The following is a 72,089-nucleotide window of genomic DNA, read 5'->3' as shown; positions in this document are numbered from 1 at the left end:
AACACCAGGCCAAAAAGTGGGAGTGGGTGAGTAGGGGAGGGTAAGGGGGACTTTTGGGATAGCATTGGAAATGTAAATGAAGAAAATACCTAATTAAAAAAAAGAAAACAATAAGTTATAAATTAATAAAGATTATTATCAGGAAAAAAATGTACTCTCTGTTTTCTCTTTCTGTTCAGCGTCACTTCCCCAAACTCCTCACCAGAAAACAAGTATGCAAGCATCCATCCTCAATTTGAACTCATTCAACATAGAGATTTAATGTCTCTAATTGCAGTGGTTAATACTCATCAACATGACTAGCTTCAGAAACACTTGAGTGTTGGTGAGGTACACTTTGCTGAGTGTGCATAAATGTGTTTCCTATGGTTATATGAGGATAAAGGCCTCTCTTAAAGGTGGGCTTCACCATCCTATGAGCTGAAAACCCTGACAGAATTGAAAATGAGAAAAATTAGAAAGCCGGTCCAGTACTAGCAATGCTGATTCTCTGCTTTCTTGCCAGCGATAATGTGAATTGCTCTGCTTTGACATGATGGTCAAAACACTCTGACAATGTGACTCAAAATAAATCTTTATTCCCTTAGGTTGTCAAAGTGCTAACTCAATGAAAAATCATTTATTGATTTTGGTGTTTTCTACTTATTCGGTCCAGGATTCATGTGTATCTACTAGGAGTACTTATGCATCTGTTCTAATCTAACTTCAAAAGAAGGATTAGCATTTGTAGAAAGGACACTACCCCCTGGACCCATCCTATTCTTCCATCATGCTAAACCAGGCTTTTGCTATGATGGTAGCAGAAATCAGAGAGGAAACAAAACTGCATAAACACTTTACAAGTATGTGTTTGCATTAAATTTGTTTCTATGTCCCTGGCCAAATCAAATCACATGCTCTAGACTAGAGACAGTTTGGAAAGGTACCATAAAAATCTAGATTCAGAAATACATGAGCAGAGTAAATTAAGCGGTGAAGTCAGTAGCTTCAAAAGGAAAGAAAAATGAAATGAATGCCAAGCATTACATTAGGATAGATCCTACTTACCCTCTGCCCCGTTTCCTCCTTGCTTTATTACTGAAGTAAATGTCTCATGGCTGAACTACCTTTATGCTATGCCAGAAAGTGCTGTTAGTTTCCTAATAAAATCATGTGGCATACATGTTATTCATGGGTTTTATATAATCCCAAGTGTCATTGTATAGAGGAATATGCTACTTGAAAATATTCCACAAAACTAAATACTGTGAGAAATTCACAAACATCCCACAGATGGAAGTGTTTCCTATGAGGTGTGTGGAAGAATCTCAGTCCTTCAATATATAAAGCCTACATTTATGAATTGAATTTCAGTATTACTGGGAGAAGAAATGACTATTCTAATTCAAGGCTTTTATTCAGTCACAATACTATAGTTTGATAAGTATTATGTGAAAACATTCACTCTGGAATTTTTTTCCACACTTCTGCTTGGTTCAGACCTGTTTATAGCCTGATTTTACCTCCACTGAGTTTGAAAATCTTAGGTTTTTATTTTCAAGTGAAACTAGTTTTTGCTTCCACATATTTAATTATGTTGTTTCTCAGGCATTTACAATTCATCCTTAGTTCCTAAAGACTCCATAAGAATGGTTATTCTCAAGAGAGGACCATGTGTTTAGTTTAAAATTAAAGATAAACATTAGTAATAAGTCAAATAATTTTATGAGCATGTGGAGGGGTGCTAGGACAAGAAGCCATACTGGGAACAAGATAATTACAGTGTCTTCCTTCACTAGAGTTTATAATTTAGATGAGGAAACACAAATATTTAAATGGAAAAGAACAAAGAAATAAAAATCCCCAAAGAACCTTTTGGCTACTACTTTTCTTTCCATTTTCTTACTCACCAAAACGAGAATGACAGTAAGGAAATAAATGAACGTGAAAATTAATGCAATCTGAAAGTATAACAGAAGTTTTGTTATTTTGTTTGCATAAACTTCCTGGTATCTGGTATCTGGAAGCTTATTCTATGCACATTAAATTTGCCATACTGGTGAGATAAAATGATAAAGAGCTGGTGTCTCCTGTTAAGGTACTTAAATTTGAAAGAATTACACAACCTATTAATAGTTCCAATTGGTATAACCTGAAACTCAAAATTTGTGATGAGGATGGTTAAACTTGCCAGATACATGTAGGTTTGTATATTGTACACTCTATATGATTTCTTCAGAAAGTGTGTAACAGGAGAAAGAACATAAGATGGCTCTGGTAGATAAAATATTCTATTGTTATATTTCTGATAAAATAATGTACTTTGAATCTTGAAAATTTTCTTAAGAGGCAAGAAGGTAAATGGACACTTGAGAATAGTCATGGAGACAAAATACAACTTGAAATTCTTTAATTTGAGTAGATTGGCGAATAAGGGTGAGTATGATCTTAAATCACATCAGTGTATTAATTATAGAAAAAAATATTTAATATCAGTAAAAGTCATTTATTTTTTAAGTTTATTGTTCTTTCAACATTCCAATTACTAATTAATAACTTCAGCAAACATATTCTACAATTACTGGTTATATCTGATCATGTTATACCTCACCACACACATCTCTTTCTAATATTTACCTGGTTTCTGAAATGAGAGAAGCTTTTTTTCGACATTTAGGAAAGCTGGTTTCATTATCCTGAATACTTCCTGGTAACGACTCCATGTTTTGTCACTCTAATCAACAGTTTGATTTTACTCTAATGATCTCAGCTGAATGTTTTTTTAAAAAAAAAAGGATTTATTTATTATTATATCTAAGTACACTGTAGCTGTCTTCAGACACACCAGAAGAGGGCATCAGATCTCATTACAGATGGTTGTGAGCCACCATGTGGTTGCTGGGATATGAACTCAGGACCTTTAGAAGAGCAGTCAATGCTCTTAACCACTGAGCCATGTCTTCAGCCCCCGCCCCCCTTTTTTGAGTGTCTTTACTTAGGGGGATTCCTAATAAGATCAAAATCAATAAAAATGAGATTTTTATAAGGAACCCCTTCTCTCCTCTTTGCCTGCTGCTTCCTGCAACATTCCTCTAACACAATCCCTATATCATTCCTTCCTATCACTAGTAATTGTTTGCCAATGGTAATTAAATTCTTTCTTTAGTTGCTAAATGTCTATCTCAACCACTACTCTGCAAATTTTATGAAAGACCTTGTTTGCTATATGTACAAATGCAAATTCAGATAACAGCTGTATATGACAAGAAAAATAACATGTGTTCTCTGAAATACAAATGGGCTGTCTCTCTGTTTATATTTATAAAAAGGCCAAAAGCAATATAGATAAATGTTACTAACTTTATTTATGCTTTCTTAATAGGAAAGCCTAAAATTGTGCTTGTTGTAAAAGTGTAGCTCCAATGTAACTGACTCATCTTCTAAACACCCTGAAGCTCTCATCTGGTTATATATTAGAATGATCTTACCACTCTCTTAGGATAAGCTAACAATAAATTATCAAGGTACATGAATTTTACACCTTAGAGACTTGATCATTATTTTCATACTGAACTGCATAATCTTTAAATTCATTTCTATAGTATCTTTTGAAAAAACCTACTTGAAATGATCAATTAAAAGTAATTAATGGATTTACCTGTGCTGTTTTACACAGGATTTGTGGTCATTTGCATCTGATTATTTGTTGACATCAATTCAGAGAAACTGTTTTCAAAACAATCTTGCAGGTCAATGAGTCACATCTAGTGCTCAGCTTGGAATTAACATCATGGCTCACTAATAACACTTGCATTGACAAGTGCATTTTATAGCTTATATGTGACAAGTCACACCATGTTTCTTAATTTATATGCGACCAGAGAGTTATACCATACTTTCATCTTTGTCAGGATAATCAAAATGAAAATTTATTTCAGTTGATATTTGAAAGGCATCTTCACATGAGAAGAGTTTTCTAGTTTGTTCTTTCTGTGTTCTTTTGTAAATAAAGCCTTAATGTTAGAAGGCATTGAGCTTCTGACTACAAAGAGAAAAGTTGAGTATATCTGTAACTAAGAAACTGTTTCCACATTTTAGTGAAAAGGCAATCTTTTAGGAAAATACCCTAAGAGATTCCTATAACTGTAGCTATGTTATTTAACATGGTATTCCTATGCTGTACAATTTGAGAATGAAGTCATATTCAATGTTGCTTGTATTTTAATGCTAAATGTGCTGTTATTGAAATTGATAAGAAGCTTTGTGAGGATTTCTTTTCAATTTCAAACTTAATATTTAGTGGTAGGCATGTCACCAACTTAATAAAAATTTTAAAAATCAAATTCTGCATATGCAATATTCAATTCAATAAGAATGCTGCATGGTACCTATTATCCCACATTTTACTATGCTATAATGTCTTTTGAGTGTCATAAATGTGTATTTTGTCTCTTCTACTCCTGTATCACTTCTTTCAACCTTTTAAATTCTGTTAATGTACTATATATTCCTTCCAAATAGACTCATTTTAAAAGTCAAATGTACTTGGCATTTACTAAAGTAATTTTTGGAGTTATCTGCAGGCATATATTTTATTAACAAATTTCATCTACAATCACATAAAATTTACAATTCCAATTCTGTTTAAGCTTTGAATGACAAATTGTCATATTATCACATTTTCTTGCTTCATTTGACTAAACAAATGCCCTAAAGCAGGAATATTTATTTGGGAAGAAAACTTTAAAACATCTTTTTAAGAACTGAGTGAAAGAAGTGAATACTTCTATGTCCATCTTTTTGTTAAATAAGTCACGTGCGTTTTTTTGAAAAATCATATAGTTTCAGAATATTTCAAAAACATTTAAGCAGTATAGGAGAGACTTTAAAATTTCAGATTCAATTTATTTTATGCAATCTTTATTCTAAATAAAAGGTGACTACTCTTACAGAATAAATCTATGTTATTTCCAGGAGAATGGATAGTACTGGAGATTATCATGTTATGTAAAACATGCCAGAATCATCCATCACATTTACACATACATGACATTAAAGTATAAGTGGGAGTATTTAGGAGGAAAAAAGTGAGCTAGTGACAGACATGCAGAGGGGGAGTGGTGAGGGTAAATATAAGGAAAGCACATGACAATCATGTATGAAAATATCATACTGTTTTTGTACTAATTATTTCTTATTCTAATTTTGGAAAATGACGATTTTTAGTAGGTGCAGTATTTGGGTCTTAAAATATTTTGCCTTTTAAGTCTAAAAGCCTAATGAGCGACACAATACCTGGCATCCGTTTGCAAACATATACAACATATATTTGACACCTCCTGTCTTTATCTATTTCTTTTCTCTTAAAATATTTAATTTGGTATTTTACTTTTGGTATCTAAGACATTTCAAATAAGTGCTCTAACTAACATGAGATGGCAAGGGCAATCAGTGATAGGTAACAAAACTATCTCCTGGTTGTCCAACACAAAAGGCCAGCCTTGAAAATATTTTACAATTAATATTATAAAGCTTTAGCAGATTTTATAACAAAGAAAAAAAGTGTGCTTACTTGTATGCGAACTTGACACATGCTTAGTCATGAAAGAGGGAGGAGCCTCAATTGAGAAAATGCATCCATAAAATCAGATTATAAGCAAATTTATACGACATTTTCTTAAATAGTAGTTAGTGGGGGAGGACCCAGACCATTGTGAGTGATGATACCCTGGGGATGTTAGTCCTAAATTCTGTAAGAATGCAGCAAGCCACAGGAAACAAGCCAGTAAACTGTAGTATTCTCTAGCCTCTATATCAGCTCCTGCCTTCAGGTCTCTGCCCTGTTTGGAGTCCTGTCTTGACTTTCCCCAATAATGAACAGTGGTGTGGAGGTCTAATCCAAATACTCTCTTTTATCCCTAATTTCCTTTCAATCATAGAGTATATTCATGGCAGTAGTAACCCTAAGACAAAGAGGATATGAATTTGAAAGATAAAAATTGAGTGTACATAGGAGAAGGTAGAAAGGGGAAATGGAAGTGATGAAATGATGTAATTATATTATGGTGTAAAAAAATTTTAGAAAAGATTAAAAATATCTAAAAGTTAGTAAAATAAAAGGAAAAAAAGATAATGTCTTCTTTTAGGGTTTTAGTAAGCATTATATAAATTAATAATATGTTTCTAAGCAATAAGTAAATCAATTAAGAGTAGGCCTCATTTTCATTAAACTCCAAAAAGTCCTTAATTTCTTTCTTTATTCCTTCCTTGACCAAGGTATCATTGAGAAGTGTGTTGTTCAGTTTTCACGTGAATGTTGGCTTTCTATTATTTATGTTGTTATTGAAGATCAGCCTTAGTCCATGGTGGTCTGATAGGATGCATGGGACAATTTCAATATTTTTGTATCAAATATATTATATATTTACATTATATATTAAAAAGAACATTATATATATATATATATATATATATATATATATATATATATGAATCCAGTTTCCTACATGAAGAGAGGAAAGGGGAAATCTTATAAATCAGAAGGTGTGAGATATCCAAATATTACAGTGTGATGGTTTATATTAATTGCCAGTGTAATAAAACACAGAATTCACTGTAAAAAAAAAAAAGAGAGAGAGAGAGAGAAAGAGTAGGCCTAACACATAATTCATGTAAGTATTCAATGAATTATTAGTACTGAAACAAGAAAAACTGCTGTAACAAAATTATAAGAAACGTATCACTTAATCATGGCAGTAATTGTGAAAAATAAGTAGGAATATAGGCACTTGCTGAGTTCACCAGGCATTTTGTGAAAAGTATATATGGATATCTAGAGAGAATGTTTAGTTTAGCATGATTCTAGTATTCCTGTTTTATTTTGTAAAGAATAAAGCAGTTTTTTATTGATTTACAAAAAACTTTCATCAGATATCTTATCATTTTATCTCATATTTCATCTACTTTGTTATATAGAAGATGAAATATTTTAATGAAATCATGTGCTTTAATCTCTGCTTCACAGCATTTAACCCATACAATTCCTACAAGAGTACAAATATAAGCAACTAGTATGTTAATTTTTATGAGCACTTTTATTATAGTATTGGACTTTGTTTTCTGATATTTCACTTAATTACTACTGCTGTTATTATTCTACTAAGTTATTATTGGTGCTTATTTTTTTAATTAAAATCAGTGTTAGAATCAGCAAAATAAATTTAAGCAGTGAATTTTTTTAAAATACAAGGTAAAGCTGTTCTTATACAGTTTACTATAATCTACCTATTGCTTAAAATTTATATGTATAAAATCTATATATTCAAGTTGTATTGTCACTCTTTTTTAATCCCAATACTTGGGAGGTAGAAACAGGAGAGGCCCTCTGTCAGTTCAAGTCCAATCTGGTTCACATAGTGAATTCCTGGATAGCCAGGACTACATAGAGAGACCCTGTCTCAAAAAACTAAAATAAAACACAAACAGCCCCCAAATCAATCAATCAATCAATAAAAACTATGAGACAAAAAAAATAAATTTGCTTAAACTTGGACTCTTGTGTACATGAAGATAAAAGTACACTAAAAGTATGGTTATTACAAGTAACCTAAAGAGTCATAAATAGGAGAGTGGGATTTACATATATCAATAACAGAAGAGGTAAAACTTTTCAAGAAGTTAAAGAAAACAATAATTGAATGTGAAAACAAAATAAAGCTTTGTGTGATCACATACATAGTATTTAAGAGACCTGCTTGAAATATTTCTGAACCTCACTTTAGATATTCATGAGGACAAAGCAATTCTTATTTTTAAATCAGGAACACTTACTTAAGATTTGAATCCTGCCTAGCGCCAACGGTCATCACTACAGATGAAACTTTCTAATAATGTCTAACAACAGTTTGGTAATAATCCTCACAAATCTTCGAATTTGATTTACTCAAGCCCTATTATTGTATTACATATGGGCGAGGGGAGTATTGTTGTTGCTTTGGTTTGAATCAGGGTCAAAAATGACCTTAAACTAATAATTTTCTTTCCATTCCTTCCCAAGTACTGAGATTATATGTATTTATCACCACACCCAGCCTTCCCCTAAAGGTTTACTCTGTTGCTTATTTACGCAAATATCCAGAGGTTTTCATTTATTTTATTGGGGGGGGTATTGAATTTATTTTAAATTTTTAATTATTTTATTTACTTACATTCCACAAGTTGCCCTCCTTCCTGTTCCCCTTGAGGAGTTCATCATCCCATCCTTCCTGTCACGCCCTCTGAGAGGGTGCTCCCAACCTGCCTGACCCTTCCACCCCCACCTCACTTTTCCCAGCTTCCTTCCTCCCTGGGGCATGCAGTTTCCACCGGAATAAGTACTTCCTCTTCCACTGGCCCTGACAAGGCAGGCCTCTTTATCCATGTGCCCGTGGGTAGGAACCAGCCCATGTATGCTCCTTGGATAGTGTCCTAGTCTCTGGGCTCTGAGTTGTCTGGGTTAGTTAACACTGTTGTTGTTCTTATGGGGTTGTAATCCCGTTCGAGCTCCTTCAGTCCTTCCCCAAACTTTTTCATAGTGTTCTACCAGCAATTTACTGAGACAAATGCAGATAATTAGAGCCAACCATTAGACTGAGGTTGGGAGCTCCATTTATTTTAAATGTGAACATTGTATATTGTTTGTTTCTCATTATGATCTTGCTATTTGAGGGTGGTATTGTTATTTCTGACAGGTATACATAATAAATACACAGGATGCTAATAAAATTATAGAAGAGAGAAAGACATATTTCCTTTTAAGGAGAATAATGTAAAAGCATAATGACTCAAAATAACCTAGTAACAAATACAAACAATGTGTGTGAAGTCCAGCAGTATCAATGTAGAGTAGAAAGAAAATGAAAATATAATGTGAGATAAATACTTTTCTTCAACCTGTCCCATTCACCTCTCCCCCCAAAAAAAGTTTAGCATATGTAGAAAGGCAAAAATATGTTCTTATTGTATTCATATGAGAATTAGAACAGAAAGATTATATCAAATAACCATAAATAACCTATGAGAGGTCTGTGAATATTGGGGTGGAAGTTAAAAGCCACATTGACATATTGTAAACATTTTGAAGTAACTATTTAGAATAGAGGTTCTCAATCTATGGGAACCTTTCAGAGGGGTCACATACCCTGCAAATGCAGAATATTTGCATTAGGATCCATAACAGTAGAAAATTACAGTTATGATACAGCAAATATTCCATCTTATAGATGACTGTGAGCATCCACTTCTGTATTTGCCAGGCACTGACATAGCCTCATATGAGACAGCTATACCAGGGTCCCTTCATCAAAATCTTGCGGGCATATGCAATAGTATCTGGGTTTGGTGGCTGATTATGGGATGGATCCCTGTCTCTGGATAGTCCATCCTTTTGTCTTAGCTCCAAACTTTGTCTCTGTAACTCCTTTCATGGGTATTTTGTTCCCTATTCTAAGGAGGAACAAAGTTTCCACCCATTTGTCTTCCCTCTTCTTGATTTTCCTGTGTTTTGCAAATTGTATCTTGGGTGTTCTATGTTTCTGGGCTAATATTCACTTATCAGTGAATGCATATCTAATCACTTCTTTTGTGATTGGGTTACCTCACTAAGGATGAATATCCTCCAAATACATCCATATGTCCAAGACCCCAATGGAGAAGCTAGAGAAAGCACCAAAGGAGCTGAAGGGGTCTGCCACCCTATAGGTAGGACAACAATATGAACTAACCAGTACCCCCAGAGCTTGTGTCTCTAGTTGCATATGTAGCAGAAGATGGCCTAGTTGGCCATCACTGGGAAGAGACGCCCCTTGGTATTGCAGACTTTATATGCCCCAGTACAGGGGAATGCTAGGTCCAAAAGCAGGAGTGGGTGGGTAGGGAAGCAGGGCAGAGGGAGGGTATAGGGGACTTTTGGGATAGCATTTGAAATTTGAAATTTATATAAAGAAAATATCTAATAAAAATCTATTTTCAAAAAAAATGATACAACAAGTAAAATAATTTTATGGTTGTGTGTAACCACAACATGAAAAATATATTAAGAGATCACAGCATTAGAAAGGTTGAGAAGTACTGTTCTAGAGGACTTTATATCTTACTTTTTGTGCAATTAAAGCAAAATTATGATTCACTGTTCAATACAATTAAATAAAATATCCTAAAGAATACAATGTTGTTTTTGGTTAAAGGAGGGAGTAACCCAAATCCCTAAATATGATAGGAAGATGGTTATCTGTCCTAATCTGGGAAGGTTCAAGCAAAGAAATTATTCCACCCATTAATTGAGCACAAAACTTATAATAATAATAATGCTTGAAGAATATGAGCTCAAATTTCCCTTTTCCCCTTTTCCCTTTTCATGGTGAAGTAGAGATAATAATAATGTGGAAAACTTAAACAGAAACATTGAAAAAATACCCTGTATGCCTGATATTTGCAAGTAATTTATATTAGAATCTGACATCAGTAATTTATCATGTTATGAATTTATATTAATTGCCTGTAGATGTCAAAGTTTCACTTTGAAGCCATAGAAAATAAAGTAGTCTAAAAACATTTTTTTTTCATTTCTATACTGGACACTGAAAGCTCTGCAAATTCAAGGATTGTGTGTTGGTAATAATAATTGCCACACTAAGTTAGACAAGGCTAGTGTCTGGAACTTGGAAATGTCATATTATAAGTAATAAGAAAGACTTATTTTTGAAGTAAAAGAAAGTTGAGGTGACAAGATTACCCTAGATTATCAAGACAGAAATAGATTCAAGCACAAGTGAAAAAGGTAGAGAAGGATTTGATGCCAAGAAATGAAAATCCATTGTGAGCCATAATTATAATTTATCTGCATCTACAGTACTTGTAGTATTTTATCATTTCTTCTTACATCTAATAATGAAATAGACAGTGCCAAATGAAACTATTACTTTCATGTTTATTAAATACAATGAACTTCACTATGATAATGGATGTTATAAAAAATGAGGCATAATTATTATGTGTTTCATATGTGAGGCCCTATGTTCAATTTTATCACTGTGAAGGGTTAATGTTATTAAATTGATTTAGATGCTATTTATCTACCAGGAATGCATGTGTAGGAGGCTTAGGCCACTATTGTGGTGATGTTAAAAGGAGATAGGACCTTTAACAAGTAGAGCAAATTGGGAAGTAACTGGATCATTAGGGGTGTTTCTCCTTAGCAGGAATTCAAGTAGTTACTGTGTCCCTGAATTAGTTTTCTTGAAAGTCATTATTAAGAGAGCAAGGCTGATTCTTAACTCATTGTTTTACTTTTTTTTCTGCTTTGCTGTGTGTTCTCTCCATTTTGCATATATTCCCTCTATAATACCATCTACCACAAAGTGTGCAAGGCAGCGGGTCCCCCTTCCAGGAGCTAACAAAATGATAATTGGACTTATGTTTCAGAAGAGCAAAGTAAATTTTTTGTACATACTCAGCTCAAACTATTTCACTAAGCAATGGGAAATACACTAAATACCACTAATGCATGACATTCACTCATAATTTACTCAGAATAAATATTCAAAATGAACTGCTTTAGTGTATGTTTTGTATACTTAGTATTAGTGCCATAATTTAAAATTTAATATGTTTTGAAAGGCTTCAGCTTGACCATCTATTCAAACAAGCGTCTAAATTTAGACACCAAATAGAAATATTAACTGTTACTCAACACAATACAGTTGTAAATTTTATCAACATTTTTTAACAGAATTCTGTAATCTTTTCCTGGAAATTAGCATCAGGCATTGATTTTTTTTCCCCTCAGATATTCAAACACTTTAATTCTCAGTAAAATTCTCATTTGTCCAATAATTCAGATTAACCCAATATTGTAAATACCACATAATCAGAAATCAGAAAATAGTTTTCTCTAGAAGTAACTCTCACGTTTTATTGCTGCACACACTGCTTGGATCTCTTCAATGGTATGACCTCTTTTTCTAACTGGTTTTATCTGATACTTACTGTTCCCTTATTCTTTTAAAAATCTCCTCTAACATCATGACTGGATGTGTTAGACTATTTCCAAATCTCAATCGAATATGGACAAAATTGCTATCATTTCCTTCAAATATAATTTGTAACTAGTAGGCTACATCTCTGAAATTCACTATTGCAATGGCTGCAGTTATTCTTATGTAATACAAGTTTATCCTATATTTCTCTTGTGACTCTTATTAACATGCCCATTGCACATCTGTACCTTAATTCTATTCTTTTCATCAAGGCACTGTATAACTAGTCTGCCTCTTTGGAAGTCTTTCAAGGGAAGCCACACATTCATTGCAGTCAACTACATTCCTCTTCCTCAAAAACCTTCCAAATATTTCATCAATGTAATGTGTGGTAAATAAAATAGATGCAACTCTGTTTCATGAGTTTATTTTTCTTGGCAAAGAGCTATCTTGTAAGGGCAAGTTCTTCATAGTCAATTAGAAAAATAAAATAAAATGAAATCATCATGACATACTTTTGAAATTCACAGTAAGCTATTCAGCCTTCTCATGACCTATTGGTTGGTATCATGTCATAATAGTTTGGATATTTCAATTCAGAGATTTGTTTCTATAATGCTGTCAAAAATTATCAAGCTTGTGTGAATGGATCAAAGAAAGATTCACACTGTCATTAAAGTTTCTCCATTTTATTGGTCAGTTTGTTGACATACTACAAGACAAATGCCTTTTATAGAAAATTTCAGAAAGCACATCAATGCATACTTAATTTTTAATCTTTTTCCCCTTGGGCTATAATAAATACTGCAGTAAAGTTGAATGAAGTTTTGATGATTGATACTCAGATTCTTTTGCAAGTGTCATGAGCCAGCAAGGCACACAAAAAAATTTGACTAATAAATCACACTAATAACAACATATCTGAAAGAACTACAAGTTCTATGAGTTCATGACTTTTAAAAGATCAGCTTATCTAATACTGGAATGTATGTACCTCATGCTGAATGATAACATCTGTGAAGTAGCAGTGAGCAACAATATGAAGTTGAGACTGTCTAATTGAAACACTGTGAAGAAGTAAGGCTCTTAGACCAAGTTAATTAGAGGTTGATTTTCTAAAAGGCAAACATCTACCAGATATAAATATATACTCTTTCCTCGCCTATGTTTTGAATTTAAAATCTATATCTAAAAGAGATGACTTACTCATACTTATTAATATATTTCACAGTGAAATTTCAATGTAATCACAGTTCTTTGTAGAATTTTTTAGGAGTGTGTAATCAATAGCAAAAGTATACCCCTAAGGTCCCAACCAATCCAGGTATTGTGGCAAAATGAGTTTTGGAGCTAGAAAATAATTGCAGACCTATTTCAACCATTTAATTACAACTGAGGTTCAACAGAAATCAGCAACAAAGTGATCAAATGAAGACTTTTACGCATATCCAACAGATATATCAGCGAGGACACTTTCTCTCCTATTGTCTATTTTATTGCTTTTGGTTCTGAGAATAATCACATATATTGAGAATCTGGTATCCCATACTCTTTTTTTCCAACATAGCATTAACTTTTATTTGCCCTTGCATAAATTACGCTTTCCTTTACTAAAGAATACTTCATCAAGGGCATCATTATTGAAATGGTGTGAAAAGAATATTGACATATTTTGGTCTCTATACTTGTTGTGATTCACATTGCAAATAATATTTTTCTCTTAAATATTATGTGTTTAGATTTAGAACTATTATACTAGCATTCCCATGCCTGATTTAAAGTTTGAGAATTCTCTGTGTCACTGACAATCTGCAGGTGAGAGTAGAAAATACAATCTAGATAAAATACTAAGGTGCTTGAAATTTAGAATTTATGAGAAAATGCTATGGTTGCAATTATGGATAAATGGAGTACTAAGGACTAAAGGAAGTAAAACTTGGATTTATTTCATCTTTGTAAATGAGAAGCAGTTGTGACTGTTGTTGAGAACAAAGCTGAGATTCACTGATCCCTGAATAGCTTTATAACTGGAGGTAGTTTATAAAGCACAGAATAACAAGGGCACATGTAGTTAAAGTTCTGAGAAAAGGGGAAATATAAACTGATCGGTTGAGAATTATTAAATGTTTAGCAATAGTAAAGTTAAAATAAGCTCTTGTGGAAAATATAGTAATCAATCATCCTTAAAAGAAAAGGAAAAACAAAAACAAAAACAAAACCACCTTATTAGGTTGCATGACACAACTTAATGCTCCTAGTTTTGTTTAAAAAAAAAATGTGATGAAAAAGAAATGCAGCAAAGGTTGAACTTATTGACATTAAAACAATTCATAAAGAACTGTAATTGAAAATGGATATTTGCAATCAGGAGCGTAAAGGAACTGTAATATGAAATAACCTAAAACATCTTTCTCCAAACTAGCAAAGCTGGGAGAAAATAAGAAAATTTTACTAATGAAAAAAAAAAAAACCCTCACAAGCTATTTTTAAAAAAGGAACAAAATAAAAAAATAGGGCTATAAATACAAACTTTAAATGGAAAAGTACAAAAGCAATGAAGTAATATGGTTTAAATATTTTGGAAAGTTATTAATTTGAACTAGTCATTGCTGGAAAATCTGCAGTCTGTGAGGATATTATACAATAAATTTAAACATTCATATACACAGATAAAAATGTGTGGGGTTAGTATCTCTGTAACTTTGTGAGAAAAAGAAGAGCTTTATAAATGTGAAAAACTGACAAAGAATTAAAGCTGTGTCACAAATGCAAGAAATGATGTATTTACTCCTATCCAGCTTAGATAAAGTTCTTCATTGGCTTCATTATAGATCTATACTTGCAAACTTAGAATTCAGTACTGGCTCTTAAGTCTTTATGGTAACTGTACTGGCTAGTTTTGTGTCAACTTGACAAGCTTGAGTTATAACAGAGAAAGGAGCTTAAGTTGGGGAAATGCCTCCATGAGATCCAGCTGTAAGGCATTTTCTTTTTTTTTTTTTTCTTTTTTTTCTTTTATTACATATTCCTCAATTACATTTCCAATGCTATCCCGAAAGTCCCCCATACTCCCCCCCCCACTTTCCTACCCACCCATTCCCATTCTTTTGGCCCTGGCATTCCCCTGTATTGGGGCATATAAAGTTTGCAAGTCCAGTGGGCCTCTCTTTCCAGTGATGGCCAACTAGGCCATCTTTCGATACACATTCAGCTAGAGACAAGAGCTCCGGGGTACTGGTTAGTTCATCATGTTGTTCCAACTATAGGATTGCAGATCCCTTTAGCTCCTTGGGTACTTTCTCTAGCTTCTCCATTGGGAGCCCTGTGATCCATCCAATAGCTGACAGTGAGCATCCACTTCTGTGTTTGTTTGGCCCCGGCATAGTTTCACAAGAGAGAGCTATATCTGGGTCCTTTCAGCAAAATCTTGCTAGTGTATGCAATGGTATCAGCGTTTGGAAGCTGATTATGGGATGGATCCCTGGATATGGCAGTCTCTAGATGGTCCATCCTTTCATCACAGCTCCAAACTTTGTCTCTGTAACTCCTTCCCTGGGTGTTTTGATCCCACTTGTAAGAAGGGGCACAGTGTCCACACTTTGGTCTTCATTCTTCTTGAGTTTCATGCCTTTAGCAAATTGTATCTTATATCTTGGGTATCCTAAGTTTTGGGCTAATATCCACTTATCAGTGAATACATATTGTGTGAGTTCCTTTGTGATTGTGTTACCTCACTCAAGATGATGCCCTCCAGGTCCATCCATTTGGCTAGGAATTTCATAAATTCATTCTCTTTAATAGCTGAGTAGTACTCCATTGTGTAAATGTACCATAATTTCTGTATCCATTCCTCTGTTGAGGGGCATCTGGGTTCTTTCCAGCTTCTGGCTATTATAAATAAAGCTGCTATGAACATAGTGGAGCATGTGTCCTTCTTACCAGTTGGGACATCTTCTGAATATATGCCCAGGAGAGGTATTCCGGGATCCTCTGGTAGTACTATGTCCAATTTTCTGAGGAACCGCCAGACTGATTTCCAGAGTGGTTTTACAAGCTTGCAATCCCCCCAACAATGGAGGAGTGTTCCTCTTTCTCCACATCCTCGCCAGCATCTGCTGTCACCTGAATTTTTGATCTTAGCGATTCTGACTGGTGTGAGGTGGAATCTCAGGGTTGTTTTGATTTGCATTTCCTTGATGATTAAGGATGTTGAACATTTTTTCAGGTGCTTCTCTGCCATTCGGTATTCCTCAGGTGAGGATTCTTTGTTCAGTTCTGAGCCCCATTTTTTAATGGAGTTATTTGATTTACTGGAGTCCACCTTCTTGAGTTCTTTATATATATTGGATATTAGTCCCTTATCTGATTTAGGATAGGTAAAGATCCTTTCCCAATCTGTTGGTGGTCTTTTTGTCTTATTGATGGTGTCTTTTGCCTTGCAGAAGCTTTGCAGTTTCATGAGGTCCCACTTGTCAATTCTCGATCTTACAGCACAAGCCATTGCTGTCCTTAATTAGTGATCAAGAGGGAAGGGCCCCTTTTGGGTGGGACCATCTCTGGGCTGGTAGTCTTGGGTTTTATAAGAGAGCAGGCTGGGCTTGCCAGGGGAAGCAAGCCAGTAAGGAACATCCCTCCATGGCCTCTGCATCAGCTCCTGCTTCCTGACCTGCTTGAGTTCCAGTCCTGACTTCCTTGGTGATGAACAGCAGTATGGAAGTGTAAGCTGAATAAAACCTTTTCTCCCCAAACTTGCTTCTTGGTCATGATGTTTGTGAAGGAATAGAAACCCTGACTAAAACAGTAACCTTATATTTCTCCAAAAGTAAAAATGGTCTATAGTACTGTGGTATGATTGGCTTTCATTTTATGCCACATAATATATAGAACATTGTTTTCTATATACTATTTCTTTAAAATGCCCATGGATAAGTGGAGGAATACTGGTTATACTCCATGTATAGAGGGAAAATTGCGTGACTAGACAGCCCCCCTCCATACACACACATTCCTTTATTGTAGCATGCCAAATTAAATAAAATACTAATGAGTCATAATTCAAATATACTACATACTATCTGCACACTTTTTTCAAAGCTTCAGTCTTAGGATCAGTATAAATTAGATTCAATCTTCACCCCAATGGTCCCTGCTATATGAGGTTCACTGACATTCAGAAGGTCTGAGAAGTCATTCAAACAAAAACAGTGAGCACACTTGTTATCAACATACAGCATTCTCAGTGGCCAAAGAGCCAATAGATACATCTTACAGACTTTTGATAAAAAGTTGTACAACTCAGTGAAACAAACGTTTTATTTTTCTTTAATTCCTGTTTATTTATTTATTTATTTATTTATTTGGTTTTTAGTTTTTTGCTTTTGTTTTTTTCAGGAATCCAAAGTAAATGAATGGTCAGCTGTGATCATTTAGACAAGTAAAGCTTTCTAAGTTTACAATATTTAGGAAGTATATATGACAGCCTATGTAAGTGTTGACCAAATAAGGACGAGGTGGGCACATTTGTTTTCAAAGGTTAAACGGTGAAAAGACTCCAAGAGGAGTAATGAGGAGAAACTTTACAAAGACATTTCCAAAACATCTTATATGTGTGTTTTGTGTAAAACAGTCCCTATGAAGTCATAAAATTCTCATTGCTTAGCCATTTAAAAATCAAAGCATAGAAAGACTGATTTAAAATGCTTAATTATGCCTCTGACTTATTTTCTGCATAATTAATAGGAATCTCAGAGAAGTCTAGTGTTGGAGAATTCTCAGATTTGAAAAAGAAGCAAACTCAGTTTACAATGGGCATCATGGAACATACTGAAGCTACTATTAAAATATATTATAAAAAATGTTTTAGTCATTAAAGATCCTTGAGATTTTTGTTTTGTTTTGTTGAGACAGAATTTCCCTTTATAGCCCTGGCTGTCCTGGAACTCACTCTGTAGACCAATCTGGCCTCGAACTCAGAAATCCTCCTGCCTCTGCCTTCCAAGTGCTGGGATTAAAGGCATTCACCACTACTGCCTGGTGAGATTTTTGTAATTATAAAATAGACTGGATTCAGGGATGGAGCTCAGTGGCTGTTTGAGTCTCAGATCACTCATCCTAAAATTGAAACAGTTAATATTGTTGCATAGTGTGTTGTTTACTTACTCTGCTTTGCCTCAATGTGCCTTGAGGAGTGTTGGACAAGGAAAATGACAGTTTAAACTTTTTCAAACTATGCTTATTTTAAATATCTTTGGCTAATAAAACACAATTTCACGTGATTTTGACATACTACTTTTCTTTGCTTGTTTGTTACAGTGGAGCAGATGTGCCCACTTAATCACTAAGTGACTCAGGTTGACCTGATTTATCAGTGTATTTTTTTAAAGTAGCAATAAATCACTTTGCTGATGGCTCAATCAATTTTTACCCGTTTGTTATGCCATTTTATCACCTACTTAATTTTCAAAATCAATCTTTATCTATAAAACACTTGTCCTCTTTGCCTGCAGTGTCACCGAGTAATGCAGCAAATTTTGATCCCTGTGGGGCAAGGACAAAATCAGAATCAGGGAGTAGATACAGAGCCCCCACTAATGGCAGAAACATTCTTTGGGAATAAGTGGGAATAGGAAAGGCATATATGATCATCAAAATTATCATAATTTTACTTACAGAGAAAGATCTATTATAGTTTTTCATTCCATAGTTGCATCATTTGTAAATACAAATAACACTGTGATATTTGGTAAAAGAATTTATTTATTTATTTGATTTCTTGCTTTGATTGTTTCAGACATGATTTTCTTTGTAGCTGGGCATGGTGACACACGTCTTTAATCAGTTCTCGGGAGGCAGAGGCAGGCGGATTTCTGAGTTCGAGGGCAGCCTGGTCTACAAAGTGAGTTCCAGGAGAGCCAGGGCTATACAGAGAAACCCTGTCTCGAAAACAAAACAAAACAAACAAACAAACAAACAAACAAACAAACAAAAAACAAAACAAAAAAGAGAGTTTCTTTGTGTAGCCCTTGCTATCCTGAAACTCGCTGTGTACACCAGGTTGACCTCAAACTCAGAGATCTGCTTGCCTCTTCTCACCTTGCCTTACTCTGATAATTGAATTTATAAGCTACAGCTGGATTCATCTCTGTAATCCATGACTGCTTTATGACTCATTTGATTTTTCCTTTGTGCAAAAGCTCTTGTCTTCTATAATAATGTACCGTAATTCAGATATGTACTACTAAATTTCAATAGCTAGAAATTTGGAAGTTGAGAACCAACTTTCTACAAATGCTTCACCTATTCATATTTTTATACAATGATAAACAATGTCTAGTACCCTTCTAGTATACTGATTGCATTAAATATTATAAGATTAGTCACATACCTGCCACTGATTGTTAACCTACACTTTGCAATCTCTTTTTAAAGTTTCAATTTAATTTTATAATTCATTTTATATATATGAATATTTGCTTGAGTGTATGTCTGTGCAATGTATGTGGCCAAGTTGGGCCAGAAGAAGGGGTTAGATCTCCTGAAATTGGAGTTGCAGATGGTTGTGAGCTGCCTTGAGAGCTGGAACCCTTATCAACATCCTCTAAAATAATAGCAGGTACTTTTAACCGCTTAGCAATCTGTCCAGAGTCTCTTAATTTTAGTATACATATGAATGGGCCCCTGAGTGTAGACTCATGTTCAGTAAATCTATATTACTAACAAACTCTGGATGATACTAATAATATTATAAGCATTAAAGTTCTAACACAAGCTAGGCAAGCACCTTGGGAAACATAATGGAAGCTATGTTTCAGTAATGCCAACCAACAACAGTCTGAAATCTAACATGGTTCACTGCAGTCACAGACTTGTAGGGGTTTTAAATTTTTCAACAAAATCTATAGAATCTAAAATGATCCAACACAAAGTTAGTAAAGTTAACCAATAATTAAACCAATAGTGTCAATGTCAGAAAGAAAAATCATACTGAGGATATTTTATTCTTCATGGATGAACAGTTTCTCACTATGTTTCACAATTTACCACTAGTGAAGGTATTTTCAGATACTTATTTGAGGAACAAAATAGTTTGGTTGAACTTAAAGACAATAAATACTTGTTTAAAATCTACATATCTCATTACATTCTACTTTCAAGCTAAAATAACATATTCTCTTGTCACTCTCAGTAAGAACTGTACTTTGGCATTTATCTGCCATAATATCCACTAAGAAAATTTCTCCAAGTCCACAGGAGATACCAGTGGAGAAACACAAAACACTTCTCAAGCAAATAGTGGAAACTGGAAGCACCACCTCTTATTTTTGATCCCCTCCCAGTCTCTAGATACTTCTGGATATAGAGTAAAAGGAATTATGTATACAAAGTAGAATTTGATTCAATAAGAAACACATACACAAACACACACACAAACACATGCATGCACACATGCATACACAAACATTTATGTGGATTTACAATTATTTTTATTCAAATGTTCATTTGAGCTACATTGAATATTCATTGGCATCATTTCATGATAAATGCATTTAAGAAACTGTTGTTAAATTTCTAATTATGTCCATGGATGGGCTTGTTTCATATAAAATGACCTGGATTTCAATCCGTAATCACAGCAGAGGAAAATAAGGTATACATTATCTTTTTTTATAATGATAAAAATCTACACTTCTCCTACACTCCTCAAGAGAAATACTTGTTTATTCTAGGCTAATTGTAGGCTCATTACCCTGTTCCTTTTCCAAAGCTTCTTCTCAGACCACCAGTCTAGCATTTAACTTTCATCTCTATTTTCATCTTTGTGTATTATAGGGCACATGCCATTTGTCTTGGGGAAAATCAGAAGCATGTAAATTATGCCAAAAATTTTAGTATCATCATTTCTATAATATATGCAGCCAAACAGAAATAGGTCTGCTGTATTTCCTGATTGCCTCAATTTAAGGTAATTGGGGTTGAACTGTGATTCATGAGTTGCTGAAAACTAATCAATATACTGCTTAGTTTCAAACAAAAATGTAAAACAAAGCCATTTGTGATAAATAAGTGAAATGAAAAGACTAAGATTTCTACTGCATCATATTACTTCAATTTAAATGATCCTTTGCCATTGATTTGCAGGTGGTAATGACTTGCAAATTAAGTTGTCAAAAACTGCTGTTATGACCCAGTGGCCATGCTTTCACAGAGCTTACAATGAACAATGTGCAGCTAGAGGCCTCAGACTTCATTACATATGTTCGGGGTGAGGAGGCTTTTACACCCTGTCCAAAGAACAGCACTAATGAATACTGTCAGTCCACCACGTAGTCGTTAGAGAACAAGAGGTTAACTTTGCTGCCTCAACACTAATTGACTGGTTGAAGTGCTTGGCCAGGGGATTAGATCTTTCCTTTGCAGAGGCTCTTCAGTAGAACAGATTAGTTTCTTTTAACACCAAATAGTTAATGCCACATTATTAGAATGCAGCCTGCTTTCCAAAAAACATATAATTTACCTCAAATTTAGCACTCTGGGATCAATGTATTGTCTTTCAACTTCACATATGGAAGTCATTCAGTCACATTTGTATAATATAATTCAATTAATTCAAGACAATCCAAACAATTTTAAAAGGAATTATTTAGGGGCTGGAGGCATGGCTCTACAGTTAAGAGCTTGTACTGCTCTTGTACAGGACACAAGTTCAGTTCCCAGCAAACCAAACTGCCTCTAACTTCAGCTCCAAGAGATCAATGCCTTCTTGTTGCAAAAGAGAAGGTGTGCTTGCACACGCGCACACACCAAACACACACACACACACACACACATACACACATTCAAACACACAGATTGAAAATTAAGAGATATTTCCATCTAGAACAATGTTATTATTGTAAAAGTATGAGTAGTTTTTATACAGACTCTCTCCCATTCTCTTTTATTCCCCTTTTATTAGTTATTTTATATATTTACATTTCTTTTTAAAAATTTTTCCAATTTTTATAAGGTATTTTCTTCATTTACATTTCAAATGCTATCCAGAAAGTCCCCTACACGCTCCCCAACCCTGCTCCCCTACCTACTCACTCCACTTCTTGGCCCTGGTGTTCCCCTGTACTGAGGCATATAAAGTTTGTAAGACCAGCCTTAGTGACACACGCCCTTAATCCCAGCACTTGGGAGGCAGAGGCAGGTGGATTTCTGAGTTTGAGGCCAGCCTGATCTACAGTGTGAGAGTTCCAGGACAGCCAGGGCTACACAGAGAAACCGTGTCTCAAAAAAAAAAAAAAAAAAAAAAAAAAAAGTTTGCCAACTAGGCCATCTTCTGCTACATAAGCAGCTAGAGACACGAGCTCTGGTGGTACACGAGAGACAGCTATATCAGGGTCCTTTCAGCAAAATCTTGCTGGCGTATGCAATAGTGTCTATGTTTGTCGGCTGATTATGGGATGGATCCCCGGGTGGGGCAGTCTCGATGGTCCATCCTTTCCTCTCAGCTAATCTTATCCCCCCTTCCTGTTTTCCCATCTACAGATTCCCTGTTCTCTTCCCTCTCCCCCTGCCTCTATGAGGGTGCACTACCACCTACCCACCCACTTCCTCCTCCGTGTCCTAGCATTCCCCTACCCTGGGTCACACAGCCACAATAGGACAAAGAGGCTCTCCTCCCATTGATGCCAGATAAGGCCATCCTCTACTACATATCTTGCTAGAGCCATGGGTCCCTCCATGTGTATGCTGGTTGATGGTTTCGTTCCTGGGAGCTGTGGGTTGGGGGGGGGTGGTTGGTTTATATTGTTGTTCTTCCTATGGATGGCAAGTCCTTTCAGCTCCTTCAGTCCTTTCTCTAATTCCTCCATTGGGGAGACTGTACTCAGTCCAATGATTGGATGTGAGCATCCGCCTCTGTATTTGCCCATCTCTGGTAAAGCCTATCAGGAGAGAGTTATATCAGGCTTTTCTTGACAGCAAGCATTTCTTTGCATTCGCAATAGTGTCTGCATTTGGTGTCTGTATATAGGATGGATCCCCAGGTTGGGCAGTATCTGGATGAACTTTCCTTCTATCTCTGCTCCACACCTTGTCTTTGTATTTCCTCTTGTGAATATTTTGCTTCCCCCCCCCCACAAAAAAAAGAAGGACTGAAACAGAACTAAACAAAGAATTCTCAACTGAGGAATACCAAATGGCAGAGAAACACCTGAAAAAAAAATGTTCAACATACTTAATCATCAGGGAAATGCTAATCAAAACAACCCTGAGATTCTACATCACACCAGTCAGAATGGCTAAGATCAAAAATTCAGGTGACAGCAGATGCTGGCTAGGATGTGGAGAAAGAAGAACACTCCTCCATTGTTGGTGGAATTGCAAGCTGGTATAACCACTCTGGAGATCAGTCTGGCGGTTCCTCAGAAAATTGGACATAGTACTACCGGAAGACCCAGCAATACCTCTCCTGGGCATATACCCAGAAGATGTTCCAACTTGTAATAAGGACACATGCTCCACTATTTTCATAGCAACCATATGTATAATAGCCAGAAGCTGGAAAAAACTCAGATGTCACTCAACAGAGGAATGGATACAGAAAACGTGGTACACTTACACAATGGAGCACTACTCAACAATTAAAAACAATGAATTTGTGAAATTCTTAGGCAAATGGATGTATCTGGATGATATATATCATCCTGAGTGAGGTAACCAAATCACAAAAGAACACACATGATATGCACTCACTGATAAGTGGATATTAGCCCAGAAACTTAGACTACCCAAGATAGAATTTGCAAAACACATGAAACTCAAGAAGAAAGAAGACCAAAGGGTAGATACTTAGTTCCTTCCTAGAATGGGGAACAAAATACTCATGGAAGGAGTTACAAAGATGAATTTTGGAGCTGAAACAGAAGAAAGGACCATTTAAAGACTGCCCCAACTGGGGAATATCCCATATATAACCACCAAATCTAGACACTATTGCATATGCCAGCAAGATTTTGATGACAGCACCCAGATATAGCTATCCCTTGTGAGGCTATGCCATTCCCTGGCAAATGCAGAAGTGGATGCTCATAGTCATCTATTGGATGGAACACAGGGCCCCTAAAGAAGAAGCTAGAGAAAATATCCAAGTTGCTAAAGGGGTTCAGCAACTCTATAGGAGGATCAACAATATGGAGTAACCTGTACCCCCCAGAACTGTGTCTCTAGTTGCATATGTAGCAACAGATGGCCTAGGCAGCCATCAATGGGAGAAGAGGTCCTTCGTCTTGTGAAGATCATATGCCCCAGTACAGGGGAATGCCAGGGCCAGGAGGAGGGAGTCAGTGGGTTGGGAGCAAAGCAGGGAGAGGGTATAGGGGACTTTCAGATAGCATTTGAAATGTAAATGAAGAAAATATCTAATAAAAAATAAAAAAATAAGGAATGAAACATCCACACTTTGGTCTTCCTTCTTCTTGAGCTTCATGTGGTCTGTGAATTGTATCTCGGGTATTCTGAGCTTTTAGATAATATCCACTTATCAATGAGTGCATACCATGTGTTTTCTTTTGTGATGGGGTTACCTCACTCAGGATGATATTTTATAATTCTATCCATTTGTCTAAGAATTTCATGAACTCGTTGTTTTTTACTAGCTGAGTATTCCATTGTATAAATGTTTCACATTTTCTGTATCCATTACTCTGTTGAAAGACATCTGGGTTCTTTCCATCTCCTGGCTATTACAAATAAGGCTTCTATGAACGTAGTGGAGCACGTGAAATTTTAAAATAGAATGAAAATTTTCTACTGTTAAACACCATTCCCTCTTCCTTCAGAAAATTGCCACAGCTATTTCTCACAATTAGTCATCAAATCTGTTGAGTATAAGGTGTTTGGACTGAAAAATCATGGGTATTATATTCAAATCTTACTCTTACTCTTAACTCTTTTTGACCTTGAGAACCTCATTTAAATTCCCAGAGTTACAATGTTCTAATCAGGGTAAAATGAAGGAAAAAGTAATCCACTAAGTTGAGTGTGTGTCTGTGTTTATGTGTGTGTATGTGTGTGTTTGTGTGTGTGTGTGTGTGTGTGTGCATGTGTGTATGTATGTATTCCTTAAATGGTGTAAATGATTAAGTACTTTGTAGTAACTGTACACAGTACTTCTTCTAATATGTTTAGAATCAAGGAACATTGTTAACTTCTCTAAAAAGTAGTTTTCATACTGAATAAAAAAAAATGTCTGTTTCTTATTTATTTTTCCAATAGTAAAGACACTGACTAGTATTTCCCTTTTCTACAAAATGTCCAAATCAAGAGAAAACTATTGCATTATAACACCATAATGCATATATTCTTTTTTTTAGTTGATACTTTACTTATTATTCAGAGATTATGTCACATATGCATGGTATATGAAATATGCTTCATAAATTATAGTTACCATTACTAAATATGCACATAATAAATTTTTAAAAATATTCCTAGAGTTGAATAAAATATACTGTTGTTCTAAAAAGTTTAAAATAGAAGTATTTAGTTATATATGAGTATATATAAAGAAAAGTACTTGGTGACAGTTAATACTATGTCTATTTAGAAGAATGACAGCAGTAGGCTTTCACTTAGAACTTCTGACCTATCCAGCCACAGAACCAAGTTTTGTGCAACTGGCCTCAAATCTAATCAAAAAGTGCTTGATTACTTCTATAATATTTGTACCAGCATTTTTACCAATGGATGTATCTTTTCAAGCCAGTTATTATCATAGCTCCCAGAGTTCAGAGTTCACAGCTATGATTGTTAATTACTTTTGTTTTCCACAGTGTTTAGACACATAAAATTCTTTATAATAAGATATCCTATTCCCTACATGGTATATAGTAAAGCATGCAGAGTTTTGACATCAAGTTCTAGAGGGTAAACAAAAGTAATGGCAGTATGTTGCACTGTGTGGATGTTTCCATCAGAACTCCACCGACTACTAGTTCAAATGCTGGTAATCCACAACCTAGTATTGGGCTTTTTGTTTGATCAGTCCTTACAAATAGAATTTTGTTAATGGAAAAGAGTATTTGTCTTCTCAACACTTATCTTTATACCCATAGACAAGTTCATCTTTCAACACTCAGCAGATAAGCTTGCTTGTCATAGATGATAATAAAAATAGAAGCTCTGAATTGGACAATGTGAAGAGAGTAAGAGGCAATGGAATGTTCAGAACTAATATGCCACAACTTTTTCCTGGAAATCTCAGGTGTCATCAACAAAGAAAGAATGGAAAGAGGAAGTCAAAAGATCCAGACAGTGTCTGACTGCAACAAAATAGTGTTTTCTTGATGTGAGAAGGCTAATGCACACATGAACTCATAGCTGGGATGAATACATGCAGAAAGCCAAACCAACCAAAATCTCAAAGTGGGTTGGAAAGGGACTCCTCACATCCCATTTCTATGTGTCCCCATTTGCTCTCTCTTTCTGTGATAAGCACAGTAACCAAAAATATCTTGTGGAGGAAAAAGTCCATTTGTACTACACTGCCACATGACAGTCTATCTCTGGGAAAAGTCAGGCAGAAACTCAACGCATAGGGAATAGAAGAACACTACATACTATGCTGTTCCTTAGAGCTTGCCCAAATAGATCTTTCACATATTCCAACACCAGCCTGGCCTCAGTGGGATGGGACCTCCCACATCAATCACTAATGAAGACACAGAGTTTTTAAAGGCTAATACAATGGAGGCAATTCCTCAGCTGGTATTTCCCTCTCCAGAGACGCCTATATTTGTTTCAAATTGACAAAAACAAATGAACAGTAGCTAGGAAGTACTGGCAATTGATGGGTGCTGGAGGAGTAGGAGTTTGCTTTATTTAGAAATGTGTTGAGGAATGGGTTTGTGCAGTGTGTATTCAGATGCTGATTTCTTTCTTTCCATTTTCTTTAATTTATTTGTTCACTTTACATCCCAATCTCTGTCTCACCACCTCTGGAATCCACCTTATATAGTCCTTTCCTCCATGTCCCTTCACTTCTCCTCTGAGAATGGGTAAGTTTCACCCCACCCTGGCACATTAAATCTCACAGGACTAGACACATCAAAACTGAATTCTATGCCCACACATCTGCTTGCAGTCTAGATGATAACATAGTCAAGCATCTCCAAACTCAATGTTAGGCGAAAATTGTGTTCGAATCACCTATAATTGGTTCATAAAAGTACTGATCATCCAGTTAGCTGGGCAGAAGAGATAGGGCAAGACTTCAATCCGAGTTGGGGTTCTCAAAGGAATCAAGAGTAGATAAGGACTAGGAGGAGAAGAAGGCATAGAGTAACCATGTGGAGGGAACAGGAGAATTTGGCATGAGATTGTAATAAAAAAGCAACCATGAGGAAACCATGGGCTAGAGTGAACCAGGGCAAGTCCAAATGACAGGTGACAGGATATTTGGCTGGATATTAGCAGCCTCGTAAGGTTAGAATAGATCAGAATCTGCCCAGCTATTAGTACTTACAGTTTTTTAATAAAAGTTTCAGTACTCTATGTCTTTATTCAGGATTTAACATGAATTACATTGTGTGTAGAAATCCTCTGTTGTTATTTGTGAGTAAAATGAGCATAAGAAAACCTGCCAAAATTACTTTTACAGGGATGTGTTTCTTGATAAACTATTCATGCTCCAGTAGAAGGCACTGCGCCCATGCACATATTGGCAGCACTAAATAACATTAATGAGTTTAAATATAACACAAATGAAATTGGAAGGGAAGATGATAGAAGAACAGAAGGGTGGGTTTAATCAAAACACATTAGATGTGCATGTGAAATTGTCAAGTAATAAAAAATAAGTACAGGTATATATGTTAAAATTTTGTTAAGGTTTATAAGGCTAATTTGTAGGGAATTTGGATATTAGGTTAAAGAGGATTTCTATTCTATTAAAATGGACTTAAATGCTTCATCTCCAAATTAAAATCTATTATATTTTCTTCACTTCTCTGCAGTACAATAAATAGCATTTGGGGGACAGTAAGGTGGCACAGTGAGTAAAATTACTTTTCACCAACTGAGTTCAACCCATAAATATTCATGGTTTAAGAAAAAAAATAGGCCCTTACAAATTGTCCTATTTCCCTATGCATACCATAGCACATACTTACCCTGAGCATACATCCATACATATCAACACATCAAAATACAAGTGGGAAATTAAATAAATGTAATTTAAAACAGAGATATAGCTCAGAAAGTGAGAAAATAACTTATTTCAAACATGCAATAATATTGACAAGTACTATTACAGATTATTATATTTTACTATGATTATTTATAACTATAATACAATTAAGCAGCAAACACATTTTGACATTTGCCTTTAAGCTTATTCTACAAACCATTTGTAAACTCAGCCCAATTTTATTATATCTTGCTTGACAGAAGGATTTCTTGATCTGCTTAATATGGAAAAGTTAAATGATGATAATTCCTTTACAAGCACTTAAAGCATCAACACAACACTCATTTGATTCTTCAAGCACCATTAAGTTAAACCTCTAATAGTACTATAAAGTGTTAGTAGCACATGTAATTATAAGTCTTTGGTGTTTATCAGTGGGACACTATCTTTAAATGGCCAACTACCCAGGTGATGGCTCCACTATCCCATATAATCAAGTCAGGTAATTACTAAAGTGATATATGGCTAAGTATGTCACGATCAACATTGCTTACACTGGAGAGAGCATGCTAAAGATCCTAAGAGGTATTCACTACTCTTTAAATAAATTCAACATGTGATCTTACTGAACTAAGAGCATAGGAAACATAATTTTAGATGTAAAGCTGTTAAATTATGTTTAGTAAAATATCAGATTTATGTTTTAAGAAATCTCAATATTTTATGATAAACATCTGTAAGAGGAATAAATAAACTTCTGCAAAGCAGTGATTGTAAGTTCCTTTGCTGAGTGCTAATTGGAAATCTAGCTTATTTCTACCTCTATGTGACAAACATGTTTTATTTCCTTTGAAATCACAAACAGCTCTAAAGTAGTAGTGTCACCCATGAATATATTAGTTTTTATAAGTAATATATTTTATTTACCAATACTACTTGAATTTAGCATTCAATCTCTAGTCTTCTCTAGGTATGTGAATCATATATTCATTACATGATCCCTGAGCAACCCAAAATGGAGGGATACCAAAATACATTGTAGTAATATATATGTGAATTATATTATATCCTTTGTTTTTACTCAATTAACCTGCATCTCAGGTAGTATAATATGGACCAGAAAGCTTTGAAGAGAACAATCATAGTTTTCTCTTGTTTTTTTTGTTTTGTTTTGTTTGTTTGTTTGTTTTATCTTATTGTTTTGCTATTGAGAATTTAAATCAATTGATTTTACTATGGTTCTGTATTGAATGAGATTAACTAAATGAAACATCTTTTGGTTCTTGTAATTCTTACCTGTTTACTCTCTCTCTCTGTGTGTGTGTGTGTGTGTGTGTGTACTAGCATAAATATATAGTCATACAAAACAAAGAAGCAACAAACATATAACATGAATTATATTACCAGTCAAATCTGCAACCCTAAAGGTGGAACAACAATATGAACTAACCAGTACCCCCGGAGCTCATGTCTCTAGCTGCATATGTATCAGAAGATAGCCTAGTCGGCCATCAGTGGAAAGAGAGGCCCATTGGTCCTGCAAACTTTATATGCCTCAGTACAGGGGAACGCCAGGGCCAAGAAGTGGGATTGGGTGGGTGGGGGAGTGGGTGGGGGAGGGTGTGGGGGACTTTGGGGATAGCATTGGAAATGTAAATGAAATAAATACCTAATTAAAAAAATAGGAATTTAATATGCAGGTGTCAGACTGATTAGAAACTGTGTACAAGGGAGTTCCAATGTGGTTTGTGATGACAGATTGATTTAAAACAATCCAATACTCTATAAGGAGTAGTATGCGACATCTGAAGAAACTGGGGGTGATAGCCACAATCTAGTTCTAAGATAAAGGAAATATGAAGACCAATTAGTAAAATGATAGACAAGCACATCCTTACCAGGAGACACATGGAAAATAAATTGTTGTATGCCAGTGGCTTTCAAGATGATGAAAAGACGGTTTGACTCAGAAAAGCATGAATAGGAATACAAACTTTATCGCTTATACTACTTACAGTATCTAGGCTTGGGATAAGGTATCTGAAACGTAATATAAAGTTAGAATATATGTTTTACATGGCACTTTATTCATAGAGAATAATCAAAAATTGAAACAAATTCTGTGTGAAACTGAAAAAGAATTTACAAATGATCTTTTTTCTTAAGAAGATAGGTCTTTATAGGTTTCTTTAAGAATCACGTAGTAGTTAAGTCCACTGATTTAACTATTACAAGCATTTTTAAAAAAAATACAGGGGTGCAGAGAATTATTTTATTTTATTTTATTTATTTTTACTGTGCTTTTTTTATTAGATATTTTCTTTATTTACATTACAAATGTTATCCCCTTTCCTGGTTTCCCCTCCTACAATACCTTCCCCTTATACCCTACCCACTACTTTGCTCACCAATACACCTACTCCCAATTCCTGGTCCTGGCATTCCCCTACACTGGGGCATAGAGCCTTCATAGGACCAAGGGCCTCTCCTCCCAATAAGGTCCAACTATGTCATCCTCTGCTACATATGCAGCTAAAGCCATGAGTCCCACCATGTGTACTCTTTGGTTGGTGGTTTAGTTCCTGGGAGCTCTGGGGTTACTGGTTAGTTCATATTGTTGTTCTTCCAGTGGAGCTGCAAACCCACTCATCTCTTTGGGTCCTTTCTCTAGCTCCTTCATTGGGTACCCTGTGCTCAGTCCCATGGATGGTTGTGAGCATCCATGTCTGTATTTCTCAAGCACTGGCAGAACCTCTCAGGAGACAGCTATATCAGGGTCCTGTCACCAACACTTGTTGGCAGGATTGAAGTATCCATATTTTGGTTCTTCTTGTTGTGTGCCATGTGGTTTGTGAATTGTATCTTGGGTATTCTGAGCTTCTGAGCTAATATCCACTTATCAGTGAGTGCATATCATGTAGGTTCTTTTGTGATTGTGTTACCTCACACAGGATGATATCCTATACTTTTCTAAAGAACCGCCAAACTGATTTCCAGAGCAGTTGTACCAGCTTGCAATTCTACCAGCAATGTAGAAAAGTTGATCTTTCTCCACATCCTTGAAAGAATCTGCTGTCACTTGGGTTTTTAATCTTAGCTATTCTGACTGGTGTGAGGTTGAATCTCAGGGTTGTTTTGATTTGTTTTTCACTGATGATTAAGGATGTTGAACTTTTTTTTTTTAAGGTACTTCTCATTCATTCAATATTCCTCAGTTGCGAATTCTTTGTTTAGCTCTGTACCTCCATTTTTAATAGGGTTATTTGGTTATTTGGAGTCTAAGTTCTTGAGTTGTTTGTATATATAGGATATTGCCCTTCTATCTGATGTAGGATTAGTAAAGATCTTTTCCCAATCTAAGGGTTGTCCTTTTGTCTTATTGACTTTTTGTCTTTGCTTTACAGAAGCTTTGCAATTTTATGAGTTCTCATTGGTGGATTATTGATCTTACAGCACAAGCCATTGATGTTCTGTTCAGGAGTTTTTTCCCTGTGCCCATATCTTCATAGCTTTTCCCCACTTTTTTTTAAATTAGGTATTTTCTTCATTTACATTTCCTGTGCTATCCAAAAAGTCCCCCATATCCTCCCCCCCACCCCCCTACCCACCCACTTCCACGTTTTGGCCCTGGCATTCCCCTGTATGGAGGCATATAAAGTTTGCAAGACGAAGGGGCCTCTCTTTCCAATGATGGCTGACTAGGCCATCTTTTGGTACATATGCAGCTAGAGACATGAGCTGCAGGGAGGGGTACTGGTTAGTTCATATTGTTGTTCCACCTATAGGGTTGCAGATCCCTTTAGCTCCTTGGGTACTTTCTCTAGCTGTTCCATTGGGGGCCCTTTGATCCAATAGCTGACTGTGAGCATCCACTTCTGTGTTTGCTAGGCCCCGTCTTAGTCTCACAAGAGACAGCTATATCAGGGTCCTTTCAGCAAAATCTTGCTAGTGTATGCAATGGTGTCATCGTTTGGAGGCTGATTATGGGATGGATCCCTAGATATGGCAGTCTCTAGATGTTCCATCCTTTTGTCTCAGCTCCAAACTGTGTCTCTGTAACTCCTTCCATGGGTGTTTTGTTCCCAAATCTAAGAAGGGGCAAAGTGCCCACACTTTGTTCTTCGTTCATCTTGAGTTTCATGTGTTTAGCAATTTGTATCTTATATCTTGGGTATTCTAAATTTCTGGGCTAATAACTACTTATCAGTGAGTACATATAATGTGATTTCTTTTGTGATTGGGTTACCTCACTCAGGATAATGCCCTCCAGTTCCATCCATTTGCCTAGGAATTTCATAAATTCATTCTTTTTAATAGCTGAGTAGTACTCCATTGTGTAAATGTACCACATTTTCTGTATCCAGTCCTCTGTTGAGGGGCATCTGGGTTCTTTCCAGTTTCTGGCTATTATGAATAAGGCTGTTACGAACATAGTGAAGCATGTGTCCTTCTTACCAGTTGGGACATCTTCTGAATATATGCCCAAGAGAGATACTGCAGGATCCTCCAGTATTACTATGTCCCATTTTCTGAAGAACCGCCAGACTGATTTCCAGAGTGGTTGTAAAGGTTTGAAATCCCACCAGCAATACAGGAGTATTCCTCTTTCTCTACATCCTCGCCAGCATCTGCTGTCACCTGAACTTTTGATCATAGCCATTATGACTGGTTTGAGGTGGAATCTGAGGGTTGTTTTGATTTGCATTTCCCTGATGATTAAGGATGCTGAACATTTTTTCAGGTGTTTCTCTGCCATTCAGTATTCCTCTGGTGAGAATTCTTTGTTTAACTCTGAGCCCCATTTTTTAATGGGGTTATTTGATTTTCTGGAGTCCACCTTCTTGAGTTCTTTATATATATTGGATATTAGTCCCCTATCTGATTTAGAATTGGTAAAGATCCATTCCCTATCTGTTGGAGGCCTTTTTGACTTATTGACAGTGTCTTTTGCCTTACAGAAGCTTTGCAATTTTATGAGGTCCCAATTGTCAATTCTTGATCTTACAGCACAAGCCATTGCTGTTCTATTCAGGAATTTTCCCCCTGTGCCCATATCTTCAAGGCTTTTCCCCACTTTCTCCTCTATAAGTTTCAGTGTCTCAGATTTTATGTGGAATTCCTTAATCCACTTAGATTTGATCTTAGTACAAGGAGATAGGAATGGATCAATTCGCATTATTCTACATGATAACCACCAGTTGTGCCAGCACCATTTGTTAAAATACTGTCTTTTTTCCACTGGATGGTTTTAGCTCCCTCTTCAAAGATCAAGTGACCATAGGTGTGTGGGTTCATTTCTGGGTCTTCAATTCTATTCCATTGGTCTACTTGTCTGTCACTATACCAGTACCATGCAGTTTTTATCACAATTGCTCTGTAGTACAGCTTTAGGTCAGGCATCGTGATTCCACCAGAGATTCTTTTATCCTTGAAAAGATTTTTTGCTATCCTAGGTTTTTTGTTATTCCAAATGAATCTGCCGATTGCCCTTTCTAATTCGTTGAAGAATTGAGTTGGAATTTTGATGGGGATTGCATTGACTCTGTAGATTGCTTTTGGCAAGATCACCATTTTTACTATATTGATCCTGCCAATCCATGAGCATGGGAGAACTTTCCATCTTCTGAGATCTTCTTTAATTTCCTTCTTCAGAGACTTGAAGTTCTTTTCATACAGATCTTTCACTTCCTTAGTTAGAATCACACCAAGGTATTTTATATTATTTGTGACTATGGAGAAGGGTGTTGTTCCCTTCTCCATAGTTTGTGCAGAACTGGAATTAGATCTTCTTTTAAGGTCTGATAGAACTCTGCACTAAACCCATCTGGTCCTGGACTTTTTTTTTGGTTGGGAGATTATTAATGACTGCTTCTATTCCTTTAGAGGATATAGGACTCTTTAGATCATTAACCCGATCCTGATTTAACTTTGGTACCTGGTATCTGTCTAGGAACTTCTCCATTTCATCCAGGTTCTCCAGTTTTGTTGAGTATAGCCTTTTGTAGAAGGATCTGATGTTGTTTTGGATTTCTTCAGGGTCTGTTGTTATGTCTCCTTTTTCATTTCTGATTTTGTTAATTAGGATGCTGTCCCTGTGCCCTCTAGTGAGTCTGGCTAAGGTTTTATCTATCTTGTTGATTTTCTCAAAGAACCAGCTCCTCATTTGGTTGATTCTTTGAATAGTTCTTCTTGTTTCCACTTGGTTGATTTTGCCTCTGAGTTTGATTATTTCCTGTGGTCTACTCCTCTTGGGTGAATTTGCTTCCTTTTGTTCTAGAGCTTTTAGGTGTGTTATCAAGCTGCTAGTGTGTGCTCTCTCTAGTTTCTTTTTGGAGGCACTCAGAGCTATGAGTTTTCCCTTAAAAATGCTTTCATTGTGGCAGACCTGTTTAAGGAATATGCTATTATTAGTGTGAGGTAAATTTTCTTGTAATTCTGGAACACTTAAAATTATTCATTTTTCAGGTCACTATAGGTATCTAAATTGTTAAAATTAGGAACATATTACAATGAGTATTTGTATTATTAACCAGGAAACACAGTATAATAGAAGTTTTGAAATTGTAGGTCAAGTCTCATTCAAAATTTTGCAAATCATTATCATCTTCAACAAGAACAACAACACAACAATAACATTTTACCTTTTTTCCATATTTTATTAGTTATTTTCTTTGTCTATATTTCAAATGTTAATCACTTTCCTGGTTTCCCCTCCTAGGACACCCACTCCCTATCCCATTCCCTCTCCTGCTGCTCACCAACCCACCCACTCCTGCTTCCTGCCCCTGGCATTCCCCTACACTGGGGCATAGAGCCTTCACAGGACCAGGGGCCTCTCCTCTCATTGATGGCAAACTAGGCCATCCTCTGCTACCTATGCAGCTGGAGCCGTTGGTCCCACCATGTGTACTCTTCGGTTGTTGGTTTAGTTCTTAGGAGCTCTGGGGTTACTGGTTAGTTCATATTGTTGTTCCTCCAAGGGGGCTGCAAAGCTCTTCAGCTCCTTGGGTACTTTCTCTAGCTCCTTCATTGGGTACCCTGTGCTCAGTCCAATGGATGGCTGTGGGCATCCACTTCTGGATTTGTCAGGCACTGGCAGAGCCTCTCAGGAGACAGCTATATCAGGGTCCCGATTATGATGTGTAGTTCTCTTTATATGCTTAAATTTTGTTTTGTAATTATTTTATGGAAAACATTGATAGTTTTCTTGGTTTATTTTGATTTCGGGACAAGAGTCATGCTGGCTGCAGCTGATATGTATTTTTACTACATGAATTTCTTGTAAAAGTGTGACAATAATTGGTATAATAATCCCCTTAAATTTTTGTGCATCAGTGTTTTTTTTTAATTGCTAATTCAATCATTTTTCTGTTTTTACATCTATACATATTTGTTTCCCCTTGAGTAACTTAGAGTAACGACTCTCATTCTAGTAATTTTTCTATTTAGTCTAAATTTTCTAATTTATCTTCATATGAAAAGTGGTCTTTGCTCTTCTCAGCACTAAGCAAGCTAATATAAATATATTATCTTGTACCTTTTCTAAACATAGGCTTCAGTATGTCCCAAGTACTATCAATACAGCCCACAAAAGACACCTCTATGTCAGGAGTCTTAGTAAACCATCCCCATTCTTTATTAGTTGTTTCTATACTTCTGATATAATAAATTTACCCTCAGTCCTATGCTTGAATATTGGGAAAACTGTTGTCTAGCAATAGTTGCTTTGATCACCACAGCAACTTCAAGTTATATATTTACCTCATATAGAACTAGAAACACAGATTCAGTGCCTACTATCACTTCTAATCAGATGTCAATTCTACTTTGTCTCTTGAAGCAGTATCATATAAGGTTGACATGATTATTAAGTCATGCCCCTCTCTAAGACACACAGGATAGAATAAAATCTAACCATCTAGAACATTTACCTGTCATTGTACACTTTCCTTTCTTCTTAGTACCTTGACATGAAGATTGGAAGAAGTGATTTTTCTTTGCTTTTTGTCTTTGCTTGATTACTTTGAAAGCTCTTGAGGTAAACAATTTTAGTTTATTTACATTTCAGATGACATAGCTACCTTCTATATGATAGAGTTCAATGATGAATTCTTTGTTTTGTTTATTAATCAAGGAAATAACAACAAGAAGAAGACCCAGTAAGGAACACATGAACTTGCTTATATCACTGGATGCTCTGGCAAACAATTGGATTCATCTGTCCATTTTCTCAAACCATTGACCATTATCTAAGTTTGCCATCTGCCAGGCATTGATTTGTTTCCCCAGGCTATGTTAATGACTTTACTCCGACTATGTCAAAATTGGACTTTGTTTAGAAATAAGATCATTACAGATATCATTAGGTACAATTTAGGTCATTGAGGGGAAGAACTGCTTTTTCATCAATTTACATGATACCTTTTCCAGAAGACAGCTGTACCTTCTGAATACAGAGACAGGGAAAAGAGTACTTGAAGACTTGAAGATAGTGATAGAGAAGAGAGGCAAACTGTGACACAACAAGATACTTGGAAGTACCACAACTCAAAGAACAAGGAAGGTCCAACTCCCAGAAATTCCAAATCAAATGAGGAGCCTCTAGAACACACACAGAATAAATCCATGTTTTAAGCCAAAGAACTTGTAGTACTTCATTACAGCAGCTTTAGGAAATACATATATCCACTTTGGACTAAGAACATGCCGAAGTATTTGGTTTGTTTGTTTGTTTGTTTGCCTCACTGACATTCAAAAATATCAATCAAGGTAATTGATGTCTCCTCTGCAAACATCAATGTTATAACACAAGCACTCCCTAGAATGTTCTTATTAACAACAATATTAATGATGCTTGTTCCTCAATTTCCTTCCAAATGAAGTAAAACTCTTTAATGTGTCATGCAAACCTACCATCTGCTTTCAAAAATCTCAACTGTCTCCATAATCTGCTTCTGCTGTTCTCTGTGACACTTTAATCCTGCAGGTAATTTCCTGTAAGTGTCTTTAATTTGGATACTCTCTGGGCACTACACATCCCCTTCATGACTAGCCCTACTCTCCTTTTATGACCCAAATAAAAATTCAGAATATTATAAGGGAATATACTAAAAACTTGTACTCTATATACTGGAAATTATAAAAGAAATTATTAGATTCCATAAATTATGGACTACACAAATAAAAACACCATGGTACTGACACAAAAATAAACATATAGACCAATGAAACAAAATAGAAGACACAAATTGAGGGTATGTAACTACAGCTATCAGATACTTCACAAAGATAACAAAAACACACATTGGAGAAAAGACAGAACATTCACAATTGGTGCTGGAGAAACCACAGGTGACAGTACATGTTGGCAAGGATGTAGAGAAAGAGGAACAATCCTCCATTGCTGGTAGGATTGAAAACTGGTACAACCATCCTGAAAATCAACCTGGAGATTCCTTAGAAAAATGGAAATAGATCTACCTGAAGATCCAGCATATACCCAAAAAATTCCCCACTATGCCACAGTGGCACATGTTCTACTATATTCATAGCAGACTTATTTGTGATAACCAGAAGCTGGAAACAACCTAGATGTCCCACAACAGAAACATGGATACAGAAAATGTAGTTCATTTACAAAATGGGATACTACTCAGCTATTAAGAAGGAGGACAAAAAAACAAAAACAAAAACAAAAACAAAAAGAAAACAAAAAAAAAAATCAAAAAAAAAAAAAAAGAAGCAATGAGCATCATCAGAAGGCATTTCAGGTTAATATTTTACAAAAGAAGTTTCATTATTATTCACAAAGCCTTTTAAAATGTAACATTTATTTCATCATATCACTAAAACAATTGTCCACATTGTGTTTTACAGTACAATGTTAGAAACTACAAATCAATGTTTCATAAGTAATTTTAAATATTATATTTTAATTATATTCAAATTAACTCAACACCATTTTATTATTATCTTACCTCATTAACTAAAACAACTCTATAAAGCTGATACAACCATAAATCATTTTATTAAAATTTGTCATTTAAAAATAAATAAGGGAACTATTTATATCATGAATAAAATATTATTTCCTGATATAAAAAAAAAAAAGAAGGAGGACATCCTGAGTTTTGCAGGCAAATAGGTGGAACTAAAAAATACCATTCTGAGTGAGCTAACTCAGACCCAAAAGGACATGCATAGTATGTACTCTCTAATAAGCGCATATTAGCCAAAAATGTACAGAATACAATCTACAGTACTCAAAAAGTTTAACAAACCTAAGAGTCCAAGCAAGGATGCCTCAATACCACTTGGGAAGTTAAAGAAAGGAATCACAGAAGGGGATAGGGAGGGAGGGGCATGGGTAGAAAAGGGGACAGGGAGAGGAAGAAGGGAACATGATCAGGTATTGGGTGGAGGAACAGGACTGAAGCCCTGAGGGGCAGAAAAAATAATGAAAACAGGCAACCTCAGGATGTAGGAGGTAGAGGAACCATCCAAAATGCACCAGAGACCTAAGAGGTGGGAGACACTCAGGACTCAAAGGGAGTGACCTTAGATGAAATGCTCTACAGTGGGGAAAGGGAACTCTTAGAACCCACCTCTTGCATAAAGGCAGGGCATCAAGTGAAGGATGGGGATCTCATCCCACAGTAAAAAACTCTGACCCATGACTGTTCCTGTCTGAAATAACTTCAGGGACAGAAATAGAGAAGAGTCTGATGAAAAGGAGGTCCAGCAGCAGGCCCAAATTGAGATCCAGCTCAAGAGGAGGCCCCACGGCCTGACAATATTACTGAAGGTATTGAGTATCTATCAAGTACTCACAAAATGGGGCTTATCATGATTTACCCCCTCCCCCTTCAGAAAGACCCAATAAGCAGCTAAAAGAGTCAGATGCAGATAGTTGCACCCAGCCAATGGACAGAAGCTGCTGATCCCTGTGGTTGAATTAGGAAAAGGCTGGAAGAAGCTGAGGAGGAGGGTCACCCTGTAGTAGGACCAGTAGTCTCAACTAACTGGAACTCTCAAGATCTCTCAGATACTGGGCCACCAACCAGACAGCATACACCAGCTGATATGATTCCCCAACACTTATACAGCAGGGGACTGCTGGGTCTGGACTTAATCAGAGAAGATTTACCTAACCCTCAAGAGACCAGAGGCTCCAGGGAGTAGGGAGGTCTTGTGGGGTTGGGGGTGGGAGGTGGTAAATTCTCCTGGAGATGGGGGTAGCTATAGGATGTGGAACAGTCAGAGCATGAACCCAGAAGGAGATACAATTTGAATTATAAAAAAAATCATATATAAATTATTTAAAAAAAAAAAAAAGAATGAAAGTGGATCTACACTGTTGACCCTTCACAACAATTAACTCCCAATGGACTGATGACTTCAATGATATTAATAGAATCAAACTCCACTTTCCCAGTATTCAAGGCCAATAACTGACAAGTGGTACATCATAAAATATCACTTCAAAAGTTTGATAATGCCACTTATCTTATATCTTGGAGGCCACAAACATATATTTGAACTTAGGGACTACAAAATAGGAGAAATGAATGCCTGGTGCTGGGACCTAGGCCATTCCTCTTGGCTGGGAAGGCCATAGAGCCTAGAGAAGAACTTACTATTGCCATGTCTCTAAACCAAATGCATTGTACATCCTTATCACTAAGTCTGCAAAAAAGTGTGCTTCTTATGCCTTCTTAGAGAAACTTCAGGTAATATATATAAGGTTCAGGAAACACTAAGGAAGAGAAGGCAGAGATTGTTAGAACAAGAAGAATAGGAAGTCTCCAAATTGTTTCCTCTATATTAGTCAAGAAACCTGGACCCATGAAATCTCAACAAAAATGGTAGCCTAAAGAAGAGATGTATTATAACATTTGATACCAATAGTGATGGCTGGAATATCAGAGGGTCTATCCCCTACATGAAGAGCTATAGATAATCAATGATTTTCTAAGAAGTGAGAGTGAGTCTTTCTAGGAATGACATGCAACTTGGTTATTTATTGTTGTGAGGCCAACTTAAAAATATATGTATATCATCAACCTGAAATGAACTCAGCAGGTTGTATCTCTATACTAATTTGTATGTGTGTGTGTGTGTGTGTGTGTGCACACGCATGCGCGTGGGAGCATGTGCACATAAGTAAACAATATGGCTCGGTGGTTAAGAGCAGTGACTGCTCTTCCAGAGGTCCTGATTTCAATTCCCAGCAACCTCATGGTGGCTCACAACCATCTATCAAGGTATCTGATGCCCTCTTCTGGTATCTGAGGGCATCTACAGTGTACTCATATTTATAAAATAGATAAATAAATACAACTAATAATAAAATAGAATAATCATTTATAAAAAATAATAAAATAAAATGTTTATTCAATTTTTAAATTAAAAAACTGCAGTATTAACGGGGAAGCATTGGAGTCTCCCAAAAAGCAGTAAGCTAAGTTACCTCAATATTATAATTTCTTATACAAACTTAATGTTTTAGAAAAAAATCAAAACATCTCATTCATTCAAAAAAGAAAAAAATAGAAGCCAGTCATGGTGGTATATTTCTGAATTTGCAGACATCCAGGAGACATAACCAGAAGGACCTCTTGAACCCAGGAACCAGCCTGACGTTTACAGAGAGACACTTGTTCCAAGATAAAAAGAGAAAATAAAAAGAGTTTGAGTAATCTGCATGTCATTTATACATATCAAGGGGTCAACTGAAAATAGAATGAAGGGGCAGTAAAATATCTCTGCAGATAAAGGTACTACCATCAAGCCTATCTACCTAGTTTTAACTCCCATATGGTAAGAGAAAACAACTCCCTCACAATTTTTCTCTGGTTTCTATGTGGGCTCATGCCTATAAACAGAGACAAACAAGTAAAATACAATTGTGGAATGAAAAGAGGCACATACTGATAATTGATTCCCTAAATAATGTACTCTTTAAAATAAGATATTCTCAAAAAATTAACATTAAAAATGGAAAAGAAAAATCCTATCTACAACTTGGAGTAAATAGAATGTGTTCATGTAGGTACCCTTAGCAGCCCATATAAATCACTAACAGATTTGCTGTGCACCTCTGAAATGGGCCAGGAGATCTATGATCTGAACCTGAAGCTCTCTAAGACTTGTCTGTATGATGTGTATGTTGGAAGACAAGTGTTCCTCCGGAAGACAAAAATACAGAGAAGCCACATTATAAGAATGCACTGCACATACGAAGCATTTTCAGAATCCCACCAGACCATAAGAGATGTGCTACCAGTAATATCTGTTCAAGGCAAAGAAAACTCAGATGCAGCAGTGATAAATTGTCAGTTGTCAATGTTGAACCCCTAGATTTAAAAGGCTGCACAAAATGAGTTCAGGATGCTGAAGGTAGTGCTCAGGGACTGAACAACTCATAGTGATGTGATGCCAGGGAATCCACCTTACTCTCAAGTTTGTATATGATCGTCAGGAGGCATTCAACAAAGAACAGAGTACAGAAAGGAAAAAAGGTAAGATTTAATGTGGCTTGAAGGAAATCCAGGAATGATAGATGAATTAAAAGAGAAAATTAAAATAAGAAAAATAAAAGTAAAATTCCCCATGAATGTTCTCCAAAAACTATTAGTTGAACAGAATTAATGACAATTATGCAAAGAAATGACAGTAGTACATTAGGAGAATCCTGCGAGTAATTATGAATATCAATATCAATCAATATCAATAAGTCTATCAAAATACACTCCAAGAAAGAGTAGTAAATCAAAAACTGTCAAATTTAGTTTTTACTGAATACAAAGAAAATCAGTTTATAAAATATTACTTTAGCTAATTAGGAGAAAGAGACAAACAGGAATTTCAGTGGCATAGTTCTACACAAGTCTACATCTTGTGTTATGTTTACTTATGACATGAACTTTGCTTTGAAAATAAAATAAATCATTAGTGTCTTAAATGGTATTTTATAAAATATTATACCTGTAACTTCATATTTTTCAAAAAGAAAAAAGAGAAAACGAGTGTTGATAAAGGGATAAAAATGATATAAAATCAAGCTTGTACAACCCCTCTGGAAATCAGTCTGGCAGTTCCTCAGAAAATTGGACATAGTACTGCAGGAGGATCCCGCAATACCTCTCCAGGGCATATATCCAGAAGACGTTCCAACCGGTAAGAAGGACACATGCTCCACTAGGTTCATAGCAGTCTTATTTATAATAGCCAGAACCTGGAAAGAACCCAGATGCCCCTCAACAGAGGAATTGATACAGAAAATGTGATACATTTACACAAGGGAGTACTACTCAGCTATTAAAAAGAATGAATTTATGAAATTCCTAGGCAAATGGATGGATCTGGAGGGCATCATCTTGAATGAGGCAACCCAATCACAAAAGAACTCACATGATATGTACTCACTGATAAGTGGATATTAGCCCAGAAACTTAGAATACACAAGATATAAGATACAATTTGTAAAACACATGAAACTCAAGAAGAACGAAGACTAAAGTGTGGACACTTTGCCCCTTCTTAGAAGTGGGAACAAAACACCCATGGAAGGAGCTACAGAGACACAGTTTGGAGCTGAGATGAAAGGATGGACCATCTAGAGACTGCCATACCCAGGAATCCATCCCATCCATAATCAGCCTCCAAACGCTGACACCATTGCATACCCTAGCAAGATTTTGCTGAAACGACCCTGATATAGCTGTCTCTTATGAGGCTATTCTTGGGCCTAGCAAACACAGAAGTGGATGCTCACAGTCAGCTATTGGATGGAACACAGGGCCCCCAACAGAGGAGCTAGAGAAAGTACTCAAGGAGCTAAAGGGATCTGCAACCCTATAGGTGGAACAACAATATGAACTAACCAGTACCCCCAGAGCTCGTGTCTCTAGCTGCATATGTATCAGAAGATGGCCTAGTCAGCCATCAGTGGAAAGAGAGGCCCATTGGTCTTGCAAACTTTATATGCCCCAGTACAGGGGAACACCAGGGCCAAGAAGTGGGAGTGGGGGGAGGGCATGGGGGACTTTTGGGATAGCATTGGAAATGTAAATGAAGAAAATACCTAATAAAATTTAAAAGAGTGTTGATAAAGGGATAAAATGATATAAAATCCCATTTTATAAAATAAAATGTCTTGTGTGGTATTGTTTGCTATTTTGAAAATTTTATATTTTGGGGTATATTTAAATATGATTTTCTACAGATGAAATATGTGTAATATTATTCTTCAATAAAATGTATGAAAGTCAATATAATCATATTACACAATTTAAACCTGTTTCAGAAAAATAAATATAACAAGCTTTCACTTATTTAGGATTCCTAGACTTCATATAAATACATAAAAATCTTGTATACAATTATGACAGAAAGGACAGAAAGGGAAGTGTGTGTGTGTGTGTGGTATAATAGTACGTGTGTATATGTGTTTGAATATGGGATGGAGAGTGTATGAAAATGCAATCATATATGTGTGGAGGCTTGAGGTTGATGTCTTCTTGATATCTTTACCTTATATAATGAGGCAGAGTCTCTAAACTGATCTGTGTAGCCAAATAGCTTTGAAGATTGCCTGTCTGTTCTTCTGGGCACTGGGAATACAGATGGACCACAATGCCCACCTGGCTAAACATAGGTTCTGAGAATCCACACCTTATCCTCTCACTTGTTTGGTTAACACTTTACCCACTAAACATCTCTTCAGCAAAGAAGACAATTATAAGAATAAAAGAGTAAAAATTCTGTATAATGTTACTTAAATAAGTAGAATTCATGATGTAATATATGGGAATCACTTTTGAAAAATAGCTTAGAATATTATAATATATCAGCACCATGAACTAAACAGTAATTAAAAGTATAATAAACTTTATAACTGTGGAATCAAATTATTTATAATGTAATACTAAATGTGAGGATTATAAGCTATAATGCATTTAGTATAGAAAGATATTGCAATGTAGAAATGCATATTATTTTAAAATGAACAATAATATATAATAATAATAATGAATACATTACATATACAACTATTACTAGTGCTTAATGTATCATTTATTGTAATTTTATTTCAAATAAAAATGACAGTGACTAACAGTATTGAAATGTGGGAGCCCCCAGCCATCCTGGGCATGAACTCCACAGAGGGTCCCAAGTTCCCCAGAGGACTCTCCACACCACAGGCACACCAGCACACCTAGGATCTTGAGAACACTGGTGAGTGGAACGCAACATCTGTTCCAAAAAACCTGGAGGGTTTGTGCCAGTAGGAAGAGGGACAAAGGAAACCTACCCGACCAGTGGCTGGGGTTCTTTCTGGTTGGCACCAGCCTTGAGCCATCTTGAGCACAAACTTGTTCGGCCCTAGCACACCCAGGATCTTGGGATCACTGCAGGAACAGAAACAAAGGAAACCTGCCTAGCCAGCAGCTGGGATTCAACCTGGTGGCCTCAGCCCCATGCCATCTTGGGCTCAAACTCAGCAGGCCCTAGCACACGCAGGATCTTGGGATCACTGAGACCATTCTACTCAGGAGGGCATATGGGCAGCAGAAGCAACAGCACTTCTTGGACAGGGTCCCTTCAGGACTACATCCTCAGACAGGAAGCAGAGCTGAGACCTAGAACCCTGGGCAACTTCACCACCTGAGGAAAGTCAGCCTCCAGGGAGGGTTCTGACCCCAGGAATCAGAAGGTGAATCTGAGATTCAGACTTCTGTGCACCTTCTCTGAAAGAGGAAAGCTTGTCTACAGAGAGTGCTCTGACCACAGGGACTCAGTAGAGAGTTGATCTCCCAGGAGTGCTGACAGAAGCTAAAGAATCACAGGAGAAAAAAGCTCCAGCCAGAAACAGCTAGAACATCTAACACCAGAGATTACCAGATAGCAAAAAGCAAACTGAAGAATCTTACTAACAGAAACCAAGAACACTGGGCATCATCAGAACCAAGTACGCTCACCACAGCAAGTGCTGGATACCCCAATATACACTAAAAGAAAGACTCAGATTTAAAATCAGATCTCATGATGCTGGTAGAGAATTTTAAGAAGGGCATTAGTAACTCACTTAAAGAAATATAGGAGAACACTGCTAAACAGGTAGAGGTCCTTAAAGAATTATAGGAAAACACTGCTAAACAGGTAGAAGTCTTAAAAGAGGAATCACAAAAATCCCTTAAATAATTACAGGAAAACAAAAACAAAGAGGTGGTGGAATTGAACAAAACCATCGAAGATCTAAAAATGGAAGTAGAAACAATAAAGAAAACCCAAAGGGAGACAACTCTGGAGATACAAATCCTAGGAAAGAAATCAGGAACCATAGATGCCAGCATCAGCAACAGAATACAAAAGATGGAAGAGAGAATCTCAGGTGCTGAATATTCCATAGAGAACATGGACACAACAATCAAGAAAATGCAAAATGAAAAAATATCCTAACACAAAACATCCAGGAAATCCAGGACACAATGAGAAGACCAAACCTAAGGATAATAGGTATAGATGAGAATGAAGATTTTTCAACTTAAAGGGCCAGGTAATATCTTCAACAAAATTATAGAAGAAAACTTCCCTAACCTAAAGAAAGAGATGTCCATGAACATACAAGAAGTCTACAGAACTCCAAATATACTAGACCAGAAAAGAAATTCCTCTGGACAGATAATAATCAGAACAAATGCTGTAAATACAGACAGAATATTAAAAGCAGTAAGGTAAAAAGATCAAGTAACATATAAAGGCAGACCTATTAGAATTACACCAGAATTCTCACCAGAGACAATGAAAGCCAGAAGATCCTGAACAGATGTTATACAGAAGCTAAGAAAACAAAAATGCCAGATCAGTCTATTATACCCAGCAAAAGTCTCAATTACCATAGATAAAGAAACCAAGGTATTCCATGACAAAATCAAATTCACACAACATCTTTCCATGAATCCAGCCCTTCAAAGGATAATAAAGGGAAAACTCCAACACAAGGAGGGAAATTATGCCCTAGAAAAAGCAAGAAAGTAATCCTTCAACAAACCTAAAATAAGACAGCCACAAGAACAGAATTCCAACTCTAACAACAAAAACAACAGAAAGCAACAATTACTTTTCCTTAATATCTTTTAATATCATTTGAGATGATTCCTCAATTAAAAAAAAAACATAGACTAACAGACTGACAATGTAAACAGGATGCAACATTTTGCTGCATACAGGAAACACACTTCAGGGACAAAGACAGACACTACTTCAGAGCAAACGGCTGGAAAATAATTTTCCAAGCAAATGGTATATAGAAACAACCTGGAGTAGTCATTCTAATATCGAATAAAATCGATTTTCAACCTAAAGTTATCAAAAAACACAAGGTGTGGAACTTCATACTCAGTAAAGGTAAAATTTTCCAAGATGAACTCTCAATTCTAAATATTTTTTTCCAAATGCAAGCGCATCCACATTTGTTAAGGAAACTTTAGTTAAGCTCAAAGCACACATTGCACCTCATACATTAATAGTGTGAGATGTCAATGCCCACTCTCATCAATGGACAGATCCTGGAAACAAACTATCCAGAGACACATTGAAACTAACAGAAATTATGAAACAAATGAGTCTAACAGATATCTACAGAACAGGTTATCCAAAAACAAAAGGTTATACCTTTTTCTCAGCCCCTCATGGAACCTTCTCCAAAATTGACCATAAATTGGTTATAAAACAGCCCTCAACAGATACAAAAATATTGAAAGTAACCCTTGCATCCTATCAGATCACCATGGACAAAGGCTGATCTTCAATAACAACATAAATAATAGAAAACCAACATACACATGGAAGCTGAACAACAATCTACTCAATGATAACTTGGTCAAGGAAGAAAGAAAGAAAGAAAGAAAGAAAGAAAGAAAGAAAGAAAGAAAGAAAGAAAGAAAGAAAGAAAGAAAGAAAGAAAGAAAGAAAGAAGAAAGAAAGAAAAAGACTTTTTAGAGTTTAATAAAAATGAAGCCACAACATACCCAAATTTATGGAACACAATGAAAGCATGCTTAAGAGGAAAACTCATAGATCTGAGTGTCTCCAAAGAGAAACTAGTGAGAGCACACACTAGCAGCCTGACAGCACACTTAAAAGCTCTAGAAGGAAAGGAAGCAAATTCAACAAAGAGGAATAGACAGCATGAAATAATCAAACTTAGGGATGAAATCAACCAAGTGAAAACAAAAAGAACTTTATGAAGAATCAACCAAACTAGGAGCTGGTTCTTTGAGAAAATCAATATGATAGATAAACACTTAGCCAGTCTAACTAGAGGGTACAGGGACAGTATCCTACTTAACAAAATCAGAAATGAAAATCCTGAGTGAGGTAACACAATCACAAAGAAACTCACACAATATGTACTCACTGATAAGTGGATATTAGCCCAAAACTTAGGATACCCAAGATATATGATACAATTTGCTAAACGCATGAAACTCAAGAAGAATGAAGACCAAAGTGGGGACACTGTGCCCCTTCTTAGAATTGGGAACAAAACACCGATGGAAGGAGTTACAGAGACAAAGTTTGGAGCTGTGACGAAAGAATGGACCATCTAGAGACTGCCATACCCAGAGATCCACCCCATAATCAGCTTCCAAACGCTGACACCATTGCATACACTAGCAAGATTTTGCTGAAAGGTCCCAGATATAGCTGTCTCTTGTGAGACTAAGCCGGGGCCTAGCAAACACAGAAGTGGATGCTCACAGTCAGCTATTGGATGGATCACAGGGCTCCCAATGAAGGAGCTAGAGAAAGTACCCAAGGAGCTAAAGGGATCTGCAACCCTATAGGTGGAAAAACATTCTGAACTAACCAGTACCCCGGAGCTCTTGACTATAGCTGCATATGTATCAAAAGATGGCCTAGTCGGCCATCACTGAAAAGAGAGGCCCATTGGACACACAACCTTTATATGCCCCAGTACAGGGGAATGCTAGGGCCAAAAAATGGGAGTGGGTGGGTAGGAGAGTGGCAGGGGGAGGGTATAGGGGACTTTTGGGTGAGCATTGGAAATGTAATTGAAGAAAATACATAATAAAAAAATATTTAAAAAAAAGAAAAAGGAGACATAAAAACAGAACCTAAGGAAATCCAAAACTTCAGATCCTACAACAAATGGCTATACTCAATAAAACTGGAAAACCTGGATGAAATGGACAATTTCCTAGACAGATACCAGGTACCAATGTAAAATCAGGCTCAGATTAATAACCTAAACAGTCCCATTTCCCCTAAAGAAATAGAAGCAGTCATTAATATTCCCCCCCCAAAAAAAAAATTAAAAAAGGACCAGATGGGTTTAGTGAAGAGTTCTGTCAGACTTTCAAAGAACATATAATTCCTATTCCCCTCAAACTATTCCACAAAAGAGGAACACAAGGTACTCGACCCAATTCATTCTATGAAGCCACAATTACTCTGATAATTAAAACACACAAAGATCCAACAAAAAAGAGAACTTCAGACCAATTTCCTTTATGAATATTGATGCAAAAATACTCAATAAAATCCTCACAAACTGAATCCAAGAACACATCAAAATTATCATCTATCATGACCAAGTATGCCTCATCCCAGGGATGCAGGGATGGTTTAATAAACGGAAATCCATAAATGTAATCCACTATATAAACAAACTCAAGCACAAAAATCACATGATCATCTCGTTAAATGCTGAGAAAGCATTTGACAAAATCCAAAACACCCCTTCATGATAAAAGTCTTGGAAACTTCAGGAATCCAAGGCCCATACCTAAACAATATACAGCAAACCAGTAGTCAACATCAAATTAAATGGAGAGACACTTCAAGTAATCCCACTAAAATCAGGGACTAGACAGGCTGTACACTTTTTCCCTAACTATTCAATATAGTACTTGAAGTCCTAGACAGAGCAATTAGACAACAATAAGAGATGAAGGGGATACAAATTGGAAGAGAAGAAGTCAAAATATCACTATTTGCAGATGGTATGATAATATATATATATAAGTGATGCTAACAATTCCACCAAAGAACTCCTAAACCTGACAAACAGCTTCAGAGCAGTAGCTGGATATAAAATTATCTCAAACAAATCAGTGGCCTTTCTCTCCACAAAGGATAAACAGGCTGAGAAAGAAATTAGGGAAACAATACCCTTCTCAATAGTAACAAATAATATAAAATAACTTGGTGTAACTCTAACTAAGGAAGTGAAAGATCTGTATGATAAGAAATTCAATTCTCTAAAGAAAGAAATCAAAGAACATCTCAGAAGTTGGAAAGATCTCCCATGCTCATGGATTGGCAGGATCAATATAGTAAAAATGGCTATCTTGCCAAAAGCAATATACACATTCAATGCAATCACCATCAAAATTCCAACTCAATTATTCAAAGAGTGAGAAAGGGCAATTAGCAAATTCATCTGGAATAACAGAAAACCTAGGATAGCAAAAACTCTACTCAAGGATAAAAGAACTTCTGGTGGAATCATCATGCCTGCCGGAAAGTCTTACTACAAAAAAAAAAAAAAAAATCTGCATGGTACTGGTACAGAGACAGACAGGTAGATCAATGGAATAGAATTGAAGACCCAGAAATGAATCCACACATCTATGGTCACTTGATTTTTGACAAGGGACCTAAAATCATACAGTGGAAAAAAGAATTTTCAATGCAACGAATTGTGCTGGCACAACTCTCACTTATCATGTAGAAGAACGTGAATTGATCCATTCTTATCTCCTTGAACAAAGCTCACATCTAAGTGGATCAAGGAATTCCACATAAAACCAGAGACACTGAAACTTATAGAGGAGAAAGTAGGGAAAAGCCTCAAAGATATGGGCACAGGGGAAAAATTCCTGAACAGAACAGCAATGGCTTGTGCTGTAAGATCTAGAATCAACAAATGGGACCTCATAAAATTGCAAAGCTTCTGTAAGGCAAAAGACAGTGTCAATAAGACAACAGGCCACCAATAGATTGAGAAAGGATCTTTACCAATCTTAAAACATATATGGGACTAATATCCAATATATAAAAAGAACTCCAGAACCTGGACTCCACAAAATCAAATAACCCCATTAATAAATGTAGTACAGAACTAAACAAAGAATTATCAAATGAGGAATACTGAATGGCTTAGAGGCATGCACCTGAAAAAATGTTCAACATCCTTATTTATCAGGGAAATGCAAATCAAAACAACCCTGAGATTTCACTTCACACCAGTCAGAATGGCTAAGATCCAAAATTTAGGTGACAGCAGATGCTGGGGAGGATGTGGAGAAAGAGGGACACTCCTCCATTGCTGGTGGGATTGCAAGCTTGTACAACCACTCTGGAAATCAGTATTTTGGTTCCTTAGAATATTGTATATAGTAATACTGCAAGATCCAGCAGTACCTCTCCTAGGCATATATCCAAAAGATGTTCCAACTTGTAATAAGGACACATGGTCCACTATGTTCATAGCAGCCTTATTTATAATAACCAGAAGCTGGAAAGAACACAATGGAGTACTAGTCAGCTATTAAAAACAACGAATTTATGAAATTCTTAGGTAAATGGATGGATTTGGAAGATATCATCCTGAGTGAGATAACCCAATCACAAAAGAACACACATGATATGCACTCACTGATAAGCGGATATTAGCCGAGAAACTTAGAATACTCAAGATACAATTTGCAAAACACATGAAACTCAAGAAAAAGGAAGACCAATGTATGGACACTACGTTCCTCCTTAGAATAGAGAACAAAATACCCATGGAAGTCGTTAAAGAGACAACGTTTGGAGCTGAAACAGTGTGGAGATTTGCAGGTCCTTCTCCCCTTTCTCCCAGGTTTTTACTACAAGCAAGGAAGGACCATCCAGAGACTGCCCCACCAGGAACCCATCCCATAATCAGCCACCAAACACAGACACTATTGCATATGCCAGCAAGGTTTTGTTTACAGGGCCCTGATATAGCTGTCTCTTGTGAGGCTATGCCAGTGTCTGGCAAAATCAGAAGTGGATGCTCACAGTCATCTATTGGATGGAACACAGAGCCCCCAATAGAGGAGTTAGAGAAAGTTCCCAAGAAGCTAAAGGGGTCTGCAACCTTACAGGAGGAAAAACAATATGAACTAACCAGTACCCTCAGATCTCATGTCTTTAGCTTCATATGTAGCAGAGGATGGCCTAGTCGGCCATCGTTGGAAGGAGAGGCCCTCGGTTTTGCAAAGATTATATGCCCCAGTACAGGGGAATGCCAAGACCAGGAATCAGGAATGGGTGTGTTGGGGAGTAGGGCTGGGGGGAGTGTATAGGGGATTTTCGGGATAGCATTTGAAATGTAATGAAGAAAATATCTAATAAAAAAATGATTTAAAGAAAAAGAAATGTGAAACAAAATAATTAGAGTATAACTATATTTTAAACAAATTTCACCACAGTATTTTTTACTAAATATTGAATATTATATTCTGTGGAAATGTATTAATGGAGATATATTCTGCTAATAGAGATCACTAGGTTTAATTACTGTCCGTATCAAATATTTTCATATACATCAAAATACTTATTTTAAACATTGAATAAAGTAAATTATCTCTCTAACAATGTTCTGCAGACTCACATTTCTTCATGTAAGCTTTTTTTCCCTATAGTTCTTAGAGAAACCGTACAATTTTATATAATAATGGAGAGTACTCTATAAAATGATGTTGATAAAAAGTGTGTGTGTGTGTGTGTTTGTGTGTGTATCTTGACAGAGTTTTTAAATGTAAAATGTAAAGAGAGTCCCTGTCTTCTATTGGAAAAGAACTAAGCATGCATCTAAATCCATTGAGGTAGGAAACATATAGGGAGGTATTTCACATACTATTTATACTGTTCTGAACACAAAGATAAGACTTTACCAATTTTAAATTTTTCTAATGAAACTTAAAGTCTTAATTCAAATCAAATATGAGACTAAGCCTTTAAATCAACTATACTTAAGGATTTGTATGTGAAATATCTCCTTCTGTAAGCACAGCAGTTGCTGGTGGCTGTTCTTGTACTATAAATTATAGTGATTGAGTGATTTATAAGAAAGAACAGGGCTACAGGTCCTTATGTAGTACACAGAGATTAGCCAACCATTTAAGAATGTTAAACAGTCAATCAATATCTTTGACTCTCTAGTGAGGTTCATAAATTTGTACTTTTTAAAAATAATATGCTACTTGTGCATTGCTATGTCACACCAAAATTCCAAGCACTGATTTCCAGGGCCTACACCACTCCTGGTTATCTTCTATGCTCAGGGGAAATGTGTGTTCTTATGTCCCTCAGATAAAAGGACCATTTCTCTTTTTATGCCATATTATTTCCAGAAAAAGCCAAAATGTCTATGGATAACTTCAAGAAATTCTCAGCTTATTTTTCTCTACCTCTGGCAATGTCCCTTCTCTCATCACAGTAAAGGAACTTTAAGAGAAAAACACTTTTTCTCACAGCATATGTTGTTATAAAAATATAATTTCACTTTTTCACTCTCCCTCAAACTACAATCATTTGCTTTTAGTAAAGTTAACTTTGAATAAAGCCCTAACCTCCATCATGATATTTTTAGTTATTTCAAAACCAAACATTCTAATATAAGAATCTAGAGCATAACCCACTAATATAATGTGGCATTTACAATGCTGAGGGTATAGTATACAATAAATGTAGATGAAATTGATGAGTGTCCTAAAGTGTTTTACTATCCTTTACCTATAGACCCTTATCTATATCTTTATAATATAACATTTTATGCATATGCTTTATTATATTTATAGTATTCTTACATGACTAATTTTCCATATGCCTTATGGTTTTGATTGCTGCATTAAAACACCATGACCAAAAAGAAAGTTGAGAGGAAGGGGTTTATTCGCCTTACATTCCCATATTGGTATTTATCATGAAAGAAATTCATGACAGGAACTCAAACAAGGTAGGAAACTGGAGACAGGAGCTGATGCAGAGGGCATGGAAGAGTGTTGCTTATTGGCTTGCTTGCTCGACCTGCTTTCTTATAGAACCTAAAACCTCTAGCCCAGGGATAGAACAACTTACAATGGGCTGGGCCCTTCCCCATCAATAACTAAATAAAAAAAAAAAATACCTTACAACCATATCATTTTGTGCAGCAAGTTGAAACACTAGCTGGTAAATATCTTTATATTTTCTTTCATTACTGTTTTTTTTTCTCAATGGAAAGAAATAATGTATATATATAGATAGCTCCACAGTGAAATTCTGATGCTACCAGTTACTCCATTACTTAAGATGGGCTCTTGTAGCCCACTCAGCCTCAGTTTGACCAAATATAGAACGAATGTAGTCATACTACTTAGATAAAATTCTACAAGTTAAAATATGATTTTGTATAGCAACTTTCTAAGCTATTTATAAAACAAACATGCGTGTTATAAAGGAAATAGCTATGAATAGCAGTATTTAAAATAATATAAACTAAAATCTATTTTAATGCATTATTTAACAAAAGAGTAGTATTTGGTCAAGTAAATAATCAATTGTGCATTAAGCTGAAATTTTTTGGGTTTTATAAATAAGTTTATTTATAAATCCCTAAAATATATTTTTCAAAATTCTCTAGCAAATTCTAACATTTGTGTTTTCTTTTTACTTTGTAAATATAAGGGACTATATTATAGCAAACAAACAAAGGGTCCATTTTTTTAGGCAATTTAGATATATGCCTCATAGGGACTTTGCAAACTCAAGGCTGGCAACCACATGCAAAATAAAAGCTATGCCCCCGCCTAACTATACAGTGAATGGTAAATAGCATATTTTGCTAGATTTTTTAAAAGCATTTTAATAGCTTGTTTTTTCAAGGAGAAGCCACTGAAATGATATTTGCTTGTTAGCCTTTTGAGATTTCTGTCCATAGGTTTTGTTTCAAAGTTCATTATTTTGAAGGCATAAATATAATTTTGCCTCTAAGCAGCTTAGAACTATTTGGATATATATGATGAATTAAATAAACACACTTGAGTCAGGTAGCCTAACTATTAAAACTTTTTCTTCTGTCTAAAGGGAGGAAAAAGTTTTTCTTCTGTCTAAAGGGAGAAAAAAGTTTAATAAGAGAAAGCAGGAGGAATAGAAGACAGTAATGGAGAAATCAATATGAGCAAAGTACAATGGTATGTATGTATGAAGATGTCATAATGAAATATAACATTTTGTATACTAAGAGTAGTTTTAAAAATAAAAAATACATAAATAAGTTTTTAAAACAATGAAATGACCTTTCTTTCTGAATTAGTTTATAATAATCTTATTCATGATTTTACAATATAACACAAGGAAGTTGAACAATCTATCCAAAGTCAAAGGTATCTAAGTTGCCCCAATGTAGGGGAATACCAGGACTTGGAGGCAAGAGTTGGGTGGGTAGGTAGGGGAGCAAGCTCATAGAAGCAGGGGGAGGGGAGATAGGATAGAAAGTTTCCAGAGGGGAAACTAAGTAAAGAGATAGCATTTGAAATGTAAATAAATAAAATATCCAATTAAAAAAAAACTTAAAAAAATCCTTAATATTTCTCAAGAGAGCATAGTTTCATACTAGTGAATTCACATTGTTGTTAGATTCTAGTTTGGAAAAGGGCAGATAATCTGTTTTATGCTGTGATAATGAAAAACTATTTTGCACTAATCTCAATTACATGATACAGCATTGCATTGTCATGAAAGATAAAGAAAAAATATATTTCATTCGGTTTTGAAACCTTAAATCTAAGAAAATGCTTGATGCATAGAATTTTCTGAGCCAGTGCCATTGAGGCAACCAAACAATAAGCAAATACTTTATTCCAAATTCAATTTTCAGAAACCATTCACAAGAACACCTAAATGTGTATGTTTTTGAAGATAGCATGATTGTACAACAATAAATCATCTCTTAATTATCTTTCTCAATATAATTCAGCTATCATTTAAAGAAATAGTTTACAATCCTATTGGCTTCATGAATTTGATTTCTCATAGCTGATTTCCATGAAATTCAAAGGGGGATAAAACCCACCCAATTCTGTGAAGGTTTACCTGTTTGAGGACTAGGGCAGATGAAATGTGCTAGTATAGGAACAGAGCAAAACAAAACAAGCAAACTTGTTTGTCTATGCATGAATTTATTTAAGTTGGTTGTGTGCTCATGGTGTGTGTGACAGTATTCTGGGTCCCTATCTCAATGAATGTACTTAGATCTAAGGGGAAAAGGCAAAAAGTATACCAAGGTATAAAACCTTATATGAAATTGAGATTACTGTATTGATGCAGGGTTGTAGTAGAATTGCAGGATGATAAATTGTACCCCCATTGAGAACTGAAAGCAATGTGTGCAGGGGCACTGAAGCAGGAGAGAGTTTAACCTGTTCAAACAGCATAAAACAAGCAACGGTGACTGTGCACAAAATGAATGGGTGTGAGGAAAGCATACTGTGAGAGGAGAGAAGGAGCAGATGCTATGGCTTACAGAACCAAAGAATTTTAGAATAGGTTCCAATGAGATCAAAAGCCTGTCATCAGTCCATTTTAAAGAAAAAAGTAACAATATCATTTTAAAAGTTAGCAAAGATTTAAGATTGTTGGAAAATATTTAAATGTAAAGTTCAGCATTTCCTTAAGACAAATCCAATCTTTCCATATATTTCAAGTGAAAAATGAAATGTTCTGCAGCATTCTACAAGGAGGTATATTGTACTTTAACTCTGCCACACCTTCAGAAAGTCATTAAATATATTCTATTTCTATGTACCAAATATCAGAGGGATGCTTATAGCATACTTGCTCAAATAAGATAGGATCTGCCATGAACCTTCCTTGAGGCCCTAAGAAAAAGAAAACACAGTTCATATCCATTTGCTCACCGTAAAATACAATCATTTTTCTTTCGTGTGATTTTGCCAGTTCCACAAATCATCACAAATGTCAGAATGGTTTATTTCTTATTCAACTTAAAAGTAAAATTATGCACCATAGTTAAGTTTAGAGCTAAAGAAAAAAAGACAGAAAGAGAGGGGAAGGGAGGGAAGAGGGCGGGAGGGAGGGAGAGAGAGAGAGAGAGAGAGAGAGAGAGAGAGAGAGAGAGAGAGAGAGAGAGAGAGAGAGAGGTGTGTTTCAATGTAAAAACCCAGTTGTCATCAATACCATAAAAGAGAACAAAGTGGTTGGACTTCTAATATACCTTACTCAAAGTAAAGTTTCAAAGCCCTCCCCTCCCACCTCCTGTAATAGTTATTGTTGATCACATTTATTCTGTTCACTACATTGCTTTCCCCATTTAATATACCACAAAGTGTTACTAGATAATTGTCTTCTCTTCCTCAATCCTATAATAAAAAATGTCATTAAAAATTCCAACTTATATATTCTTAGACTTCAGGAAAGTGAAAATCAGTCAGAACAGCCAAAGATAAAAACAGAAATGACATCAGATGGTAGAGTCAATTCAGGGAAAGGAGGAAAACACTAATTTACTGCTGGTGTAGAAAAACAATTGTACAACCACTATGGAAATCAATGTGGAGTTTCTCCAAAAATCTAGACATAGATGGAACATACTATCCAGGTATACCACTCTTGCCTAAGTATCTAATAGACTCTATCTTACTACAGATATCTTTGCTTGACCGTGTTTATTACTGCTTTAATCACAGTATCCAGAAAATGGAAACAGCCTAGATGCACATCAACTGATGAATGGGTTATGAAAATGTGATACTTTTATACAATAGGATAATAGTCAGCTGTAAATAAAAGAATAAATTATGGATGGAAAGATGTATCAGCGGTTAAAAGCACTAGTTGCTATTGGTTCTTATTTTCCATATGGTGGCTCACAATCATCTGTTACACTTCCAGAGCATTTGATGGCCTCTTCTAAATTCTATGGACATTTGGGTACATACATGGTACAGGTACACTTATACATATAAAAGAAATAAAACTAAAAGAGAAAAGGTACACAATTCTAGGCAAATAGATAAAACTTCAAATGATCACTTTGAGTGAGTTAACCTAGAGGCAATTGAACAAATGTTGTATGTTTATTTTGTATACATTTGTTAACTTTTAAGTTTTAGATGTATATGTTTCATTTAGACTGTCATCAGAGATAATATGGATAGTATGAGACTGGGGGAGGGGGAAAGAATCTTTCCTTGGAATGGGAGGAGGAGAATAGAATATAGTGTCAAAAGTTGAAATGGGATAAAATGAAAATAAATAATTAAATGAGTTGGGGTTAGAAGGACAGTATAAACTGGAGAATATGGGGGGTAAGGATAACTAACACTAAAATCTTTTTGAAAAGGCATATAAAATTTACTACTGTATAATCTTGAAAAATGTGCATACACATAGGTAAAGAGTTTAAATGGAGTTACCCTATAATGGATGAATAATACTGCACCTAGACACCACCAAATAAAACTTCCAGTACCAGGAATGAGTTACTTCTTTTTGAGATGTTGACCAATGAGATATCAAAGAGACTTCTTATATATGTTATATGCTATTGCTAATGCTGCTTTTTGCACTCCAGAACTTTATAGTAAGACACTATTGTTGGAGATACTACTCACTTTTTTGTTAGAAACATGGAAAAATCAAGTGGCTACTCACTGGAAGCCTGATTCCCATTTGCTAGCTTTCATAGTGCTGAAAATTGTTCTGTGCATCTCTTAAGGATAAAAATAATCTTCAGCTTCACCTAGTTGTGAATGCCCTGAGCTGCAGTAATGACATTTCTAGTAAAACACACACACACAGGAAGAACATGTGGCATGAATATTATGGAAGTAGCCAGCATCTTTTTGATGGATTTAAGACCAACTCCACTAGATAGAACTAATGCTGGGTGCACTTAAAGGAGCCAAGAGCCAATAGCTACATAGAGCATGAGATCTTGGAGAGAATGTTCTGTTATTATTCTACTGAAAGATATCCCTAGTGATTTATTGCTCTAACTATAGATCAGCGCATTTTTCAACCCACATAAGAGAAGCTTCATTCATCTAACAAAGATCCACAACTAAATATCTATAAAACGCTCTTCCCTTCAAGATTCCAAGACCTTCAAGGAAGAGGGGGTAGAAATATAAAAGACACAAATGATAGATTACTTCAAGGAAACAATGTTTTCTGGACATGACAGGGAAATCATACATATGAGCTCGCTGTAATTTTTACAGCATGTACAAAACTGGTACAAGCCAGTCATAATCCCATCATGAAGTGGGAGGATCAGCATAAAGTTTCACTCTTTGCTGAGTAGCTATTGCCATTTGAATGTCCCTGGAGAGTAGAACACTGGTATATCTTTACCCAAGATTAGCAGGCAAGACAGACTGGATGCAATAGCTTTCATAGAGGCAAAGAGAGATAGGACACAAAGTAGGGTGGGTAGAGAAATGCAGGTCTTTAAAGTGTTGTAGAGATGAATGTGATCATTGTGTTAAATTTTTTTTCTTTTCTTTTTTGTTTCTTTGTTCTTTTTTTTACAATTCTGCTATTTTTAATGACATATTTCCTTTATTTATATTTCAAATGTTATCCCATTTCCTAGTTTACCCTCAAAAAATCCCCTATCCACTCTCCCCTCTTTGCTCCCCAATCCACCCACTCCCACTTCCTGGCCCTGTCATTCCCCAATACTAGGGCATAAAACCTTCATAGGATCAAGGGCCTCTCCTCTCATTGATGACCGACTAGGCCATCCTCTGCTACATATGTATCTAGAGTCACGAGTCCCTCTGTGTATTTTTTTGATTGGTGATCCATTCTTATATCCTTGTACAAAGCTCAAGTCTTAGTGGATCAAATAACTCCACATAAGACCAGAGACACTGAAACTTATAGAGGAGAAAGTGGGGAAGGGCCTCAAAGATATGGGCACAGGGGGAAAAATTCCTGAACAGAGCACCAATGGCTTTTGCTGTAAGATCATGTATTAACAAATGGAATCTCAAAATTTCAATGCTTTTTTAAGGCAAAGGACACTGTCAATAAGACAAAAAGTCAACCAACAGATTGGGAAAGATCTTTACCAACTCTAAATTTGATAGGGGGCTAATATCCAATATGTATATATAAAAAACTCAAGAAGATAGACTCCAGAAAACCAAATAACCCTATTTAAAAATGGGATACAGAGCTAAACAAAGAATTCTCAACTGAGGAATACTAAATGGCTGAGAAGCACCTTAAAAAATGTTCAGCATCCTTAATCATCAGGGAAATGCAAATCAAAGCAAGCCTGAGATTCCACCTCATAGCAGTCAGATTGTGTAAATTCTTAAAAAATTAATAAAATATTATTTTTATAAGTTTGCACTAGTTTACCAATGTATCTCAATTTATAAGTAGCTGTTCCTAGGGTTCTTTAAATATTTAATGTATGTTGGTCATTCTGTTTGAAAATATTTATCAAGCATTTATTAGTATAGTGTACATACATTATATGGATACCCAAAGAGGAGAAAAATATGACCCTTCCGTTTTATCTATAAACTCTTTCTATGTTGACATCTATAAAAAGACCAAGATGCACAATACCTGAGAACATATTCAGTACTTAACAAGGAAATAATTTCAAGAACAGAAAAAGTAGGTGGAATGGAATAAATATTTATAAACAATTACAATAGGTCCTTGCTGAACCACAGGATAGATTATTTTTTGAAAGTATGATTGATCTAAAAGTAGAACGATGTGCATATATTCTAATCCAAAAAGAGAAAGTTCTCCATGCATTCTAACTTCAGCAGCAAATGGTGGACCCTTGTAAAAGACATGAGATAGATACATATATAGGCAGGAAAGTAGGTAGATGGATAACAGACAGATAGATACATATCTATATTCCTATTTCATCAATATGTTTAAAATATTATTCATGCTCCTTTTTACATTTTATGCCAATTATTTAGAATAAGAAAATTTTTAATAAGTTAAATGAAAGCGGACCAGGTGTAAAATCATTAAAATAATTCACTCATGTTTGGGGGGCTTAGCAGCATTGATTTGATCCTTATACTTTCTATTGTTTGAATGAACAAAGGGAAGACATAGATTATTATGGAAATTAGCATGCTTATTTCCATTTCCTTGATAATGTGAATAAAATAGCCATTAACCAAAATATCTATTGATTATATATTTCTGCCTGTTTTACCTAGTTTAGTAAAGTACTTTCTGCATTAAAGATTTTTCATAGTGGTAACACTAACTGAACACATTATTTTTTTTTAAATCAGGTTTAATTTTTAGTGTGTAGCTTCTCAATATTTAGCTTCCATTCTCCAATATCCAGACACTACAACTTATTCAACAATCTGCCAGAGGATCAATTAAGGTGGTTCATCAGTATTTCAGACAACATCTCCTATCTTAAAGATTGACCATTATCATTACAAAATACACATCTGTGTCAAACCATGGAGAATTATGCCTCACTGCACTTACTGCCATAAAGAGAAAAGCACTGAATACTTTAATATTCAGCCTCCTTGCAAGAATACTAAAATAGTCTCATCTTCAAAGGAAATCATGTGATAAGTTCTCAAATTAGTCAAAAGCAGTGTGGTTTTTAAAATACTTCATTTTAAATAAGGCATATATTCTTCCCTGTGGATTTTGATTCTATTTCCCTCAGCCCCAAAAGCCCAGGCATTGCCTAGTGGTAGTGCAGCTAGCCTGAATGGGCATTGCTGAAGCTGTGTGCCAAAATGTGTGAGGGCTGTGCAGCACTGAGAGCTGACAGACCATTAGGCAGATTGAGATTCTGTGCAGCTGTCTGGATGCTGCAGGAATGGCTACACTCTTTGTCACAGGATTATGCTGCCGGAGGGACTGCACACTTGCTGCTTTAAACACCTTTATTTCCTTTGATGTGAATTTGATCTGTGGGAATTCAGACTTTTGAAAATAATCTTATCTAGGAAAAAAAGAAAGAAAGAAAGCTTTCAAAAGCTCATATTCTAATATCTTTATGGTAACACGAGCAAATCAGGTTTTCCTCGTGGTCACAAATGATTATACGCTAGGCTACTTTTTAAAGGCTCATTTCAATCCTTATGTTCAAGTTCTTCGCACACTCAATTTTCTTTATTAGCCAAGCATTCTGAATGCATAGTTTGCATTGGGACCTTATGAGTTCTGTTTTTGGCTGTTTATAGTTCAGCACATTCTTGAATACTGACTATCAGAGTGTTCAAAAATCAATCTACAGAGGCAATTTTGTGATATGCAACACTTAACTTCCTAGCTGGCTTGATTGCTGTTAGTGGTCATTAATTGATTACATTTCTAGTTTTAATTATGGTTCTGTATTTGTCAAATACCTGGACAAATCAAGAAGTACTGAGATCCTCCTCATCTTTGTAATTAACCTGTCAAATGCAGAACAAATATCTTACATCAACTCTGTGGGAGTTTTAGTCATTTGGATGATAATTTCCATTCCACAGAAACACTCACTGCTGGTGAGATTAAAAAAATAATCTACTACTGCATTGTTCCTAAAAAGGACAGAACTTTTTGTCTCTAGGTGAGGTGACATGATAAACAAAAAATGTGTTCCTATTCATGCCATCCATATGCACTTACCCAGCCTATATTCCAGTATCATAATAAAAGTTAAAAGTTAATACATTTCTAAATAATCAGAGGTGTCATAAATATTCACTGTGGAGGATTTCCTCAATAGGCTGTCAGCATCCTGTAGATTGCTCTGCAGACACAGTGTAGCCTTACTTACAGATGAGTCTCTTGAGAGCAGTAGAGACACCCTGGAAAGTAGGAGGAGATGACATTAATACAAAATGCAGACATTTCAGCATTTTGCTGAATTTTGTAATCATCTCTTTTTTTCATGATATAAATGATTTTGAGGAGCAATTTTTCTCTCAGCTTTCCTTCACTAATAGAGACTTGAACTTTAGAGGTCAATATGAAGAATCCCTAAATTGCAGTGCTGCTTTAATAAAGAAACAAACAAAAAATACAATCCAGTTCTGCTGCATTTAAAATTCACATCTCAGCTATATGTGGTAGATTTAAAACTGTAAAGCAAGATACAAATGGAAAGACCATAAAGGATTTAAACAAGATCCTAACGGGCTCTGCATTTGCACCTTATAAATGACTAATCTTGTCTCTAAAGAAGTGTTCAGTGCAGTACTCCATAGGACAGAGGAACATCACATTTCTTGATTTTTTTTTTCTGAGCTTAAAATTGAACTCAAATATTTGATTTCTTTTTTGTTTGACTTTAGGGTATTTCTGCAATAAATATCCTCTGCCTCTAGATTAGATTAACTCTAAAATATAAACAGCAGTCTTCATGCCATCTCTTACATTGCAATTTCAATGCTGTTTTTATTTTTCCTTTATCACGGCATGAATTTAGAGGCAGGTGAAAAAGTCATTTCAAGAACCAGAATGCCAGCATTACATGAGCATTCATTTCTTTGGACTTGCTAGGGTTGTACATGAGTGTGCTTTGTTTCCTAGGGCATTTTGGTTAAAAGCAGTCTGGGAATTAAAACTTTCATTTATGAATCCCTGGTGAACTTAAAATACCTAGTGTAAGAATATGTTACCAAAAATAGCCTTCTAATTTTTCTTTGCAAATATTCTTTAATAAAAAAAAAAATAGAGAACAGACCCTGGCCCACATCTTTTTTTGTCCTCAGAAACCACAAAGAAAGGAAACAAAGCTTGCTTCTCAGACATCCCTCACATCACTCATTTCCCTTTTCTCTGTCAGAATTTTCTAATTCTGATTCATTAGTTTTAAATATTAAGTTTGCAGTATGTGTCATAAAATGATCCAGGATCGAGAGCGTCTCTATTTGCCAGAAAAAAAATGAGATATGGATATAGAGAAAAAGTGACTACTTATTAATCTTGGAGAAATGTATAAGTAGTTAAATTCATAGATAGAGGTAGAAAGATGGCCATTCCTCCTGCTTTGTCTGCTCTAAGCAAGCTAAAGAAGTTTATTCTCCCTTACAAAAGTTGGCAAAGCCATGTAATTAAACATTTGTTTTCAGAACAAGAGAACATTGTATACTTTAAAACTACAGTACTTATATTAAACGTAAAGGTGTATTTTGTCATTACATACATTGCACAAAAACATAGAATCCTTCATGTACTTATTGACAAGAGTACAAGAAGATAGGATTGAGAATTATAATTAAACTCACCATATGGCATAGACTGATCCTGAAAACTATTACAAAAATATTATATTAAATATGATAGAGGGTAGACTTTGATTTAATGAAATGCTGGGTTTGATTTATGGCATTGCCAGTTACAACTGATGGTTTGAGGCCCAAGCATGGTGCTGAAAGACTTTAATCCCAGCATGTGTGAGGCAGATATGGGATAATCTCTGCAAATTCAAAGAAAGTCTGTTTATGTGACAAGTTCCAGGCTAGCCTATGCTACATGAGACCCTATCTCAAAAAAATATAAATTAATTTCAATTATAATATCCCAAATAGCTACATCTTGTTTCTTAGTAAAATATCCTTAAACCCACTTTCTTTTTTTCTTTCTTTTTTCTTTTTTTATTGGATATTTCCTTTATTTACATTGAAAATGTTAACCCCTTTCTGGGTTCCCCCCACACACAACTCCCTATCTCATTCCCCCTCCCCATGCTTCTCTGAGGGTCTTCCCCTACCCAACCACCCACTCCTACATCCCTGTCCTTACATTCCCCTACACAGGACCTCTTCTCCCATTACGCCTGACATGGCCATCCTCTGTTACAAATGTGGCTGGAGCCATGGGTCCCTCCATATGTTCTCTTTGGTTGATGCTCTGGGGGCAGGGTCTGGTTGGTTGATAGTTTTGTTCTTCCTATGGGGTTGTAAACCCCTTCCGCTCTTCCAGTCCTTTCTCTAACTCCTCCATTGGGGACACTGTGCTCAGTTCAATGGTTTGCTGCAAACATCCACCTCTGTATTTGTCAGGCTCACTGTCTTACACACCTGTATGCTTCCTCTTCTCTGTGTTTCTTTGTCTACTTCAACTGTTTATAAAATTTCAATTTAAGGTTTAAGTAACAGAAACTAGAAAAATATTGCAAGTTTTGGTGACCATGTGCTTTGTAAGACTGGAAAAGAGATGAGGTGATTATGTGATTTATTCCAATCTAGTCAGATGAAGCAAATTGTGCTTTGAAAAGACCTTCACTTTCACTGAACAATGCATTTTCTATTATAAGCCAAGATTGTCAGTCTCTATTTTTTTGTCAAAGATGGGACAGAATTTGATGTTTTTGCATCAGTTTTTGCAAGCAAAATTTTCTCAGCATTTTAGTGCTTTTATGGAATAACAATGAGAAAACCACAATATAGCAACATTTTGCCATGACTGCATTATCTACATGGAATATTTTGCCTGGCTTTTCTAGTTAAGTGGAAGGCTTGCATTATAGTATACAAAATGCAATTCTGTTGAAAAACACTATGACCTTAGAAAATTATTCTTATTTATGAGTCATGTTTGAATATCTATAATAATGATATATCTCATTAGAGTTTTTTTGTAGGCATAAGTGAAATAATATATGCAAAGCACCTAAAAGAGTGTTGGGTATACAGTGAAAAATTAATGTAAGTGCCAGATTTTTTCTAACATCGCCTCTTTAGAATCATACTTCTTTTTCTGATGGAAAAGACTTATAAAAAGATATTTGTACTTGACATCATCAGACACCACAAATGTTTGTCCAAGCATATTTGTGAAAAGATTGGTAGTGAAAGAACGAGGGCTGTGCCTGAAGAATAGGAAAGCAAGGCTTGACACATGATGTTTTAGACTATATAATTATGCATTGAGGTGAATGTTTTGTCCATTATTGGTTGTTTAGAAACATATCTCTCCTTCCCACTAGATGCCAGTAGTAACACATATTCACTTCCTTGTTGTGACAACCAAAATTATTTCTATACATTGCTAAATATCTTGCAGAGCAAAGACAGACACTCTTGATTAAAAGTGCTAGTTCATGCTAATTTAGGTGTGGCGGTCTCATTACATCAGTACTGCTTATTAGCTAACAGCATTTATTATGAACATAGATTCTGATCCCTTGAAATTCAGATAAAACCATAGATCTACATATTCATGGGATTTAATGATGCCAATATCCTTTCAAAACAATAGTGGTAATAAAGTCATTTTTGATAGAAATTTGATTCTCAAAAGGAAGAGCTACATTATAAGCCACCCAGTAACATTCTATTCTATATAAGCTATATTCTTATTTAACAGAGGTATTTTTATAAATGTTACTATGTACATGATTTAGAGTAAATTTATATGCAGTACACACACTTAAACAAAGAGAATCTTAAGGATATACTTCAAGAATGAGCTCATTATAGTGTAAAACAAGGGTGCTTTGCTTCTCTTATCATGCTATGTGAACTTACCTTAAGGTACATTTAATGTATAACAATATTGGCCAGAGGGTAGAAAAATCTTACTGTCAGGCAATCCAAATACAAAAATTACACTGAATCCTCCTCCTCCTAATTCCTCCTCCTCCTCCTCCTCCTCCTCCTCCTCTCCTCCTCCTCCTCCTCCTCCTCCTCCTCCTCCTCCTCCTCCTCCTCCTCCTCCTCCTCCTCCTCCTTCTTCTTCTTCTTCTTCTTCTTCTTCTTCTTCTTCTTCTTCTTCTTCTTCTTCTTCTTCTTCTTCTTCTTCTTCTTCTTCTTCTTCTTCTTCCTGTAAGTATCAATGCTTTGACTATGTACATGTTTGTGCACCACTTTTGTGCCTGTATGTCAAAGGGGGACATAAAAACCCCTACAAGAGGAATTACACAGTGTTATGAGATTTTGTGTAGGTACTGGGAACCAAGATGCATTCTTCTGCAAGAGTAGAAAGTGCTTTTAACTGCAAAGCCATTTCTCCAGTAAACTATAGATGGCAATGTAAATATTAACATTACTTTCACCATTTTGTTAATGAAGAAAAAATACAGAATAAAAAAGATGGAAATAACAAAGGGAACATTCACAATTATGAATTTCATATCCAAACAATACAAGCTACTCACTGATTGCTAGTATAACTGTCAGAAAGATCCTCCAGACAACTAGAGTACCACACAGCAGTAGATCATTCAATTGGCCTCTACACACGGACTGGCACAGTCAATGCAATAAATTGGAACATGTTCTTTCCCTTGTGTAACATGCAGCAGCTGTTGCTATGCTTCCTATTTGACAGCTCCCTAAGTGGCTTTTGGATATATCTAGGACCCCATGTTAACAGGTGACCCCTGATGACAGCCCGACATTTCTTAGCTTAAACAGTCTCATGTCTCACTGAGAAGACAAAAAAAAAAAAAAAAAAAACAAAGATGAAAAGTTTTATTCTTCTCACTGTGTCAGAGTACTACTGTTACTTGTGTATGTGCATTTGTGCCACTTTATGCCATATATTTTGGACTACTTAAAACCTGACTTGAATAGCATCCAGTTCAATGTAACATTCTATTTGCAACAGGGGTAAGACATGTTCTTCAGAAGCCAAATACTATTATCTTTGTGTCTCTTTAGTTTATTTACTGTATGCTACTTTTGGTTTCATATGCTTTGCTAGATAATCAGTCTCTGAAAGATTAAGCATCATGGTCTTTATCACAGTGTCTTAGTTAGGGTTTTACTGCTGTGAACAGACACCATGATGAAGGCAAATCTTATAAAACACAACATTTAATTAGGGCTAGCTTACAGGTTCAGAGGTTCAGTCCATTATCATCAAGGTCGGAGCATGGCAGCATCCAGGCTGTCATGGTGCAGTCAGAATTGAGAGTTCTAAGTCTTCATCCAAAGGCTGGTTAGTGGAAGACTGACTTCCAGGCAACTGGGTTGAGAGTCTTAAGCCCACACCCACAGTGATACACCTACTCCAACCAGGTCACACCTATTCCAGCAAGGCCACACCTCCAAATGGTGCCACTCCCTGGTCCAAGAATTTACAAACCATCACACACAGCAACAGAAAATACTGTAAAGTTGGATCTGTGGTCTAAAAAAATAGTTTTACATATCATTGGGAAAAACAGATTTAGAAGAAAAGCAATGTAGTATTTGAATTATGCAATCCACAATATCAAATATTAGACTGAAGATCAAAAGAGTTGTTTGACCTGGAGATAGTGACCTAAATGTCATCCAAAGAAAAAAATGAAAGATATCACAAGATATGAGTCAAATACCTTTTAAAAGAAAAGAGTACTAAAAGTAGAACATCAAGGGATGGACCCCTGAAGGATATTCATATTTACGTGTGGTAGACAGAAAGGATACATATATATTGGTTAAAGTTGAAGAAAGCTATATTTTAAGTCAATGGCCTTTCTGTACACAAAGGACAAACAGGCTGAGAAAGAAATTGGGGAAACAACACCCTTCTCAATAGTCACATATATTATAAAATACCTTGGCGTGACTCTAACTAAGGAAGTGAAATATCTGTATAATAAGAATTTCAAGTCTCTGAAGAAAGAAAATAAGAAGATATCAGAAGATGGAGAGATCTCCCATGCTCATGGATTGGCAGAATCAATATAGTAAAAATGGCTATCTTGCCAAAAGCAATCTATAGGTTCAGTACAATCCCCATCAAAATTCCAAATCAATTCTTCAACGAATTAGAAAGGGCAATCTACAAATTCATTTGGAATAACAAAAAACCTAGGCTAACAAAAGCTCTTCTCAAGGATAAAAGAACATCTGGTGGAATCACCATGCCTGACCTAAAGCTCTACTACAGAGCAATTGTGATAAAAACTGCATGGTACTGGTATAGCGACAGATAAGTGGACCAATGGAATAGAATTGAAGACCCAGAAATTAATCCACACACCTATGGTCACTTGATCTTTGACAAGGGAGCAAAAACAATCCAGCAGAAAAAAGACAGTGTTTTCAACAAATGGTGCTAGCACAACTGGCAGTTATCATGTAGAAGAATGTGAATTGATCCATTCCTATCTCCTTGTACTAAGGTCAAATCTAGGTGGATTAAGGAACTCCACATAAAACCAGAGACACTGAAACTTATAGAGGAGAAAGTAGGGAAAAGCCTCGAAGATATGGGTACAGGGGAAAAATTCCTGGATATAGCAGGAATGGCTTGTGCTGTAAGATCGAGAATCGGCAAATGGGACCTCATAAAATTACAAAGCTTCTGCAAGGCAAAAGACACCATCAATAAGACAAAAAAGGCCACCAACAGATTGGGAAGGAATCTTTACCTATCCTAAATCAGCTAGGGGACTAATATCCAATATATATAAAGAACTCAAGGAGGTGGACTCCAGAAAATCAAACAACCCCATTAAAAAATGGGGCTCAGAGCTAAACAAAGAATTCTCACCTGAGGAATACCGAATGGCTGAGAAGCACCTGAAAAAATGTTCAACATCCTTAATCATCAGGGAAATGCAAATCAAAACAACCCTGAGATTCCACCTCACTCCAATCAGATTGGCTAAGATAAAAATTTCAGGTGACAGAAGAGGAACACTCCTCCATTGTTGGTGGGATTGCAAGCTTGTACAACAACTCTGGAAATCAGTCTAGTAGTTCCTCAGAAAATTGGACATAGTACTACCGGAGGATCCCACAATACCTCACCTCAGCATATATCCAGAAGATGTTCCAACCGGTAAGAAGGACACATGCTCCACTATGTTCATAGCAGTCTTATTTATAATAGCCAGAAGCTGGAAAGAACCCAGATGCCCCTCAACAGAGGAATGGATACAGAAAGTGTGGTATATTTACACAATGGAGTACTACTCAACTATTAAAAAGAATGAATTTATGAAATTCCTAGGCAAATGAATGGACCTGGAGGGCATCATCCTGAGTGAGGTAACCCAATCACAAAAGAACTCACACAATATGTTCACTGATAAGTGGATATTATCCCAGATACTTAGAATACCCAAGATATAAGATACAATTTGCTAAACACATGAAACTCATGAAGAATGAAGACCAAAGTGTAGACACTTTGCCCCTTCTTAGAATTGGGAACAAAACACCTATGGAAGGAGTTACAGAGACACAGTTTGGAGCTGAGACGAAAAGATGGACCATCTAGAGACTGCCATATCCGGGGATCCATCCCATAATCAGCCTCCAAACGCTGACACCATTGCATACACTAGCAAGAATTTGCTGAAAGGACCCAGATATAGCTGTCTCTTGTGAGACTATGCCCGGGCCTAGCAAACAGAGATGTGGATGCCCATAGTCAGCTATTGGATGGATCACAGGGCCCCCAATGGAGGAGCTAGAGAAATACCCAAGGAGCTAAAGGGATCTGCAACCCTATAGATGGAACAACAATATGAACTAACCAGTACCCCCCCTGGAGCTCGTGTCTCTACCTGCATATGTAGCAGAAGATGGCCTAGTGGGCGATCAGTGGAAAGAGAGGCCCATTGGTCATGCAAACTTTATCTGCCTTAGTACAAGGGAATGCCAGGGCCATGAAGTGGGAGTGGGTGGGTGGGGGAGTGGGTGCGGGACTTTGGGATAGCATTGGAAATGTAAATGAAATAAATACCTAATAAAAAATAAAATAAAATAAAGAATGATAGAACAGTGGAAAGATATGGAAGAAAATTAATCAAGTCTATGAAAGTGATATTCAGAAAACACTATTTATCCATGCATTTGTTTTCCCTCTTCTTGATTTTCTTGTGTTTTACAAATTGTATCTTGGGTAATCTAGGTTTCTGGGCTAATATCCACTTACCAGTGAGTGCACATAAATTGACTTCTTTTGTGATTGGGTTACCTCACTCAGGATGATATCCTCCAGATGCATCCATTTCCTTAAGAATTTCACAAATTCATTGTTTTTAATAGCTGAGTAGTACTTTATCGTGTAAATGTAACACATTTTCTGTATCCATTCTTTTGTTGAAGGACATCTGGGTTCTTTTCAGCTTCTGGCTATTATAAATAAGGCTGCTATGAACATAGTGGAGCATGTGTCTTTCTTACCAGTTTTAACATCTTCTGGGTATATGCCCAGAAGAGGTATTGCTGGATCTTATGGTAGTACTATGGGCAATTTTCTGAGGAACCTCCAGACTGATTTCGGGAGTGGTTGTGCAAGCTTGCAATCCCACCAACAATGAAGGAGTGCTCCTCTTCCTCCACATCCTCACCAGCATCTGCTGTCACCTGAATTTTTTATCTTAGCCATTCTGACTGGTGTGAGGTGGACTCCAAATACTGATGGAAGGGGTTATAGAGACAAAGTCTGGAGCTAAGACGAAAGGATGGAACATCCAGAGACTGCCCCACCTGGGGGTATATCCCATAATCAGCCACCAAATGCAGACACTATCACATATGCCAGCAAGATTTTGGTGATAGGATCCTGATATCGCTGTCTCTTGTGAGGCTATGCCAGTGAATGGCAAATACAGAAGTGGATGCTCACAGTCATCTATAGGATGGAACATAGGCCCCCCAATGGAGGAGCTAGAGAAAGTACCCAAGGAGCTGAAGGAGTCTGCAACCCTATACGTGGAACAACAATATGAACTAACCAGTACCCCCAGATCTCTTGTCTCTAGCTGCATATGTAGAAGAAGATGGCCTAGTCAGCCATCATTGGGAAGAGAGGCTCCTTGGTCTTGCAAACTTTATATGCCCCAATAGAGGGGAACACTAGGGCCCAGAATAGGGAGTGGCTGGGTAGGGGAGCATTGTAGGAGAGAGTATAGGGGACTTTCGGGATATCATTTGAAATGTAAATGAAAAATATCTAATAAAAATTAAAAAAAAGGAAACACTATTTATAATGCTTTGGGGTTCACAGGAGATTCATGGAACTTTAGATATAGAAGAGAAGAACTACTGCTGTCCATTCAAAACGAAGTTCTGTAATAACACTAATAGGTGATGATCTTGATAATGCTTAAATAATTTCCAATTCTTATGAAGTAATCATCAGTTAAACAGGTTTTAATGACCAGAATGTTCCTGAACTAATTAACAAAAAAAAAAAAATAGGTTTTTCTATGACTTCTACTTAGTCACACTTTTCTAAGTGGCAGCCTGCGTTTCCTCAGTCTCCATGTGTTTGAGACAGTTTCTCTCCTCTGCAATACTGCTGCTACTTCATCAAATGTGAGAATCACAGATCTCTTCCAAAATCCAGCAACACTGAATTTCTGCTCCTTTCTTCTTTGTGTCACACCAAACTTACTTTAGAATACCAATTTCAGCTCTCTATTTTCTTTGAATAATTTTTATAATGTACTTTTCTATGACTATTATTTCATTTTAATATTAGACTCCTTCCTTCTATTGCATATACTGGAGATTATTAACACATTTTTCAAAATCAGTAGTCTACATAATCATTCAGCAAATGCAGAGTGTCCCATAGGTATAAGGCCTAGTATTAAACTCTGGGGATAAAATACTTAACAAAATAGGCATGCACTCTGTTGAGATGTAGGTCACTGACTGGTTATTAGCATAGAATGTTTTTAAATATTAGTATTTATGCAAACGACTCTAAGAATGCTGTGGACATGGGGAGAGTAATACTTTATTATGTTTTACTCTTAAAGTTTTTGGAAAGTCTCTACCTAGTTCTGGCTGTCCTGGAACTCACTATGTAGACCAGGCTAGCCTCAAACTTTGATTAACCCATGCAAATTGAGTAGAGGAATATTCTAAAACGCATAGTACAAAGTGTTTTACTAAAATAGTAGTCCATGAATCCTTTTCTGAAGAAGTGATATTGATGTTGAA

This window comes from Mus caroli, unplaced genomic scaffold, assembly GCF_978045245.1.
Source record: "Mus caroli unplaced genomic scaffold, Mus_caroli_1 scaffold_5, whole genome shotgun sequence".
Taxonomy (NCBI): Eukaryota; Metazoa; Chordata; class Mammalia; order Rodentia; family Muridae; genus Mus; species Mus caroli.
Note: the sequence above shows the minus strand (reverse complement) of the source record.